Genomic DNA, 71,807 nt, shown 5'->3' on the forward strand with positions numbered 1-71,807 from the left:
ACACACTGGCACACACAAAACGCTAAATGCAGTGTGTTCCAGATTTTACTGGTTTGGTATGAGGGTTGACATTAAAACATGGGTATGTATTAACTGTTTGTACTGTTGTTAAATAGCATTTAAAATAAGCAAAAAATTTTATATCAGTTAAAAGAGAAACTGTACACTTGCAAAATATAAATAAATATGGTTAATTAGTGATATTACAGTAATAACCTGTAGGCCTGGCAGAGATTTGAAGACGCACACAAAGTTGCTAAATTGTTTGTTCGTTAGAGAATATGTCATTAAGTGTTTTTGTTTTTTGTTTTTTACAAATGAGAATGTTGAACATTTACGTGAACGCCATAAATATTTTTACCTTAAAGATTCTGGAATGTGACCAGTGTCAAAAAGTTGGGAAACCACTGACTGCTGTGCAACCGTTGCAGTGTATTCAGGTAAATATTATGCCACGTTTACCCATCAAACTATGCTTGTAGCTCATATTCATAAAGGCAGGAGGGTTTGCCAACTAATTTTAACCATCAATGTTAATGTGTACATTATACAAATTGTTATTCAAATTATTAATTTGTCCTTGATAGGTGTCTGAAGTGTGGGAACTTATTGGTATAGATCTTACTGGACCTCTTCCTAAAACTTCAAGCGGCTTCCAGTATATACTTACTGCAACTGACTACTTTTCAAAATGGGTCGAAGCTTTCCCATTAAAAACAAAATCTGCATCTGAGGTAGCCCAGCACTTGTGCTCCATTATATATAGACATGGCTGCCCCAAAAGGATTTTGTCAGACCAAGGCAGAGAGTTTGTGAATGAAGTAAGTGTTAAATAATTTTCAGTTACATTTTTTAACTTTACTTCACTGGGGTCAAAGATTTTTTTCTTGTGTGCTTGTATAAGAAGTATAAGAGCCTTGTCCTTATCTGTTGAAGCTCAACTCTGAGCTTCAACAGAGACAATACAACTCTGAGACCTATTGGTCCAATTTTGGCTAATTTCTGATTTACATAAAGCTACTCCCCTCTGGCATGTTTATTTTGTTGGCCCTTGTCTGCTTGTGGCCCGTTGGCCCTTGTCTGCTTGTGGCCCGTTGGCCATTGACCGTGATTTTCAAATGGCAACTGTTATTACTAAAGAAACTTATCATATTTTGTTTTTTAGTGAAGTGGCTTTGGGCTGCAGAAGACACCGGGCGTGTGGAGGCAGTCGTTGGGCCATACAAATTGTATGGCTCTTCTTTTCGCACACTAGAGGACAGTGGGTGGCTTTCTGATGAGGTAAGTGAAGTAATCATTTTTGGTCCTAGTGGTGGTCTGTAAAAATAATCTTCTTTTAATCCAAACAGGTCATTGATGCATACCTGCACTGCCTCATTAGGAAACAAAAGGCAAGTAAGAACGTATGCCAGTTATTTCACAAAAGTATTTTATACAATTTTGTAATCTTTTAAAAAAAAAAAATTCTTGCATTTTTCAGAAACCCGTGTATCAGTTGTCTTGCGTTGTTGCAACCTCTCTGTTTTCTGGGAAGTTTAAATGTGTCAGCAAGGTAATGTAGATGTTATATTGGTTATATAGTGTATGTTATGTAAATAAATCTAAACCTTTATAAACTTAAAAATATTCCACAGATGTTGTTTCCGGGTGAGGACATTTGGTTGTGCTCACTGAACTCTGTGCACACTGGATCCTTGTGGTACATGTTCACACCTCATGTGTTTTTTCTCTTTTTGTTTTACTGTTCTTTTTAGCAGCATATTCTTATTTTGAAAATGCTTACAATTGATTATGTTTACTTAAGTGAGTGTAATACACATATTCTACTAAATACAATTTTTATTTTAGGTTGTCAAAATCTCCTCACAATCTGTACTGCTGTTAGACCCTCTTGGAAATGAAGGTTGTTATGAAAGGAAAGTTATGTGTAACTGGAGGTATTCATCATTCATTATCTGTTTTGGGTTGTTTGGTTTGTGGGGTTTTTTTTTCTTTTTATTTAGAGCAAAATGCTGGCTACATTTTAAAAACTTGTTTTATTTTTATTAGGAATTTTCTGAAGATGAAAGGAAAGGAAGAGTCCCGAGTGAATTGGAAAATGGAAACTCTGCCACATAACAAGCAGATGGACTCCAGCAGTTGTGGAGTTTTAGTGTTGAAGGTATTTAATAAGCAATTGTATTTAATTGTATTTATTGTATTTAACTAGAATTAAGTTAATCAATTGCAATTACTGTAACATATTTTACAGTTTGCCGAACACTACCTTCTGAGTGGAGAGGTTACTAGGGTGCTGTCCACTCCAGAAGCCATTGGGCTGCACCGCACTGAAATTGCTTGCGAACTGCTAGAACATCAAAGTAAGTTGAGTCATGTGCTTTTGTATTGCAATAGCACTTTCAGTTTTGTTTAAAAACTGTTAGGTTGAACGCCAGTGTGTTTCTAGGTAATGCTGATGACTACTGTGTGGTTTGTTCCATGCTGGAAGCCGATCCTGAGTCCAGTATGATTGAAATGGTAAAACAAATAAACCACAAATGCAATATACAGTGGCTTGCAATAGTATTCGGCCCCCTTGAACTTTTCCACATTTTGTCACATTACAGCCAAAAACACAAATCAATTTTAATTGGAATTCCACGTGAAAGACCAATACAAAGTGGTGTACACGTGAGAAGTGGAACAACAATCATACATGATTCCAAACAATTTTTACAAATGAATAACTGAAAAGTGGGGTGTGCGTAATTATTCAGCCTCCTGAGTCAATACTTTGTAGAACCACCTTTATCTGCAATTACTGCTGCCAGTCTTTTAGGGTATGTCTCTACCAGCTAGAGACTAGTAGAGACATTGGTCTTTCACGTGGAATTCCAATAAAATTGATTCATGTTTGTGAATGCAATCTGACAAAATGTGGAAAAGTTCACGGGGGCCGAATACTTTTGCAAGCCACTGTAGTAATTATTTTCTCATCAAATTCATAATGTTGGTTAACACACTTACACCCCCCTTCTCCCTCTTCAGGTGCAGTGCGAGTTTTGTTCCAGATGGGCACATTTTGGATGTGCTCAATATGACAGCAGCCTAGTCAACTACCTGTGCGACAAATGTGCATAATTTGTACACTGTTTCTTTTTCAGTTCTTTCTCCCTGTGTTCTGTTGGATCTATAAATGTCAAATATATGTATCTGTAAATATATTCAGTAAATATATACTGTAACTATAATGGAGTGAGTTCATTGTCAAAGTTTATATAGTCAGGTGTTCCAATCACTTCAATGGTGACAGCTGTATAACTTAAGCACCTTGGCATGCTGACTGCTTCTACAAACAAGTGCCAAACCATGCTACTGTTGTTATTATAAACTAGAAGCATAATTCTGATGGGAAGAATTAGGTGCCAAAACATGCTACCTTTGTTATTATAAACTAGAAGCATAGTCTGACGGGAAGAATTACGTGCCAAAACATACTACCTTTGTTATTATAAACTAGAAGCATACTCTGACAGGAAGAATTACGTGCCAAAACATGCTACCTTTGTTAATAAGAGCAAAAAGCATAATTCTGATGGGAAGAATTACGTGCCAAAACATGCTACCTTTGTTATTATGAACTAGAAGCATAGTCTGACGGGAAGAATTACGTGCCAAAACATGCTACCTTTGTTATTACAAACTAGAAGCATAGTCTGACGGGAAGAATTACGTGCCAAAACATGCTACCTTTGTTAATAAGAGCAAGAAGCATAATTCTGATGGGAAGAATTACGTGCCAAAACATGCTACCTTTGTTATTATAAACTAGAAGCATAGTCTGACGGGAAGAATTACGTGCCAAAACATGCTACCTTTGTTAATAAGAGCAAGAAGCATAATTCTGATGGGAAGAATTACGTGCCAAAACATGCTACCTTTGTTATTATAAACTAGAAGCATACTCTGACAGGTCGCTGCGTGCGCATGCGCATGAGCTGCTTTACATACAAACCATTGCTTCACTGAGCCCTGAGTAGCATGGACTGCAGTATCCCCAGTGCCCCCAGTACCAGTCTGTACATCAGTGTGGATGCAGCAGTCCTGCTCAAGCTTGATTAAAATATTACCATTCATATCAATGAACATGTTTTTTATTGGAGCACCCACAGAGCATCCATGAAACTGTGATTTTACCTCTTCTTACTCTTTAAAATCGCTCCCTTCTCCTTGTGCCATTGCTCTGACAGTCAAAAACACGCTGACTTCAACCAGAAATGAGCAAAAACAGAACGTGACTATGATTATTATCAGAGCAGGTTAGGAATGCATGTTGATGCCAGAATCATCATCGGTGAATGTGATCAAACTGAAGTTTCCTTGGCTCGATCGTTTCACCTGTTTCTGTCTTCAGCCTGCTCCTCCTCTTTCTGCCCTCCTCTCTCAGTCTTTGTGTTCTCACCTAAAGTTAAGTAAGTAAAACATGATTTACAACCCTATAAAAAACTGATCCATATTAATTTTCAGCAATATTCAAACTGAATACAGGCTAATGTTCATTGACAGGTAACGTACTGTCACGGCTATCGAGGCAAGCCGTGTGGAGTGAGATAAGGACCAAAAGATGCAGGCGCTGACTTAGATGATAAGAGTGAGCTTTATTGATTGATTGATTTTATTGGCTCTCTTTACAGGCTCTTTAACAGACTAAACTAACTGAGTCTGGCCTAACGTGGCAAATTCTCTTGCTAGTACATAACTAGACTTTTAAATTGGTAGGTTAGATCGCTTAGCATTCAAGCTAGGGTTTCTGTGTTTGCCTAATATTGAGTTTAACTTTGATTACAAAGATTCGTTATAGTCTTAGTCACTGTTCTCTAAAAAAGTGTTTGGCTTAAAAAGAAGTTTTAGAGCAATAATTAATAACAAACACAGAAGCAGTGCTCATTGTGTACTACGTAAGATGAGATGCCAGATTAGCCACAATCTGACCCAGTGTTATTGCTGTGGAAAAGTGAAGTTGTCATAGGGAACGTCATAGTGAATGTGCTTACTCCATATATTTTCTGCCTCAGGTGTTCAGAGTCACAGCATCCTTAGCCCTCGTCATAGTTAAATCATTCCCACAGTTAAAAATGTCACAGTGTCTAGTCTCCTGTATATATTCCCTGCCCGTGCACCTGTGTTATAGTTATTCACCTGTTTTCACTGTCACATGTATATACAGTAGCTTGTATCACCTCCCCCAACATTGTATCTAGAGCTCACGTGTGTAAATAAACTCTTCTCACGCATCATCAGAACCTGTGTTCTGGTTGAATCTGACCTTTGGGTCCATCTTGTGTCTGACGGTGTTCGCCTTAACACTCACGGGGCCTTTGCAGAACAAAGTTAGAATGAGGGGGCGGAGCTCTGAGTATGGCTCGACAGGTCTGTCATAGACAGACTTGGTGTCATTGGAGCTTCTGTAGTTGGTCACGCTGAGGCGATTCCCATAGTGAAACACGTCACTTTGTTATCAAAGAACCAGGGATTACGTTAAGTAACCCAACGTTATTTGATGATGATGACCACTGCTCTGCAGCATAATTTTTATAAGTATACCCAAAATGACAGATTAGACAATGAACTAGGAGTCTAAATATATCTACATCTAATTATATGTGAACTAAACACCCTAAATGTTTATTATTTGTTGAACCTATGTATGAAAAATTCTATAAAAATAAAAGTCAAAGGAGCTTGCAAAGAAAAGTGTCTGGACTTGAATAATTCTGGTGTGAAACTGGGTGTGGGTCCCAATCAATTCACACCTTGGCTCAGGCGATTAGAGGATCATCAGGGGGTCCTTTTGTCCCTCTGTGGGGGGATACTCCCACTAGGTTTATATCTGGGACTCTCCACCATTTGACCTTAGAACTGAAGAAGCTTCTCGGATGAAGGTGAAACGTCTTCAAGTAACTTAAAGAAGTCCAGACGCTTTTCTTTGCAAGCTCCTTTGACTACGATGACCTGGATGACTGAGAACCTTCACAGACATATAAAAATAAAAATTATATTTTTTTATTGGCAGAAAAAACTGACAAATAATGTAAAAATTTCAGCAAAGAAGAGCCACCGGTAGATCCTTCATCCAAGATGGATGAAAGTTCATGGCAGTACAGGAGGTGAATTCCTTCCTTATTGTCCACGGAGCTCCTCAAAGATCTCATGTTCTCTGATCTTATAAAGTAAGGTTCTTCATTAAGCTATGATGAAGCTGACTCAGAGGACAGCGCTCTCTATTTTTTAACTCTGCAAGGTTGATGCTGATCAGCCTCTGCAATCAGAATTTGTCAATTCCTGACATATAACAGGCAGAGGATAATGAAATTATCATCCTAACTGAAACACATCAGAAACTATTTGTTTTTCCAGAAAACTAATTTAGCTTTTAACACAGGGTTAGGGAGCTGGAGTAGGGGTGGGGTCATTACTGATGACTTACAGGGTAACAAGCTGTGCTTCAAGATTCGATAGGAAGGTGCCTGATGCCAGCAGGGAGCGTGGTTTGATCAGTTAACTGAGGCAGGTGAAGCTGAAGGTGTGGATAGGAGCATGCTGACCTCAGGGAGCATTCAGACAGGTTTTGATATGATCACATTTAAAAAAAAGTTTTAAAGAAATCAGAGGCAAAGGGATAAAAGGTGTCCCAGTTGATCTTGTACACATCAGACTGAATTTTACAGTTAAAACGATTCAAGGGCTTCGGCTGAGGGAGGTGACTCTGAAGCTCTGCACCAGGGTCGCCTCCTTTAAAAGAGGACACACTTCCTGTCCTTTTTTAATGAAATGACAGGAAGATAATTACATCCCATGGTGCATAGCAACCGCTGTTAAACTGTTTATCAGAACCAGGTATGTTCGAACTGATTTAATTTTGAAACTAGTAAAACTAGTCTTTTATTCATCAAGCCTTCAAATTTCTGAACATGACCAATACACAGGTTCCCAAATTAGTGTCCAAAACCTGCGTAATATGTAAAAGAGTGTGACAGCATCTGCATATTGTGTGCCAATGTCTTCTGTTTTTTATGTGGTATATACAAAAGGCAGGTCCTCTTCTTTGGCCTTTAGAGGTCTCCACAGCAGAACATCTGCCTCCATCACCCAGTTCCTAACATCCTCCTCTATCACACCAGTCCTTTCCGTGACCTCTTTCAGGGCTTTTACATTCTCCTCATAAATGATCCTGATTGTTTTTTTGTTTTGTTTTTTTAATTAAAAGAATCAAACTTTTAAAACAAACAAACAGAAGTAAATAAACTCAATGAAGGTTCAGGACTGCAGAGCTCCTCAAACATCATTCGATGAACAGAAAGCAGAGACAGAAAAATGTCTTCTTTGGTTCATTTTTATTTATTTAGGGCAACAATAACAACAGCAGATTTCCCACCATGGATGAAATGCACTGTAACTAATGGCTGTGACTTTACTGTCATAAACCCAATTGCATGAATCATATGAAGACCAAATTGACACATCTGGGAAAACGTCTCAGAAAAGGTCAAAGTTCATTCTGATTCTCTACCGGATATAAAAATAACATTAAAACTTTGTTATTCAACAACAAAGGTCATAAATTTTGACTTGGAATTGTAAATATATTGTTGCTGTAAGCATTTTTGCTTACAGCAAACCTTCAAATGTGTTTTCAGACATAAAGCAATGAATCAGCTGTTTGGGCAACTGTGTCTTTAATCTATCAGCTTAAAAGTGTTCAGCGACACCTCAGACTTTTGAATACATCTAAAACTGAAAACCCACAACGTTGTGTGTGAAAACAAACATCATCTGTTCCAGTTTTTATCAGAGTGATTTCCTTCTGATGGCCTAAGGAGGCTGCGAGTGTCATGTGTTTCAGTACGTCTCACAGGTACTTGAGACTTGAATGTAAAATTCTGGGAAAATGACCAACAGCAACATGAGCAGTTTACTTTCACAGGAAATTCAAATTTTACCTTTCAGAGTTAGTGCTGCTGACTTCCTCTGATTCAGCCTCATCTTTTATGACCTGGCTGTGAATAAAACATTTTAAAAAACAGGCCCTAAAGGTTAAGGCGTGGCACACAATGGCCACGATTTGACTCCTGGTAGCAGGAAACTCTTTGAGGGTCTGCCTCTCTGTGACAATTTGGTATTAGTTTACTCATTTCATGTTTGACGTGCATGAACCTATACATGAAACCACCATGTATGATTAAGGGCACTGGCAGCATCCTTTGTCACACATTTGTACAACACATTAACACATTTCAGAAAAAGCTGTAACTCCAGAGTGCAGTGTTTACTGCATTGTTTAAAGCCCACATTTTTTATTAAAACGGCCAAAGAACTGATTGGGTGTCAAAACTGAGATCGCTTTGTGAAAACATCATTTCGAAAAATCATACTCGTCAGTTATTTAGGAACCAAGGAGACTGGCTGCTTCAGCTTTAAAGCACAAAATCTTTTGAAGTTCATTTGGTGTCATGAAGCTCCAGATGATAAAGTGGGTGATGGATGCGACTGTTCTCAGGTGAGTTATGGAGCCATGCATCTGGAATGTGAGGGAAAAATGTAAACCCCACAGAGAAAGGCCCAAGTTAGGTGGTGGATTTGAATTCTGGGCCTTGTTGGTGTGAGGCAACAGTGCTAACCATGATGCCATGGTGCTGCCTGTTCTTTTTATAAATGTTGGAGCAGTGCAGTTTTACTCCTAGAATGGTGTACTGGTTTTCTTCTGCTGCTATTATTGCTGTGCAGCATATCTATCTCCTAACATTCTTTACTAATAATAATTAGTATAGACAAATTTCTCTTACAGGTAAATATGACAAGATGGTAAATGCACCAAAATTTCCTTCTGATGTGCACTGGTGGGCATTCTGAATGAAAATAAAGTGGCTATTCTATTCTATTTTATTCTACAGGGTGAGCCATTTATATAGATACAACGTAATAAAATGGGAATGGTTGGTGATATTAAAGTCCTGTTTGTGGCACATTAGTATATGTGAGGGGGCAAACTCCTCAAGAAGGGTGGTGACTATGGTGACCATTTAGAAGTCGGCCATCTTGGATACAACTTTTGTTTTTTCAATAGGAAGAGGACCATGTGACACATCAAACTTATTGGTAATGTCACAAGAAAAACAATGGTGTGCTTGGTTTCAACGTAACTTTATTCTTTCATGAGTTATTTACAAGTTTCTCTTTGTTCACAGCCATTGACATGTCGAAGAGGTTAACACGTGAGGAGCCCATTGGAACAGGACCCTCAGTTCACGCAAAAGATTTTGTTCAGTGATGAGGCAAACTTTTATGTGGATGGTGAAGTTAACAAACAAAACCACCTCTATTGGTCTGACACTAACCCACATTGGATGGATCCCTCCAAGACTGTTGGAACAACAAAAGTAATGGTTTGGTGTGGTATATTGGGTACAACGCTAGTGGGTCCATTCTTCATCAATGGAAACCTCAAGGCCACTGGATATTTGAAATTGCTACATGATGATGTGTTTCCCTCTTTATGCACTGAAGCTGGCACGTTCCCTGAGTTTTTCCAGCAAGATGGTGCACCACCACATTATGGGTGCCAGGTCCGAGCATTCCTAGATGAACAGTTTCCTGGAAAGTGGATTGGTCGTCGTGGGCCAGTTGAATGGCCCCCAAGGTCTCCCGATCTGACCCCCTTAGACTTTTATCTTTGGGGTCATCTGAAGGCAATTGTCTATGGTGTGGAGATACGAGATGTGCAGCACCTGAAACTACAGATACTGGATACCTGTGCTGGTATTTCTCCTGCGGTGTTGCTATCAGTGTGTGAAGAGTGGGAGAAGAGGGTTGCATTGACAATCCAACACAATGAGCAGCACATTGAACACATTTGATAAGTGGTCAGAAACTTGTAAATAACTCATGAAAGAATAAAGTTTCATTGAAACCAAGCACACCATTGTTTTTCTTGTGACATTACCAACAAGTTTGATGTGTCACATGGCCCTCTTCCTATTGAAAAAACAAAAGTTGTATCCAAGATGGCCGACTTCTAAATGGCCACCATGGTCACCACCCATCTTGAGGAGTTTGCCCCCTCACATATACTAATGTGCCACAAACAGGACTTTAATATCACCAACCATTCCCATTTTATTACGGTGTATCCATATAAATGGCCCAACCTGTATTTGTACTGTTTTCAGGCTTTAACTGATGGGCTGTTGATTTTTTTTTCACAGTGATCAGACTTCTTTGGAGAATGGTAAAAATTAAAAGTGCAATCAAAGACCAAAAGGTATCAGTTCATGGCTTTGTAATTTACTTCAAGTATAAAAAATAACTCCTCTTATCATACATCACAAAGAGTTCATTTATAAACCTGTAAACCCATCAAGGTAAAACCTATTCAAACTCACGTATCTGAAGGCAGAAGACCTTGTTGGTCCATAAATCTGAGAGCTCTAAGGACTCAGCAGGTAAAGTTTAGCCACTGTTCCAAACTTGTTTCGATCAAACAATCAAGTTTTTGTTCTTGTCTCTGGGACGAAGCTAAATGTGTCAGATCCACTTGATTCACTCTGCATCCTGGAGAATGAAGTGATTTCTATCCCGAGTCAAAAGCATCTTTGGAACAGCTCATTCCTTCTGCTGTCCATGACTCCACAGGCTGGAGGCTAGCTGGTCACGAGGACCTGGACCTGCTGTGATGGCAGTTCCTCCTCTGCAGCAGCAGTCGGGACATTGATGTTTGGGTCGTCGTCGACCTGGTAACACTTTCCCAGGTTCTTAATAATGTTAAAGTTGGACCGGGCCGTTTCTGCCAGGCTGTTTTCCAAAATCCAACCATCTGATTCCGACTCTGGATCACCCAGCCGGAGAACGTTCTCCATGGCCGTCTGCAGATAACGGACACCTGTCAGAACCAGCAGCTGGTGGAAAAAGGAAATACAGTATGTTTAATCAAGTTTAGACTTCAGTCACAGTGGAGACCACAGTGTGACCAGAAGTATTGTGACTGTGTGCCCCCATCTTGTGATCTCCCTGCCTTTAACATGGTTGCTTTTAAGACACTGAAATTGCTCAGTGTTAAATCTGCAATAAGAGCATTAGTCTGCTATGGGGATCTTGATTGGATGGGGTCAAGCTGACACTTTTGGTCCCAACTTTTTGTAATAATCCGGTGATTAAGGGTGGTAAAACGGTGTGCACATCAGACTGGTATTACTGTACGAAGCTAGGGTCAGACCACATGCTCTCACCCACAGACTGAGCCGAATGTAAATGTGACAAATTTATCATTTATAAACATATAAACACACAAGAGCAGTCAGTTCATTTTATTAACCATGAGCAGTGTTAATCTGTGGCTCAAAAATAAGGGTATAAGAAACACAGTCAGTGCAAGCTCGGAATTTACTTCTGTTTTTCTCCAAAAACAACGAGATGAGGCAAGGAGGATCAATATGCTCATGATATCAGGGAGAACTCTGCTGATATAAGCTGCTGGGACTGTGCAAGGTCCTGAGATCTAAGTCTCAGGTGAAGCTCAGGATTTATCCAAAAGAGCTGCACAATCACTAAATGAAAGTTGTGTAGAACAGCTGACCTGTGAGGTGAACATTATTTACTGTCAGATCCTAAGGCATCCCTGAGTTCATCAAGGTACTCTTGTTGCTCACATTGTTTTTTCTGCAGTGATGGAAACTGAATTGGAGTTCTGTACCCAGGCTCTTGTCTCACATCCACAGTTAGAAAAGTGCCATGAGGGTGTCTCTGAAAAAACGCTACAGGAATCATTTGGTGGCTTTCCAGCTGATGCTCGAGCTGCTGTGATAGGCCAATAGAGAGGAAAAGACACACTCAACCCTAGCCCTGTGGTCCATGATGCTGTACAACACATTACAGAGCTGAATGATTTTCATTTATATTTATTAGCTCCTTCAACTCTGAGTCGGCTGAATGGAATGGAATAAGACACCTCCTTCCCCGTACAGAGGTTCACAGATGTTTCGGGAAAGGGAGGTGACACGCTGCAGGAAAGCAGAAAAACTCTTAGGACTCTACTGAGTGCAACATCGGATAGCTCACTGATGTAGCACACATTAATATAACCAAACTGAAATACTATAGCATTCAGGCATTATTCTAACACAAGGACACGGTTCATTAATTAGCTGCATTTTGACAGAAATGTGTTATACAATAGTGCCTATCGAGAACAATAAAAGAAACATGAACGCACTCTTTCTGTCCTCGTTCCTCTGATTTTCTATTATGAGGCTACTACAACAATGGAAGTGTTGATTTTTGGTGCTGCTCCACTTACTCACTTTCATTGTTGGACTCTACCAGCGCAGCTATGCATGAGCCAGAGTACAAAATGATCCATCTTCATCTGATACAAGGCCGTCATCTTCCGAAACAAGCTGATTTACATTCTGTTACTTTAATAGGCCCTCACATTCTTTGGATTAGATTAGATTCTATTTGATTTGCATGTTTACCTCAATATTTGAAAATTTAGCCACATTTAGTGAAGATCTGAGATTAGATCATGGCATATATCACAGAAAGTGAGTCTCCTTTAAAACCACAGAGGTCCACGATGATGGCTTTGAAGATCTTATTGGGGTTTTAAAAAATCTCTTTTTATGGAGCTGATTTGTAAACCTCTGTGCTTTCACTTCTGTTCTGTATGAACCGTTCTAGTTTCAGCAAAATCACCAGTACCTCAAAAAGCCAGATGAGCAGCACGGTGAGGCCGATCGACTGCATGATGCCGGTGTAGTGGTCTAGCAGGGCCTGTTGGCAGCCCCGCCTCCACAGGTTCAGCTGCTGGCTTTGCTCGTCTTGGGTCGAGCTGGTGCTGAGATGGTGCTGGATGCAGGGCCAAGGGGAGAAGGTGCTGCAGCAGCTGAAGGGAACACCATCCATCAGGTACTTTCCCTCCACATTACTCCTCATACGACTGAAAGGGAGGAACAGGAACTGTTGCTACTGCATGCAGAGCAGTTAGTCAGTCAATCGTTTCACTAGCTGGGCCCACATCCTCATTTTAGGTTTGGCAGCACTTTTTAGTAGATAAAGGCAAATGGCTTAATCAAGAATTGAGCTGAGGTTTGGGGAAGGCCTCGATTGAGACTGTCGGTGGCTCCCGGGCCTGGCAGATCACCATTTACTAATGAGAAGTGAAAAGGTGAAAGAATTGGAAAAAAGGGGAGGGAGGGTGGGATTATTGAATTAAATTCAATACATGTTGCAGCTGTTTCTAAGTGATGTTTGTATGCTGCTTGTGGAGTCATGATATTCCAAGGGATCTCATGATCAAGTTTAAAGAAACTAAAGCTGCAGAAACAATTATCACACGTTTTTATCAGAATGATTGATAAAGTTTCTGTCATTGCTAACTTATAACTTATGTTTAATAAGTTATCTGAAGTTATTTGACTGGACCCTATTGGTTAATCCTAATTAATCTATGACACCTGACCTCTGTAGCGTCCAGGCTTAACTGCATTAGACCAGTGGCCTAAATCCTTCAGGGGTCAGTCTGCTTACTGTCTGTTGGAAGAGAAACACCCACATTTCCATATAGGTGTTCAGGCCTTCAGTTAGAAATAATAAAGTCAGAGGAAGCAGTGTGAACTGAGTGTGAACAACTCACACTGCTGGTAAAAAAACAAAAAAAGACTAACTAAACAGACACACCTCCAAAAGTTGATTCTGTTCATCTGGACGTAGCGTTTTCTGGGAGAAACGTTTCGTCACTCATTCAAGTGACTTCTTCAGTCTCAGCTGACTGCAGGTTCCCCCAATCTTATAAACAGTACATTTGCATAATGACTGAAACCAGCCCACTGAAGGAACAATGGGCTGTGAGGTCAGTTCGTTAATCATAATTATGCAAATTCTCATGACCATTGATCAACAACCACTGACCAAAACCCACTGATCAAAGACCACTGATCAATGGCCATGAGTACCATTCACAGAGAGTTGGGGAATGGCTGCAATCACAGCATTGTAAGATGGCGAAAGATGTACCCTTAGGCCCCTCCTCAATTCAGAGATGGTCTTTCCCTTTTTACGTAAATGGCCTCCTTGACTCCACCCTCAAACCAGCGTTCTTCCCTGTCCACAATGTGTACATCCTCATCCTTGAAAGAGTGTCCACTGGCCTGTAGGTGTAAATAGACTGCAGAGTCCTGGCCTGACGAGGTAGCTCTTCTGTGTTGTGCCATCCGCTTCGCCAGAGGTTGTTTGGTTTCCCCGATGTATAAATCCTGCCAAGCCTCCTGGCACTTAACAGCTTACACTATGTTACTGTTTGTGTCGGGGGACACAAAAATTGGTCCACCCCAAGGATCGGTCCTTGGGGAGGACCAATTTTTGGCGCAGTGTGTTTTGGGGTTTAAAAGCCACAGAGACCCGGTGTTTCGAAAAAATGTGTCTCAACTGTTCCGATACTCCTGACACATATGGGATCACTACAGATTTTCGCTTGGGCAGCGGTTGTCCTTCTCTCCTGGATCAGCTGGAGCTTTCTTTAGGTGCCTTTCCAGCTTTGACAAAAGTCCAGCTGGGATAACCACATTTACTCAGGGCCTTTTTGATGTGCTGTTCTTCTGCCTCCCTGGCCGCTGTGTCAGTGGGGATGGTGTTCGCTCTGTGTTGTAGCGTCCTGATGACACCCAGTTTGTGCTCCAGTGGATGATGAGAGTCAAACCTTAGATACTGATCCGTATGAGTAGGTTTACGGTACACGTCAGCTTTTAGATGTCCCCCATTACTGATGGAAATCTCACAGTCTAAGAAGGCTAACCTGCCACTTTTCATATCCTCCCTGGTGAATTTGATGTGTCGGTCCACCGAGTTGATGTGATCCGTGAAATGTAGTACGTCCTGAGATTTGATTTTCACCCAGGTGTCATCCACATATCTGAACCAATGGCTTGGTGGTGTTCCAGGGTAGGATAGCAAAGCCCTCTTTTCCACTTCTTCCATGTACAAATTGGCCACGATGGGTGAAACTGGGGAGCCCATGGCACACCCATGTTTCTGCCTGTAGTACTGACTCTTGTATGTGAAGTAGGTGGAATGAAGACACAGTTCCAAAAGCAAACACACTTGGTCGATGCTGAGAGTGGTCCTGTTGCTGAGGTTGGTGTCATACTGTAATCTCTTACGGACTACCTCCAACGCTTCCGTGACTGGGATGCAAGTGAAATTATTAACGTTTCTCCCAGAAAACGCTATGTCCAGATGAACAGAATCAACTTTTGGAGATTTATTTTCCTGGATGATTGAGAATGTACGGTGGCCCCTAGAGACAAAGCACGTACAAACTCCAAAACACTTGCAAACTCCAAAACACTTGCAAACTCCAAAACACTTGCAAACTCCAAAACACATGCAAACTCCAAAACACTTGCAAACTCCAAAACACATGCAAACTCCAAAACAATTGCAAACTCCAAAACACTTGCAAACTCCAAAACACTTGCAAACTCCAAAACACATGCAAACCCCAAAGCACATGCAAATTCCAAAACACAACGGAAGTGTTCCAGGAGGCTAGGGGCAGTGTTGAGCTCGATTTGCAAAATAAACGGCAAGTTTGTCTGTATGGGACGGTCTAGTCTCTGTCGCGCTTCCCAGGTTGCCTAGCAACCATGATACTAACCGCAGGAAACGTGTCATACAACTTTGTTTGACAGAAATGAAGAAAAACATATTTTGTTCATTTGTTTGTTTGTTTCTACAAGAGCTTTGTGTGATTTGATAAGTATCTGAGGCTGAGACCACAGGACAGTAAAACATGATTTTTGAGCTTCATTTCTGTACTGAACAGTCATTTAAGATTAGTTAGTAAATAACAATTAGCTAATGTTGTTCATGAGACTGTCACTTGGTGTTCGCTCGCTCGCTCTGTGGTATAGTATCGCTTCCTGTTCCTGCTCAAACACAGTGGTGTTTCTGAGTAGCTTATTTGCTTAGCAGTTTAATTAACAACTTTTAAATACATTCTTTTTTCACAGTATAATCTTCACGTGCTTCATCCGAAGCACACTTTCTGTGTACTCACTACCTAATTTATAGTATTCACTCACTGTCTCTGTACTGTTTCGCTAGCTTAGCTCGTAGCCGACCCGTTAGCACCATGGCTACTTCACCTGTCCCTTCTGCACTTTCTTGCTCATTGTGTCAGATGTTTAGTTACTCCTCGGCCTCCTTTAGCAGTAATGATATCTGTAACAAATGTAGCATATTTGCAGCTCTGGAGGCCAGGATTACTGAATTGGAGACTCGGCTTTGCACCCTGCTCTCACCCTTAGCTAGCCAGGCCCCTGTAGCTGGTGCAGCCGAAGATAGCGTAGGCCCCGCTAGCTGTTCCCCGGCAGACCCCAAGCAGCTGGGGAAAGGCTGGGTAACGGTGAGAAGGAAGCGTAGTCTTAAACAGAAGCCCCAGGTACACCACCAACCCGTTCATGTGTCTAACCGTTTTTCCCCACTCGGTGACACACCCGCCGGGGGTCAAACTCTGGTAATTGGTGACTCTGTTCTCAGACATGTGAAGCTAGAGACACCGGCAACCATAGTCAATTGTCTTCCAGGGGCCAGAGCAGGCGACATTGAAGGAAATTTAAAACTGCTGGCTAAGGGTAAACGTAAATTCAATAAAATCATAATTCACGTCGGCAGTAATGACACCCGGTTACGCCAATCGGAGGTCACTAAAATCAATATTGAATCGGTGTGTAACTTTGCCAAAACAATGTCGGACTCTGTAGTTTTCTCTGGTCCCCTCCCCAATCAGACCAGGAGTGACATGTTTAGCCGCATGTTCTCCTTAAATTGCTGGCTGTCTGAGTGGTGTCCCAGAAACGATGTGGGCTTCATAGATAATTGGCAAACCTTCTGGAGGAAACCTGGTCTTGTTAGGAGAGATGGCATCCATCCCACTTTGGATGGAGCAGCTCTCATTTCTAGAAATATCGACAAATTTATTAAACCCCTCAAAACATGACTATCCAGAGTTGGGACCAGGAAGCAGAGTTGCAGTCTTACACGCCTCTCTGCAGCTTCTCTCCTCCTGCTACCCCCCCAAAAACCCATCTCCATAGAGACTGTGTCTGCTTCCAAAAAGACAAAAAACAAACTAAAAACCAGCGACAAACAACTTAAACAATCACAAAGAAAGAACAATACAGTATCCACATCTGAACCAAAGAGTAAAACAGTGAAATGTGGATTATTAAATATTAGGTCTCTCTCCTCCAAGTCTCTGTTAGTACATGACTTAATAATTGATCAACAAATTGATTTACTCTGCCTTACAGAAACCTGGTTGCAGCAGGATGATTATGTTAGTTTAAATGAATCAACACCCCCGAGTCATTCTAACTACCAGAAATCTCGAAGCACAGGTCGAGGGGGTGGTGTGGCAGCAATTTTTCACACCAGTCTATTAATTAATGAAAGACCAAGACAGACTTTTAATTCATTTGAAAGCCTGATGCTTAGCATTGTCCACCCCAGCTGTGAAACTCAGAAACCAGTCTTACTTGTTATCATCTATCGTCCACCTGGGCCTTACACAGAGTTTCTGTCTGATTTCTCAGACTTTATATCTAATTTAGTTCTGAGCTCAGATAAAATAATTATTGTGGGTGATTTTAACATCCATGTAGATGCTAAAAATGACAGCCTCAACATGGCATTTAATCTGTTGTTAGACTCAATTGGTTTCTCTCAAAATGTAAAAGAACCCACCCACCACTTTAATCACACTCTAGATCTTGTTTTAACATATGGCATAGAAACTGAACATTTAACAGTGTTTCCTGAAAACCCTCTCCTGTCTGATCATTTCTTGATAACATTTACATTTACAATAATTGATTACGCAGCAGTGGAGAGTGGACTTTATCAAAGTAGATGTCTTTCTGAAAGCGCTGTAACTAAGTTTAAGAATATAATCCAGCCACTGTTATCATCGTCAATGCCCTGTACCAACACAGAGCAGAGCAGCTATCTGAACGCTACCCCAACAGAGGTCGATTATCTTGTTAATAATTTCACCTCCTCACTACGTACGACTCTGGATACTGTAGCTCCAGTGAAAACTAAGGTCTCTAATCAGAAGTACCTGACCCCGTGGTATAATTCTCAAACACGTACCCTAAAGCAGATGACTCGTAATCTGGAGAGGAAATGGCGTGTCACAAATTTAGAGGATCATCATTTAGCCTGGAGAAATAGTTTGTTGCTTTATAAGAAAGCCCTCCGCAAAGCCAGAACAGCTTACTACTCATCACTGATTGAAGAAAATAAGAACAACCCCAGGTTTCTCTTCAGCACTGTAGCCAGGCTGACAAAAAGTCAGAGCTCTGTTGAGCCAAGCATCCCTTTAACGTTAACTAGTGATGACTTCATGAACTTCTTCACAAATAAAATTTTTATCATTAGAGAAAAAATTACCAATAATCATCCCACAGATGTAATATTATCTACAGCTACTCTTAGTTCCATTGATGTTAAGTTAGACTCTTTTTTTCCAATCAATCTTTCTGAGTTAACTTCAATAATTACTTCCTCCAAACCATCAACGTGTCTTTTAGACCCCATTCCTACAAAACTGCTCAAAGAAGTCCTGCCATTGATTAATTCTTCGATCTTATATATGATCAACCTATCTCTAATAATCGGCTATGTACCACAGGCCTTCAAGGTGGCTGTAGTTAAACCTTTACTCAAAAAGCCATCTCTAGACCCAGCAGTCTTAGCTAATTATAGGCCAATCTCCAACCTTCCTTTCATATCAAAAATCCTTGAAAGAGTAGTTGTCAAACAGCTAACAGATCATCTGCAGAGGAATGGTTTATTTGAAGAGTTTCAGTCAGGTTTCAGAGTTCATCACAGCACAGAAACAGCTTTATTGAAGGTTACAAATGATCTTCTTATGGCCTCTGACAGTGGACTCATCTCTGTGCTTGTCCTTCTTGACCTTAGTGCAGCATTCGATACTGTTGACCGTAATATTCTATTAGAGCGATTAGAACATGCTGTAGGTATTACAGGTATTGCACTGCAGTGGTTTGTATCATATCTATCTAATAGACTCCAATTTGTGCATGTAAATGGAGAGTCCTCTTCACACACTGAGGTTAATTATGGAGTTCCACAGGGTTCGGTGCCAGGACCAATTCTGTTTACATTATACATGCTTCCCCTAGGCAGCATCATTAGAAGACATAGCATACATTTTCACTGCTATGCAGATGACACCCAGCTCTATCTGTCCATGAAGCCAGATAACACACACCAATTAGTTAAACTGCAGGAATGTCTTAAAGACATAAAGACTTGGATGGCCACTAACTTTCTGCTTCTTAACTCAGATAAAACTGAGGTCATTGTACTCGGCGCTGAAAAGCTTAGAAATATGGTATCTAACCAGATTCTTACTCTGGATGGCATTACCTTGGCCTCCAGTAACACTGTGAGGAACCTTGGAGTCATTTTTGACCAGGATATGTCCTTCAACGCACATATTAAACAAATATGTAAGACTGCGTTCTTCCATTTGCGCAACATCTCTAAAATTAGAAATATCCTGTCTCAGAGTGACGCTGAAAAACTAGTTCATGCATTTATTACTTCCAGGCTAGACTACTGCAATTCATTATTATCAGGATGTCCAAAAAACTCACTGAAAAGCCTTCAGTTAATCCAAAATGCTGCAGCAAGAGTACTGACAGGGACTAGAAGGAGAGAGCATATTTCTCCTGTTTTGGCTTCCCTTCATTGGCTTCCTGTTAAATCCAGAATTGAATTCAAAATCCTGCTCCTCACATACAAGGTCTTAAATAATCAGGCCCCATCTTATCTTAATGACCTTGTAGTACCATATCACCCTATTAGAGCACTTCGCTCCCGCTCTGCAGGCCTACTTGTTGTTCCTAGAGTATTTAAAAGTAGAATGGGAGGGAGAGCCTTCAGTTTTCAGGCCCCTCTTCTGTGGAACCAGCTTCCAGTTTGGATTCAGGAGACAGACACTATCTCTACTTTTAAGATTAGGCTTAAAACCTTCCTTTTTGCTAAAGCATATAGTTAGGGCTGGACCAGGTGACCCTGAATCCTCCCTTAGTTATGCTGCAATAGATGTAGGCTGCCGGGGGATTCCCATGATGCATTGAGTTTTTCCTTTCCAGTCACCTTTCTCACTCACTATGTATTAACAGACCTCTCTGTATTGAATCGTATCTGTTATTAATCTCTGTCTCTCTTCCACAGCATGTCTTTATCCTGTCTTCCTTCTCTCACCCCAACCGGTCGCAGCAGATGGCCGCCCCTCCCTGAGCCTGGTTCTGCCGGAGGTTTCTTCCTGTTAAAAGGGAGTTTTTCCTTCCCACTGTCGCCAAAGTGCTTGCTCATAGGGGGTCATATGATTGTTGGGCTTTTCTCTGTATCTATGAAGTGCCTTGAGGCGACATTTGTTGTGATTTGGCGCTATATAAATAAAATTGAATTGAATTGAATTGAGACTATGAGTCATATCACTTTGGTAATGTAAATATAATATGGCCAATATTATAGTTATTATATTAATCATTATTAGCTATTACAGCAGTGAACATGAACTCTGTGTCAAATACTGAGCCTCAGTACAGATTCAAGTTGCAGTTATTTATATGTCTTATCACCTTAAATCTTCACTCAAAGACAAGTATCTTTGAAAGTGCATATATAGGTGTATCATATATAAGAGAGAAATGTTGTTCCTTCAGTATGTTGGCATTACTAAATTTGGCTCATTGCTTACATACATGTGTAAAAAGAAATTGTATGACCTGTGATAACTGTTTCTGATAGAATGAAGAGTAGACTGATATATTGAATATTCCTTTATTGGGTGAGAAAATCATACCATGTCATAACTGCTTTAAGTCATACAGAATAGATATCAGAGCCTTAAACAGGCTGACTTCTGCTAAATGGGTCAAACTGGGCAGAAAGTATACAAACACATAACATCCTTATAGAATATGATGTAACACTATAGATCAACTTACCTCAGAATATATAAAGCATATAAACAATTACAGCAATATGATGCAACAAACACAGCAGTGCTACTAATCCAAAATACTCAAAGCTTCATAGAACTGAAACAAACATTTATTTTTAGCTCCATTCTGCTGCTGATACATACTTTAGGTTTCTGAATATTAAACTTGTTTCTGCCTTTCATAGTGTGTAACTTGAAGGCCCTGAGTACTTTCTCCCACACTGCAAACACTGGAATGATAAAATTATTTGAACATTACCTAATAAGACTGATTCAGGACAGACAATTAGTTATGTTAAACTTTCCTAGCAGTCCTTCACAAACAGGGAACAGTCTGTCTATTCTCTCCATCTGTCAGCTGCTGCTGGCTCTTCCTCCTCCTCTTCCTCACACACTGCTGAGTTTGTCCTGGTGGATCATCAGGGGTGCAAAGCCTCACAGATGATGTGCAGCAGTGGGTCCCTCAGTCTGTCCTCACTCTGGACACTTGCAGTTGTCACACATAGAAATCAAATGTGTGATAAGCTGCAGGATTCAAACACAAGTGTAACTTATAAACACATGTTCATACTTTTATTCCACAATCAGAGAGAAAGAAAAAGAGAGAGAGTGCAGGACAGACAGACAGGTGACAGTCTCAGGTGTATACACTGCTACAAAACAGCACAAAAGAAGGAGGATTGTGTTATTACAAAACAAGAAGAGTTCCCAGAGGGTACAGTGGACACATGTGTGACTCCTGTGATTAAAGCATCTTTCTTTCAGCTTAACGAGTGAACTGTCAGCTCGTTCAAACACACGTTAAAGTCCGTTTGTCTCGACACCACCGAACAAAGGCAAAAATATAGCATAGCTAACATTAACAGTGCAGTGAATCCTGCTTGTGCTGTGATATTCAAGACTGCAAACCGAGCAGCATCACTGACTTTCAGCTTGTTGTGTTTGTGGATATATGACTGACTTTAATTATCCATAAAATCATCACATTCTCTGTAAGATTAAAGTCAACTATTGAATGGTGTATATTTTGAAGTAAAGGCTTTAAAACCAAGTTAGTACAAACATCGCTAATGTCACATAACTTTCCCGACATGCGGCCAACAGTAATGTTTTAATGTTCTTCATTATAAAAACATTTGCGCATAAATAAGTGACATAATATTCAGTACTTACTTCTGAAAGTTTTCTCTTCGGCGGCTCCGCTGCCGCCGTTTTTTTCGGCAAAATTATCCACACCACAGCCGCGCTATGAAATCTGGGATATGTTGGGCCATGAAGGCTACACCGACCCATCCTTAAAATTCAGGGAAATTAAGGACGCATTTGAGGGCCGCATTTCGAGCAGCCTTTGAATTGGGACAGCCTTCGTCGTGTCGCTGTGACGTAATCGGCCTTAAAATGCGGCCTTTAAGGCTGCAGACCCCAAATCCGGTCATTGGTACTTCCTGGCTCGTGTAGTTACTAGGTAACAAAAGCTCAACACTGCCCCTAGAGTCCTGGAGCACTTCCGTTGTGTTTTGGAATTTGCATGTGCTTTGGAGTTTGCAAGTGTTTTGGAGTTTGCATGTGTTTTGGAGTTTGCAAGTGTTTTGGAGTTTGCATGTGTTTTGGAGTTTGCAAGTGTTTTGGAGTTTGCATGTGTTTTGGAGTTTGCATGTGTTTTGGAGTTTGCAAGTGTTTTGGAGTTTGCAAGTGTTTTGGAGTTTGCATGTGTTTTGGAGTTTGCAAGTGTTTTGGAGTTTGCATGTGTTTTGGAGTTTGCAAGTGTTTTGGAGTTTGCATGTGTTTTGGAGTTTGCAAGTGTTTTGGAGTTTGCATGTGTTTTGGAGTTTGCAAGTGTTTTGGAGTTTGTACGTGCTTTGTCTCTAGGGGCCACCGTAAGAATGCAGCTAAACAGACACACAATCAGTCGATGCAGCATCTAATGAAACTCTATTTTAAAGTTGCAGTCGGTCATTTTTAGAAGTTTTTCATAGAAAAAAAGTCTTCATAAATATATACTGATTAGTGCGTAATTCCGTCTTCCAACAAGCTGATGCATTCTCATGAACTCTTAAACCCTCTGACTCCTCTGACTCATCGACTCTTATCAGACTCTCTTCCAGAGTAAATGGACCTAGACACCGCCGTGTTGCCCTGCCATCTTGAATGCAGTGGCTAAGAATGACATGGCTGTCCCACCTGCATGATGACAATGGAACAGACCAGCCACATAGTACCACAGTTACATTTAATTTAAAGATCACAAACAAATAAATGTCTTTTTCCTCGTCCCTCATCTCCACCTCATCCCTCTTCCTCCTCACCACAAACCGTATCTTGTTAATTAAAGCCAGGGCTCTGACACATAAAAATGTGCACAAACACACTTCTTTATTCCTAAAATTGTCATCTGACTAAACAACAACAACAACAGCTAACATAAACTAACATTAAAACAAATGTCCCAAAAATCAAACAGTTTGATTATATTCTCATATGGTATGAGAGTTTATTTGCTAAGTCTCCAAGCCTGAAAACATTAGATCAGCCTTGAAAAAAGTTTCCCAAACACCAGCTAACAGAGGCTAACAGCAGCATTTACCGACAGAAATGTTCAGCAGATCTTCAGCAACTCACCTCAGTATCACAAGTGAGCTCCTCTGACTCTTATCAGACTCTCTTCCAGAGTAAATGGACCTGGACACCAACAGCTGAGGTAACAGCAGACTACACTCACTACAACTAATGGGCAGCCAGAGGTGTTTGTCCTACAGCAGCCACCACAGCTAGGATTATGCACTAAATAAATTGTGAGGGGTAAGAAAAAAGTTCAGTCTGCTATCTACTGACATCTAGACTAATATTTTATATATTTAGAACTCTTAATGTACTATCTGATGTAATTTCTAAGATTTTCTACAGTGAAAGGGTTTGTGGAAAGTGTTATGCTCTCCTAACATTAAAGGTCATGTGTCTGTGTACATTAAACCCTGCTCTGCTGGATAAATCATGTCGGAACCTGAGTCCAGCACTTCAGCAAACACAAATCACTACTACACAGCAAAATGTAAACACTGTTACTGTGAATTCTAGATTCATCCACCTGCAACACTCTATGAGGGCCTTCAAAGTTCAACAACTAAATTATTATTCCTGTTTGACAACTGGAGGGTTCATGTGACCACAAACAACCAGTCGATGAAGGTTATCTGAGCACAGTTAACAACGTACTCTGTTTACGTCTTGATGCATTCTCAATCATCCAGGAAAATAAATCTCCAAAAGTTGATTCTGTTCATCTGGACGTAGCGTTTTCTGGGAGAAACGTTTCGTCACTCATCCAAGTGACTTCTTCAGTCTCAGCTGACTGCAGTTTTCCCCAATCTTATAAACAGTACATTTGCATAATGACTGAAACCAGCCCACTGAAGGAACAATGGGCTGTGAGGTCAGTTCCTTAATCCTAATTATGCAAATTCTCATGACCATTGATCAACAACCACTGACCAAAACCCACTGATCAAAGACCACTGATCAATGGCCATGAGTACCATTCACAGAGAGTTGGGGAATGGCTGCAGTCACAGCATTGTAAGATGGCGAAAGATGTAACATGGGTGTGCCATGGGCTCCCCAGTTTCACCCATCGTGGCCAATTTGTACATGGAAGAAGTGGAAAAGAGGGCTTTGCTATCCTACCCTGGAACACCACCAAGCCATTGGTTCAGATATGTGGATGACACCTGGGTGAAAATCAAATCTCAGGACGTACTACATTTCACGGATCACATTAACTCGGTGGACCGACACATCAAATTCACCAGGGAGGATATGAAAAGTGGCAGGTTAGCCTTCTTAGACTGTGAGATTTCCATCAGTAATGGGGGACATCTAAAAGCTGACGTGTACCGTAAACCTACTCATACGGATCAGTATCTAAGGTTTGACTCTCATCATCCACTGGAGCACAAACTGGGTGTCATCAGGACGCTACAACACAGAGCGAACACCATCCCCACTGACACAGCGGCCAGGGAGGCAGAAGAACAGCACATCAAAAAGGCCCTGAGTAAATGTGGTTATCCCAGCTGGACTTTTGTCAAAGCTGGAAAGGCACCTAAAGAAAGCTCCAGCCGATCCAGGAGAGAAGGACAACCGCTGCCCAAGCGAAAATCTGTAGTGATCCCATATGTGTCAGGAGTATCGGAACAGTTGAGACGCATTTTTTCGAAACACCGGGTCTCTGTGGCTTTTAAACCCCAAAACACGCTGCGCCAAAAATTGGTCCACTCCAAGGATCGGGTCCCCTGACACAAACAGAGTAACATAGTGTACGCTGTTAAGTGCCAGGAGGATTGGCAGGATTTATACATCGGGGAAACCAAACAACCTCTGGCGAAGCGGATGGCACAACACAGAATTTCAATTCAATTTCAATTCAATTTTATTTATATAGCGCCAAATCACAACAAATGTCGCCTCAAGGCACTTCATAGATACAGAGAAAAGCCCAACAATCATATGACCCCCTATGAGCAAGCACTTTGGCGACAGTGGGAAGGAAAAACTCCCTTTTAACAGGAAGAAACCTCCGGCAGAACCAGGCTCAGGGAGGGGCGGCCATCTGCTGCGACCGGTTGGGGTGAGAGAAGGAAGACAGGATAAAGACATGCTGTGGAAGAGAGACAGAGATTAATAACAGATACGATTCAATACAGAGAGGTCTGTTAATACATAGTGAGTGAGAAAGGTGACTGGAAAGGAAAAACTCAATGCATCATGGGAATCCCCCGGCAGCCTACATCTATTGCAGCATAACTAAGGGAGGATTCAGGGTCACCTGGTCCAGCCCTAACTATATGCTTTAGCAAAAAGGAAGGTTTTAAGCCTAATCTTAAAAGTAGAGATAGTGTCTGTCTCCTGAATCCAAACTGGAAGCTGGTTCCACAGAAGAGGGGCCTGAAAACTGAAGGCTCTCCCTCCCATTCTACTTTTAAATACTCTAGGAACAACAAGTAGGCCTGCAGAGCGAGAGCGAAGTGCTCTAATAGGGTGATATGGTACTACAAGGTCATTAAGATAAGATGGGGCCTGATTATTTAAGACCTTGTATGTGAGGAGCAGGATTTTGAATTCAATTCTGGATTTAACAGGAAGCCAATGAAGGGAAGCCAAAACAGGAGAAATATGCTCTCTCTTTCTAGTCCCTGTCAGTACTCTTGCTGCAGCATTTTGGATTAACTGAAGGCTTTTCAGTGAGTTTTTTGGACATCCTGATAATAATGAATTGCAGTAGTCTAGCCTGGAAGTAATAAATGCATGAACTAGTTTTTCAGCGTCACTCTGAGACAGGATATTTCTAATTTTAGAGATGTTGCGCAAATGGAAGAACGCAGTCTTACATATTTGTTTAATATGTGCGTTGAAGGACATATCCTGGTCAAAAATGACTCCAAGGTTCCTCACAGTGTTACTGGAGGCCAAGGTAATGCCATCCAGAGTAAGAATCTGGTTAGATACCATATTTCTAAGCTTTTCAGCGCCGAGTACAATGACCTCAGTTTTATCTGAGTTAAGAAGCAGAAAGTTAGTGGCCATCCAAGTCTTTATGTCTTTAAGACATTCCTGCAGTTTAACTAATTGGTGTGTGTTATCTGGCTTCATGGACAGATAGAGCTGGGTGTCATCTGCATAGCAGTGAAAATGTATGCTATGTCTTCTAATGATGCTGCCTAGGGGAAGCATGTATAATGTAAACAGAATTGGTCCTAGCACCGAACCCTGTGGAACTCCACAATCAACCTCAGTGTGTGAAGAGGACTCTCCATTTACATGCACAAATTGGAGTCTACTAGATAGATATGTCAAAGAGCTACCTTTGACATATAAGAAGAGCTACCTCGTCTGGCCAGGACTCTGCAGTCTATTTACACCTACAGGCTAGTGGACACTCTTTCAAGGATGAGGATGTACACATCGTGGACAGGGAAGAACGCTGGTTTGAGGGTGGAGTCAAGGAGGCCATTTACGTGAAAAGGGAAAGACCATCTCTGAATCGAGGAGGGGGCCTAAGGGTACATCTTTCGCCATCTTACAATGCTGTGATTGCAGCCATTCCCCAACTCTCTGTGAATGGTACTCATGGCCATTGATCAGTGGTCTTTGATCAGTGGGTTTTGGTCAGTGGTTGTTGATCAATGGTCATGAGAATTTGCATAATTAGGATTAAGGAACTGACCTCACAGCCCATTGTTCCTTCAGTGGGTTGGTTTCAGTCATTATGCAAATGTAACGTTTATAAGATTGGGGAAAACTGCAGTCAGCTGAGACTGAAGAAGTCAGTTGGATGAGTGATGAAACGTTTCTCCCAGAAAACGTTACGTCCAGATGAACAGAATCAACTTTTGGTACTCTGTTTACGTTATGTTTTGCACTAATACTGGGTTTTTTTTCTGAGAGACACCTTTAGGCGGGGTGTAGTTTTTAACCTGGTGCGCTTTGGTCTGATACACTCTACTGAAGGACCCTGTACCTGCTGCCATGTGTATCATTCACAGTAATCAACAAACCCAGAAAGACTCAGCATGTCCTGCTCAACTTACTCTACCACAGCACTGCTGCCCATGTCCAGGTAGCGGCTGCTGATCCACTGGATCTGGAACCAGTCTCGGTATCCTGTGTTCCCACAGCACTGGAACTGGATCTGCAGTAGGTCCACAGTTCTCTTCAGGTTGCAGCGGCCCGGAGTGTCTGTGTCTTTATAGTATCGCATGGCATTCCTCAGGCCCATAAACAGGGATTCCTCCATTTGGCTGCGAATGCCGTAGCACATGAGCGCCCCTGCCAGGACGCAAGAGGTGAAGAAGAAGGTGCATATGATGTACGGCATCATCACCAGCTTCCAGCGCAGGAACTTGTTGGTGTCGGCACAGTCCAGGCAGATCTTGCCACCGAAAAAGTTGATGCAGCAGGCTGCTAGTCCTGTGGTGATCAGCATATGTGGCACATAGAGGATTCCCTGCTCCGACATCACTTCTTGCCATTTGTGAATCTCTACTCTGAGGAACAAGCCAAGGCCAAAGAGGATAGTTCCTGTCACTACAGAAATCCAATTAAGCAGCCAGAGAACCTCAGCTAGCTTCTCTCTCTCCACCTTGCTAAATGTCACCTTCCCAACTGCCATGACCGTTCTCAGGTTTCTGAGTGACTCACGGCTAAGAAGCTGCTAACATGGCCAAAAGGTGGCCACCCTCAGTGTGCATGAACACTTTTGACCACAAGGTGCTGCATAACAATCTACTGTCAGGCTGTCTGAGCTAAAGAGTTTATGTTCTACATAACAACATGACAGCATATTGTTTGTGCATATGCCTTTTTGTTGCAATACTGAAACTTGTTTACAAATTAATATAATTTTAAGCCACCAAATTCATCATTCTCACTTCATTTGCTCACAGCTGAAGCTTCTAAAGCCCCACCGACTGAAATATTTAAGGTTGCACTTTTCATAAATATCAGTCATGTCAGTACTTTAGATGTGTGTTTTGTAAATCAATTGTGAGCGTGAATATGTAAAGACGAAGGCACAGAGCAATCAGGCTTTTTAGAAGCTGGCTGTGCGCACTCTGACTGGTTTCCAATCAGGCCTTCATTTCATCTCTTCAAAATAAGAAAAACTTCCCTTTGGACAAACAGTTCTGAGAACTAGTCTAAACTAAGGTGTTTGAATCTTGCTGTCATGAACCATCAGGCAGATGGGGTATGGTGGCTCAATTGTGAAGTCCACACAGGTGTGAGAGGTTCAGAGGTCAGAGGTCAGGCTTCAGTGTGGACTTTTCTTTAAATGAAAGCTGCAGGATGGAGCAGGAAGGAGGCTGCTGCCCACTGAGTGTCATAAGCAGCTTACAGAGATATTTTAGGCACTCCTGACTGCAGACCACAACTTGACATGACCAGCATTAGAGCACTGCGGGGAAGAAAGAAGGTCAGTTTACCAAAACTGACACAAATACTAAGAACCACCATCATCAGAATCCCAGCTGTGTGATTCCCAGAGGATTAAGAATCATATAGACACACCCATTAGCGTTGACTCAGATGAAATAACTCCAACTTAGGTCTAACTGATGCTTTTACACTGCACAAAGACGGATGTAAACATCTACTAATCCGAATGTTCTTTCTTTTGTCTGCCGAGGTCCATGAATGCTTTCCAAAGCATAAGACTATACATTTCTACAATATGCACGAACTGAAGGCATTTTTTTTCTTTTCATTATTATAGATCAGAAGAAAGTGCAAAGATGAGACGAGCTAAGGATGCTAGCTGTCAGGCAGCACATATACACTTATCCAATCAGCCAATACTATACCCACAATACAACACATGACAAAATCTTTACCTTGGGTAGTGAAATCTAACACCTGCTGCTAGTCCATTGTCGTGCTGATCTCCCGCTATCCTGGAGCAAGGTGAGCTCTGACACAAAGCAAATATTGAAGCTGAGAAGAGCAATTTTGAAGTGCCTGTTAACTCACCATCCTGTACTTCTAATCCCCTTACAGATAATCAGCTGTAATAAGCTGACACAATCTCTAACCCTCGACTCACCAGCTAGGCCTTCAGCAGAAAGACACATCCACTCTTTAAATCATGCTGATCTGAACATATTGCAAGAGTATATTAGGAGGCAGGGGGAGAGCAGATGATGGAGTAGAGATGAGGAGGATGGGGTCAGTTAAGCTTCTGTGGAAAAGATAGGAGAAGGGAGTGTATACGGTAGTGACATATTTCTTAATAAGTAAGTGGTTTAACCGTATTTGCTAATATTATTTAATTCAACATGTTTTACACATAATCACCTGTTATTTGTGAGGGATGGACACGTTTGGGGATAGTTGGGATGACGTGTTGCTTCAGGTTGTTTTCATTCAGAAAGTTTAAAGCTTTTCAGTTTCTTTGTACAAGTGGTTGTATTCCTCTAATATCCTATCTTTTTCTGTGAAACTCCACAACAGCATGGAATTAGGAAATTCAAGGACTCCGTGCTGTGCAACTTGTAGACTTTCCTAACAGAAATTTGTGTCATGAACATAACTGTCACTATCAGTTTTCAATCATCCTATTTTGTTTTATTTTAACTGCAACCAAACAGAAGACAGCATTGACTGTAGCAAGCACAACAATCAGCATCCTCATGTACAGACATGTGCAGACATACGCTCCAAATCATAATCCCCAGAGTTTCTCCTTTAGTCAGCGATCTCTCTGACTAAAGGAGAAACTGCGCAAAGCACCTAAATAAACACATGAACTCAGATTCACATCACTGCATCTCAGTTTATTGACGTACTGCAAAGCATACATGATATGAAGATAGCCTGTTACATTAACTGCAGGTAAAAGATGCTGAAGAAATACATGCACAGTGAGAAAAATATGTTTATTCAAGGCTGATTAAAAGGAAGCAAGCTGATCAAAGCCTTTACTACAGACTAACAAAACAAAGCAGTTAATGATGTAAGCACACGCCATCAGTACCTTCAGCGAGAATCTGTAGAATGTAGAAAAGTCACTGGTTTATACAAGCACAATAACATGAACACAAATGATGTTTTTGGCTTAAGTCATTCTGAAAACTTGGTTAACTGTAAAAAGGAGAAAAATATTAACTCTTCCCAAACCAAAAATTACAGGTACCGTTAGGGTTCTTTGAATTAATAGATTTGAATAACCCACTAAGTAAGTAAGTAAAACTTTATTTTTATAGCACTTTTCACAGACAGATGTCACAAAGTGCTTCAAAAGAGAGGTAACAAAAACACAATACAATCATAAATACATCATAAACGCCGCGGTCTAATTAAAGGTATGACACCACAATATCACTGTAAAAACTACACCTTCATTACTATGATTTTTAAGGTTCATTCATAAAAACTTTCTCAAACACAAACTATTGAAGAACTGAGATTTCTGACACACTGTGAAATAAAAAAGGCTGGAGAGTCTAACATGAATAATTAAGAGGCTTTTAGAAATCTTTACTGTCTTTGAATCCAGCTGTTAGCTATAGAAATGCACAGCAACTGACCAGTATAACCATAAATTATATCCACACTGGTGAATGCACCATCTGTTTTTCATATGTGTCTTGAGCTATTATTATAGGTCATCGATCTGTCCATGTCATTCAGGCAGAGACCATGCTGTGGAGACACTCTATGTAGACCCACAGCATCTTCTCACACAGTATAACACACAAAAATAAAATAGAATAAAAATGAAATAGAATATAAAAACAGTAAAATGTGGCAAAAAAAAGTTTCACATCAGTTTAAATAGATTTTAACAGAATAACCCGAGACGTCAGAATGAAAGTAGACCAGTTAGGATTAGCATCATAGCCATCAAAGCCATCATAAAGAAATATGTGTAAAAGCAGGGAGTCATTACATTTGTATGTTATAATGTGCAGTACATTTCCTATGATAAACATGTGTATGGCGTGTTTTTTTGTGCCACTATTCTGAGCGCAAATAAAAAAAAATTGAGCGCATGTAAAAAAATTTGCAGGTGCAAGTGTTGCATTTTGAGGAGAAATTTATTTCGAGCGAAGAAAAGCTCAATTTAAGTGAACAAATGTATTTCAGTGTTTGCTATTATCCATACACACACACAATAGCAGCCTCTCTCGCTCAGTTTTTGTATTTGCGCTTGCTCGCAATGTGTTGCTTGCACTCTCAACATTTCTGCCTGTGCGCGTTCAACTCTTTCTGTACACCGTTATATTTGTGCCACAGCTAGTGGGTATACCCACGAGATGCCTGTTACGTAACAGGGATCTCCGAAAACATTAGAGCACTTATGCAAATATGTCTTGATAAATCGAGCAGATATTTGAAGTTTACACAGCACCATTCTCGCATGAAAATATCTTAAAGGTTTATTTTGTGACCCAGACAGAGTAATATTTCAAACTCCGCCACTCTGTGTTCCTCCGCCCCTGCCTCGTTTGAGTTTTGGACGAAATGGATTCTGGAATATTGCATTTCGTCATTTTGAGCTGATTGGAGACCAAAACAGCCAATCAGATTTTTTTGCATCCACATCTGTGATTGGCTGGTTTTGTGGCACAAATATAACGGTGTACAGAAAGAGTTGAACACGCACAGGCAGAAATGTTGAGAGTGCAAGCAACACATTGTAAGCAAGCGCAATTGCAAAAACTGAGCGAGAGAGGCTGCTATTGTGTGTGTGTATGGATAATAGCAAATACTGAAATGCATTTTTTGCACGCAGCAATGAATTCTGTTCACTCAAATTTAGCTTTTCTTCGCTCAAAATAAATTTCTCCTCAAAATGCAACACTTGCACCTGCAAAATTTTTTTACATGCACTCAGAATAGTGGCACAAAAATAACACCATACATGTCTGTCAACTGCTGGCAAGTTTGTATTCACAGCCCCTTCCAATACTGTCATACATGTCATGCATTTATGACCATGGGGGTAAAAAAAAAAAAAGAAAAAAAAAAGGATTACATTATTTTCAGGTCTTTGGTAGGACATTCATTCATTCACCACCAAACGTCTGGTGACCACCTCTCTGTTATGCAGAATTAGTAGGAGGGTAACTGCTACATGGTCCGTTGGTTTATAGTCTGTGGTGTGCAGAGTGAAAAACACCATCAGCAGTAGTTTGCAGTCAGGAGCAGACTCTCTCCTACAACTCACACAGAGATGCAGTGGACTCATATGACCAGAACCCAAACCCGAACCCAAAGGCAGGGTAGACTGGTTCGGTGAATGTGGTGTGGAAGGTGTGCAGGAGGGTCAGTTTGTCCGAGCAGACTCGGTAGAAGGACACAGTACCAGCAGGACAGTCCACATACACTGCTATTCTTTTAGGTAGAGTAGCACCATAGGGAAGATAGACAACATGTTCTCTCTTGTTGTGCCAAAAAGAATATTTCTCTTGAGTGCAGATTAGACTCCAGCACTGGTCATTCCACCCGAGCCTGCAGTCCGCACTGTTCCCTTTCCTGCTGATTCTTTTGTACGTCACTGCTATGACAACTTGCCCTTCCCTCTCCACCTCCCAGTAACAACGACCAGTCAGACCATTTTTACACAGCACCTGCCAGCAGCAGTAGTCAAACCTCTCTGGATGATTTGGATAGGGCTGTTCCTCTTTCACCACAGTCACCTTCTTGTTGTCGTCAGACAGTTTGAGGTTTCTGTGCGCTGTATTTGGATCCAGTTCAAGCCCACAGAAATCTGAAAGAAACAACAGCACAAAGTATTATTCTATCATCCAACCACAGACTCACAAAACAAATATTTTTTGTTTTTTGGAGGTAGAAGTGACCACATTTGAAGGTGGTTCGATACCCATCTGCTCCAGTCTGTGTGGCAAATAACCTTGGGCAAGATACTAACCCCAAGTTGACCGATCAGAGTAAGAATATGTGTGAATGTTAGATAGGACTTACATAGAAAGAGCATAGAATACGTGGGAAAGATAGGGTAGAAAAGCACTGTTTAAGAACCAGTCCATTTACCATTTACACTGACACAGACATTTGCTATTTGGTGATATGTGACATTACAATTCATCAAAACTGGAGCTCATACTACTTGAACAGTGAGTTAGTAAAACTAACCACACAGCCACCATATTATTTGTCAGATAATTGCTTTAAAAATGCTGCAAAAGGCACAAACATAGCCAAAATATCCAGTTTACGGACTCCAATTAGCTGAAATGAATCCTAACAGACTATTGACCATGACTAAACAGTGAAGGAGGCCATGACCCTAATACTGCAAAGCTGGTTTTTGCAGATTAGTTCCTCTTTACATCATAGGAAAATTTAAATTTTAATATATGAATGTTTCTTACACTTCCTCAGACCAGGTTTCAGTCGCTGTTCTCCACAATGGTCCAACCTGAGGGAGGAAAAGTGGAAAAACAATTTATTTTCTCATTTATTTATTTCTACTATTGAGTTTTTAATAATAATTTATTATTTAGGGCCCTATTGTATCTGTTCCGTTTCTTATTATTATTCAGGCAAAACAAATGCCTTTTGAGGGCTTTAACATGCTCAAAAACTCTTGAAATTTTGCACACGTGTCAGGTCTGGTGAAAAATTTTGTATTTTAATGGTTTTACATATGAGCATTGGAAAATGGCTCTGGAGCGCTACCTATGCGTTGTTAAATGCAGTCCTACGAACACACAGTTTAAGCTACATGAATCAAATTTGGCCCACATGTGTATCATGCTGACATGAACAAAAAAGTCAGTGGGACCATTGATGCAAACACAACAGGAAGTCCGCCATTTTGGATTGAAGGTGACATTTTGGCTCCCATTTTGCCTTGGGATTTGATTGTATAAGCTTCATATTTGGTCAGTATCAACTACACACCTGGGCCATGTTAAATTGCGGAGCTTTTGAGTTTTTGGGAAATGGTATGGCCATGGCGGCACGGTGAATTTCGATGATTCGCCATGAAAATCTTACTGCCTCTCACTCTGTCATACATTGTCCAATCTTGACCGAAGTACACACATATGATAAGGCTCCACCCCTGAACATATATCAACAGCCATATTTGACATCAGGGAGAGCGCCACCTAGTGGCAACAGGAAATGTCCTGTTTTATACTTTGATATACTGATTACGTTGTTTATGTTTACTTATCTCCAAAATATAGGGGCAGCATTTGGAGCAAGAGGTCATCACCAATATTGAGTGAAACCTCAGAGGTTTAATTATATGATTAATATTCAAAAGTATTTTAATTAGTAATTAGTAGGCTGCTAATTTTCTGTTCGTACCTGAGTGTTTCCAATTGGCATTGTCTATCCTTCAGGCCAAAAGAAAGGAGAGTCACGCCTTGGTCTCCTGGATGATTGTAGCTCAGGTCCAATTCTCTCAGATGGGAAGGGTTTGAACTCAGAGCTGAGGCCAGAGCAGCAGAGCCTTGTTCTGTGACTTGACAGCCTGATAGCCTGAAATTGAGTCAGTTATTTTTTTTCTGAAGTTAGAAACTTCCTTACAAATTTTGGTAACAGATATTTGAAAATTACACAAATAAGAAAATGAAAAAGATAGCAGATAGTACCTTTGTATACCACTGTACTCCACAAGTAAGTCCAGTTACATTATTAATAAATCAAATCAATCAAAGAAATGAAATAAAACCACATGAAAGTTGTCCAATTTGATGATAAAAATCATAAAGTAATATGTAATGTCACTTTATCATTTATAAATGAGGAAACTGTGGAGGCCTGACCTAAGAGTTTGAAGTACACAGTGATGACTCTCCAGTCCAGCAGATAAATGTTGTACTCCTGAATCCTGCAGGTCATTGTTGCTCACATCCAGTTCTTTTAGATTTAAGGACTGTGTGCTGATAACTGTAGAAAGAGTTTCGCAGCTTCTCCATGACAAGTTACAGCCAATCAGCCTGTTTATAAACAAACCATTAGACATGTTAAAATAACAATGATTTTTAAATTAGCACAAAAAGACAGACAGAATTGATGCAAATCAACATCAACTACAGACTTTTTCCCATAAGGCCAGTTAAGTCTGGATAGTTGTTTTTTTTTTACCTTAATAAATTCAATTAGCATTTAAAAACCTGCAAATTGTGTTTAGTTTTGTCTGATATAAAAATGTGTTTGATGATCTCAAATATGTAACGAATACTAAAAAACTAAACTAAAACTAAAACAATAGCCCACAAAACCAAAGAGAAATTAAGACATGTATGCAACACTGTATGTTGCAATCAAGAAGAAATTTGAATAGTAATTAAATTTACCAAGACTAAGAATAAAATATGCCGTGAAACATAGACGAGCATCAGCCAACATTAACATTCCTGACCTGAGAGTTTCCAGTTGACAATGTGGACCCTCCAGTATGGTAGAAAGCATCTTCACTCCTGAATCCTCCAGGTTGTTGTTGCTCAGGTCCAGCTCTCTCAGACAAGAGGACTGGGAGCTGAGCACTGGAGACAGAATTTTTACACTTTTCTCTGACAGGTTACAAGAACTCAACCTGAAAAATTAAACAACAACAGAGAAAACCATTGAAAACACATTTTAAAATCATCATATGAGTATCAATAGTAGCTAACCAATGACTTTTAATAGATATCACAGCACTTACAAAGCTTTGTTGGAGGCTTTAACCACAGGCAGTAGCTTCAGAAGAACCTCCTCTGAAGCTGAATATTTCTTCAGGTCAAAGACATCCAGATTTTCTGATGATAATAAGATGAACACTAGAGCTGACCACTGAGATGGAAATAGATCATTCGTGTAAAGATTTCCTGAACTCAATGACTTTTGGGTGTCCTCCAATAGAGAATGATCATTCACTTCATTCAAACAGTGAAACAAATTGATGCTTTTCTCAGAAGGGAGACCATCATCAAGCCTTTCCTTGATGTACTGGACTGTTTCCTGTGAGCTACTTCCTGTCTTTCTCAGTAGGCCTTGTAAGAGAATCTGATTGGTCTCCAGTGAAAGACCCAGAAGGAAACGGAGGAACAAGTCCAGGTGTCCATTTGGGCTCTGTAAGGCCTTGTCCACGGCCCTCTGGTGGAGATTAGATTTACTTCTTGAAAGTCTAGAAATCCAGGATGATTGTTGGAGTTCGTCCAGCAGATTGAGTCCAGAGCTGAAAAAGGTCATATGGACATACAGAGCAGCCAGAAACTCCTGAACACTCAGGTGGATAAAAGAAAACACTTTGTCCTGGCGCAACACTCTCTCCTCTTTAAATATCTCTGTAAAAAGTCCTGCATATACTGAGGCACTTGTGACACTGATGCCACAGTCTTTCAAGTCTGATTCATAAAAGATCAGGTTGCCTTTCTGTAGCTGCTCAAAAGCCAGTTTTCCCAAAGACAGAATCATCTCCTTGCTTGCTTGATTCCACTGTGGATCAGCATCAGTTCCTCCCTGATGCTTGACCTTCTTCACTTTGGCTTGAGATATCAAAAGGTGGATGTACATCTCAGTCAGGGTCTTGGGCAGCTCATCTTTCTCTTTAGTTTTCAACATATCCTCCAGAACTGTAGCAGTGATGCAGCAGAAGACTGGAATGTGGCACATGATGTTTAAGCTCTGTGAAGTTTTGATATGAGAGATCATTCTGCCAATAAGCTTCTCATCTCTGAATTTCTTTCTGAAGTAGTCTAGTTTTTGAGCATCAGTGAACCCCATAACTTCTGTCACAATGTTTACATACTCAGAAGGGATCTGATTGGCTGCTGCAGGCCGTGTGGTTATCCAAAGGCGAGCAGAGGGAAGCAGATCCCCCCTGATGAGATTTGTCAGCAGCACACTGACTGAGGTGGATTCTGTAGCATCAGTCAGGATCACAGTTTTGTGGAAGTCCAGAGGAAACCGACACTCATCCAAACCATCAAAGATGAACACAACCTTCAACCCTTCAAAGCTGCAGATTCCTGCTTCTTTGTTTTTAGTAAAAAAATGATTCACAAGTTCCACCAAACTGAACTTTTTGTCTTCCAGTACATTCACCTCTCTGAAAGTGAATAGAAATGTTAAGTGGATGTCCTGGTTGGCTTTGTCTTCAGCCCAGTCCAGAGTGAACTTCTGTGTTGAGACTGTTTTCCCAATGCCAGCCATTCCCTTTGTCAGCACTGTTCTGATTGGTTTGTCTTTAATGGGTGAAGCTTTGAAGATGTCTTCACATCGAAGTCTTGTTTCTGGTCTGTCTGGTTTCCTGTGTGCTTTTTCAATTAGTCTGATCTCATGTTCCTTGTTGACCTCTTGGCTGTTTTCTATTTTGAAGCAAACCTCTGTGTAGGTCTCATTTTGAAGCTTAGATTTACCTCCTTTTTTAAGTTTTTCAGCTGATTCCTGAAACTTTTTCATCAGGTTGGATTTGAGGTTTTTCTGGAACTCAGCAAAACCCTCTAAATAAACAGTGAAATGGTAAGAGTAGATGTGAGTAAATGTCAGTTGTGAAAAATGGGGTACATTTATGTAATTGTGATAGTTGTCAATGGAAAATAAGCAGGATATGGTTAGGATGGCAAGGACAGGTTCTTAGCAAAAACCAGTAATTACCCAAATTTCTGTAGCGGTTTTGTTCATCAACATTAAAATATAACTGTCATGTCCATGAGTGTGGTAAGTACATTTCATATCAAAGCAATTAATAGGTCCTATTCTTTATTATTCTTTTCACCTCGCAAACTCACTATTGCCATTTCTTGCTATCGTCTCAGATCTACCATCTGTGTATTAAGGTAAAGAACAGCATCTGAAGTTATCAAGTCCATCTCTATGCCATGGTTCATAACAAACTAAAAATGTAATAAGATACATTTTCTGTCTGAATTATGGTCATCACAAAGTGCACCTGATACCAGGAATCATTCTCATATGAGTGTTAATCATTCCATGACTTACCTGCTTCAGGTTCTGCATTTGGGTCAATTAAAATCTGCACAAGGTCATTCCTATCTAGCTTCCTCAAAACCTTTTTGGTGACCTCAAGCACGTTTTCACAGTATGTTTGCAGCATCTGATCCACTGTGTCTGGCCTGTCTGCCTTATCTAGTCTGCTCTTTGGGATTATTGGGAAGCGTTCCAGGACGTCAGACTTTTGCAGGTACCACTTGAACTCTTTTAACTCATTGTCTCCCAGATCTTTCAGTGCTCTCAGGAGCAGCTCTTCACGTGTTGAATTTGACATCATGTTTCCCTGCCAAAATCAAAGAACATCGCATGTCTGAAACAGTTCTATAATTGCTGGGGTGATTCACTGCGGCTGTAATTATTCTTTTTTATATTACTACTTTGTTCAAACTAAAGGTAAGTAGCATCAGCACTCCATAAAAGTGACAAAATAAAAGTTGACTATAAACTTGTTGTCCCTTTTAAAGGGGACAAGAAAAGGAAACTCTCAGGTGTCACAAGGAAGGACCAGCAGAAATACTTCAGAAACAAATGTGCGATGCCAAACCTGCAGATATCTAAAGAAGGAATGAATGAATGAATCAAGGCTTTATTGGCCACATGCAGGTTGCCCTGCAATAGAATAGAACCCCCCCCACCAACTTACACACACAACATAGACATCACATGGGAATACAGGTTGGAGATCGGCAGGGTTACAGAAAAACACTGAAAAAGTACACAACAATGGGAAAGTAGAAGAGGAAAAAGAGACCTCTACTCATGGGAGGACAGCATAAGAACAGGAAACCAAAAAAAACTCCTCTGCACAGAGAGCACATAAATGTCCACAGTACAACATTTGAGCACGTGACAAGCCACACAGGGTTGGGTAGGGGGTGAGGAGTAATCCGAAGGAAACACAGCAGTCATCCTGCACAGCCCTACCATTCCAGTGCGGCACACAGACCCCGCCGTCTTCCCCCACAGGAAACAAGCATCGAAGGCGTTTGGAAAGGGAGGGGGATGAGTGCGTGCTTATCAGTGTAAGTGTATGTGTGTGCGTGTCCAGAGTTCAGCTGAGACAGTGTCCTCCGCCCTATCAGGCTAAGTAAACAATCTGCCAGCCAACCCAGGTGGCCTTGCATGGAATGGGAAGAATAGTCAACACACAGTCGTTATCTGGGAGTTTTTGTTCGGCTCCAGCCTTGGGCCCGCAGCTGGCGCCGAGGTATCCGCATGTTGATGTTGTTGATTTTTCTTTTATGCGAGCAGCTCAGGAGAATTTCAAAGCTGTTCTTTAACACTCCGACACTGGTCTCTCAATCTCCCGTTGGAGAACCGTGAGCCTCCCCATGATGGTATCAAACTTCCGTTCCGTGGTGTTGTCATTCTTTTGATTCTGAGACCCCACAACTGCAGTGAGCCGTTCTGCGATGTGATCCAACTTTCGCTCAAGGGTCTCATTTTGAGCAGGCCTCTCCTTGATGTATCCCAATATATGCTCAATGGTGTTATTTTGAATCTTCACGGCAGCTGTAAGCATCTCCAAGGTGTTAACCATGCTGCGTTCGTTGTGAGAAGTCGCGCCTCGTCCCATCGTTTCAATCCCAGCAGGCAGCCTCAGGGGGGTTTGAACAGCCGGTTCCGCTCTCTTAATTCTCCGATAAGCCAGGGCCAAGCCAGCTCCGATCAGCAAGAACCCTGTTATCATGGTTCTGAATGGTAGATATCTTCAGTGTCCTCGAACGACAGTCCCGCCAGGCACATGATCCGCCATTCCTGCCACCCGTCCATCGTGTATCTGGCAGGGAAAGTCCCTCCAGGGCACTCGGGCTCTTCCGAGCAGGGAAGATAACGGAGAGGAGAGGAGAAAAAGTGTGTCCGCCTCCTCCGAGAGCCAACATTTAATCTGTTATTAGACTGAGTCTAATAACAGATTAAATGTTGTGTTGAGGCTGTCATTTTTAGCGTCTACATATATGTTAAAATCACCCAAAATAATTATGTGAGGTGAGCACTAAATAAGATAAAAAGTCTGAGCATTTTTGTGGGGCTTAATAAATTTGGCCAGATTTCTAGAAATGAGAGCTGCTCCATCCAAAGTGGAATGGATGCAGTCTCTCCTAACAAAACCAGGTTTCCTCCAGAAAGTTTCCCAATTATCTATAAAGGCCACCGCACCAATTCAATATTGATTTTAGTGACCTCGGATTGACGTAACCGGTGTCATTACTGCCGATGTGAATTATAATTTTACTAAATTTACGCCTACCCTTAGCCACCAGTTTTAAATTTCTCTCAGTTTCCCACAGGCAGTACTGTGTTTTGCATTGTATATATATCACAAACGTCTGGATCTTGATCTTAATCCAAAAGTAATTATTTCCTTCTTTTTTTCTGCTTTTATTTACTGTAAAACAGTTGAAAAATCAACAAAAAAATATAATTTCCATTAAAGAGCTTGCTTGCACATACTGCTGGATTAACCATTAAAGAAATATAAATGATTTAGTAATTACCTGTACTGATCATTTAGAGCAGATGTGGCACAAACCTTATACTGGGTGGTGGTCTAATAAATTTGTTAAGCAGAGTACATACAAACAGCTTTTTATAGAATACATTGCATTATTGAATTATTGCCAGTTAAACAAAGTGTCACATTTGCTGGCCTTCCTGTAAAAGTCACAGTCCATTGCTGCAATAAACAGATGTATTCAGGGATTGTGATATCCATGAGCTAAATGAGAATTACCAGTCAAAGAATCAACACTCTAGAAATATCCAAATGTTTGAAACTGTCCCTGTTTCACAGTGTTTGATGTCATGACTGTCATTATGTATGCAAATCCATCACATCACATAAATGTCAGTGTCTATTGTCATTCAGTCTTGCACCCTTAAATTCTCACCTCTATTCTGACATACAGCATTAAGCTTACAAATGGATCCTGTTTGACAGGTTGTGATTCTGAAGAATTCAGAGCATCAACCTAACAGGTCAAACTGCATAACATCTTCCCATGAAACAAAATGAAAGATGAAAAGCAAAAACAAATACAAAAGTACATTCCATTATTCAATCAGTGCCAAAACCTAAACCGTCTTACACAACAGCTTTATTTCCTCACTGTTGCACTGAAGAGGGCACTGCTTATGGCGTTATTTTTGTAAATGGATTCTGGGATATTGCATTTTGTCATTTCGAGCTGATTGGAGACCAAAACAGCCAATGAGATTTTTTTTGCATCCAAGTCTGTGATTGGCTGGTTTTGTGGCACAATTATAACGTGTACAGAAAGAGTTGAACGTGCACGGGCAGAAATGTTGAGAGCGCAAGCAACACATTGCGAACAAGTGCAAGTGCAAAAACTGAGCGACAGGGGCAACACATTGCGAGTAAGCGCAAATACAAAAACTGAGTGAGAGGGGCTGCTATTGTGTGTGTGTATGGATAATAGCAAACACTGAAATACATTTTTTGCACGCAGCAATGAATTTTGTTCACTCAAATTTAGCTTTTCTTCGCTCAAAATAAATTTCTCCTCAAAATGCAACACTTGCACCTGCAAAATTTTTTTACGTGCGCTCAAATGTTTTTCACCTGCCCTCAGAATAGTGGCACAAAAATAACACCATAATTGCTTGGACCTGGTGCATACAAGCTCCTAGATCACATTTACCAAAGACCTAGTTTTACTTTGGCTGTTTTACAGTGATTATTATTATTGATTATCCATTATTTCTTCACTTTCTAATGTTATTAATAAACAGAAAGAGTCTACTAAATTTGAATAGTTTAAAATGTGAAAACAGTTACCATTAGTAGGCGGACATTTAAAAAAAACTCCCCCAAATCACAAAGCTGATCAACCAACCAACCATCCAACCCAATTATTTTCTGTGCATTATGATTTATGTGAAATGACCAATAAACTCTGTGTAACATTCTGATTATTTAAAATATAGAAAATGTTTCAGAGAAACTAAGATTAAATTAAATTAACATTTTTTTTAATCAAATGACATATCTCATGTGTGATGCTGATTGTCAGTACATATGATGGAATTTTAAATCTCATTATTACAGACTTCACACAATTTTTAATCCCAGCAGTTTGTTTCGTTTTCTGTATCACCTGAAAACATTTTAGTGTTCAGTCTTTAACACGTTCACACACACACTCTCTCTCTCTGATGGAAGATTTCAAGTTCAGTATCTCACCCACAAACACTCAGACACTCGTGTAGGCCTCAGTAAGATTTCAGTAACCTTTTCTTATCTTAGTCAGTTTGTGCTCTGTGTAACTTGAAATATATTCTGTTTGTATAAAAGAATAAGTCCTAACCACAGTTTTATTTTCTGTGTTTCAGTAGAAATAAATACATTTTTGTTTCACAGGCTTCAGGTTCAAGTTTCTGTGAGAGTTACACAAAAATCTGAAGCTTTTTCTCATTGCATTTCAAAGTAATTTCATTATATTTAATGGTTTAATGAGCTGGTATTAAGATTTACCACAAAGACCGAATTCACACACACACACACAGAGGAGAGCCGTCCCTACCTTTCTGCTCATTGTCACCTGTAGAGAAAAAAACAGCGACTTCACTTCTCAGCTTGTGATTGTGTCTGATGTTTGTTCATCGCTGTCAACTCTTTGAAACAAACAAAAAAACAACAACAATGAAAACTATTACATAAATCACCACAGATCTCAGTAGAAACAAGGTGACTTATATGAGGCGGGGCATGTGCAGAGGGTGGAGATTGTTCCTCCTGTGAGTCTTGTCAAAGTGAGTCTCAGCTGAAACACAGAAATCATTCAGACACTTTAAATTTAGCATTTCACGCTGCCGCCCCATGTGCTGGGTTATTAAGGTGTTCAGGCCAATTAAATTACTCATTTTCATTGCTGTAATAGTTTTCTCTGTAGTATCAGACCATCAGCCTACCTGTGTTTAACATGCAGGTGAGGTCAGCTCCAAATCTTGTGTTGCTTTGGATCAGGGCAGGTTGTAACCTGTTTAGGAATGATTTTCCTCCTGCAGTCTGAGGAGAAACTGACAGAGGTGTTTTTCAGTGGCATTTGTCCAAGCTTGAGTGTTCAGACCTCACACCTGATAGACTTACTCTGAGACACTGTTCACACACTGTGTTGTGGCTATAGTTATTTCATTGGTTACTATCAGTGACTCCAGCCTGGAGAAGCCCCCTGACTGACTGCACAGTAAGTGCAAACAGAAGGATCCAAACATGGAAGAAGAAAAATAATGCCATCAATCAAATTCAAACTTTTTCTCTTTGCTGTTTTCCTGATTGCTCAAACAGTTTGATGTAGCAAACGCAGCATCCAGTTCATCTGAGAGGAAAATGGTCCTAAGACTCTGAGACTGACCATAAATACCAAGAAACACATATAACCGGAGCATAAATGGGCTTGAGGGCTTCAGGGTTCTACTCTCACTGACCAATCAAAGAAATTTAGACTGCAAGTCGCTTTAAGCTCTTTATCTGCCTCACATCCACAGACACCCCTCAACCCAACATGCCCACTTTGGATGATATTTGGGATGCTTGCCCTCTGAATCCACGCACAGGTGAGACTCTCTCACCCTCACCTACAGACTGCTCATAAATGCCAAAAACACACATTAGTACACATGTGCATCACATAGAAGCTGACTGCCGCTCAACAAGTATTTTTTTAATCGGTGCAAACGCACAGTCAGAAGAACAGGAGAGAAATCAAAACAAGTCAGAGAGCAGGTCACTGAAAACAGCACTTCAAAAATGTGACCACACGACATCTCATGCTGGAGCTCCTGCAATCCGCCGCTAATTGTTACCAGCAGAAAAACAAGACTTACTTCGCGCAGCAGACACTGAATGAGTGCACACAGACATTTATGGGTGTATATGCTATAATCACTATAGTAATAGGTAGACCAAAATGCCTGAAATCAGCCATGTCAGCACCAAAGAAAGAAGAAAATCACTTTTCTGTGTGACGACTGGCCAGTCAGAGGCTGATCTTCCAAAAGAGATTTCTATCTCTTCTCCGTAGAGAGCATCTTTAAGCACCAAGGGGCTTTCTGAGCTTCCTGCTTGAAAATACTATGTTCAAGAGTTTTTCTCTGCAATTACGCACTCTGTATAAACAATCTTGGTATAAATAAAGCTAACACATGAGAGTGTAATTTATTTTTGGATTTTATTGCATATTACCATTCTGAAAATGTGCTTCAGTAGACATTTAACTCCAGAAAACCAGTAATCAACATATGAACATTATCTGTGCAAAGATTTATGCTTCTGGAGTGAAGCAGTGAACGATTACAGCACTGTTAATGAATAGCCAGCGTTTTGGCATGTGGCACATTTTTGCACCATCTGTCAGCTGAAATTTCTTTGGTATTGAACAACAGAAATGCTTTAACTTTATTTACACACCTAAAAATGTTTGTATTTTGAATATTTTAATAAGAATACCCCTACACGTAGGTACACTGGGCATTTTTTCCTTTGCATAATCAAGTCTTGGAAATGTCCCTTTTCCCTTTAAATTCTGAACGCCTGTAACTTCAGCTGTGACACTTCCAATTTAAATAATTTCAGGCCACTTTCAAATGTACTTTTACTAGCCAAAATTCTCGAAAAGATAGTGGCTGCACAGGTTCATAGACACCATGCTGGAAATAACTTGTACGAACAGTTTGAGTCTGGCTTCTGCTCATTTCATGGTACAGAAACTAGTAAAAATCTCTAATGATCTTCTGCTGCAGCTGACTCTGGACTCATCACTATCCTCATTCTTCTTGACTTTACAGAAGCTTTTGATACTATCACCCACCACATCTTTCTTCATAGACTAACATCTATTGGCATCAGTTGTACAGCACTCGCCTGGTTTACCTCATATCTCTCTGGCCGTTCACAGTTTGTTCAATTACTCACTCACAGTTCACTATCTACTCCAGTTAACTCCGGCGTACTCCAAGGCTCTGTCCTGGGCATTGGAGGTTAAGAGTCTTGGAGTCATCCTCGACACCCTTTCCCTTAACAGCACATATAAATAATATTTTCATCATTGTAATATTAACCACTTTTGTCCTTCACTGGCTCCAAACAGTACCACCATACTTGTCAATGCTCTTGTCACATCGCGTTTAGATTACTGTAATTCTCTTCTCTATGGTGTACCTCATAAATTTCAACATTAACTGCAGTTAGTTCAAAATACAACTCATTGCTTTATATCCAGAATTAGATCTACTGAACATAGCTCTTAAACAGCTCCATTGGCTTCCAGTTTCTGCTTATTACTTTCAAGGCACTTCATAACCTCACTCCCCATATTTATCTGATTTTATCTATACGTACTCACCCCCTTGTACACTCCGCTCTTCTTCAGCTTCCCTTCTGTCTGTTCCACCTGCTCGCCTGACTACCATGGGATTCAGAGCCTTTAGTTGTTCTGCCCTGAGACTTTGGATGCACTTGCACCAGATCTCCAAATTACAAACTCTCTCTCCACTTTTAAATCGCTCCTTAAAACCCATCTATTCAGAATTGCATATCCTTCATCATGACTCTGTCTTAGTCTATTTTTACCTTTTTTAGCTTTCATATTTGTTTTTTATTTTTCATTTTGCTTATGTTTCCTTATGTTTTTATGTTTTATGTTTTGTTGTTTGTTTGGTGACCTTGAGGGTCTTCAAAGGCGCCTGCTGTTTGTAAAATGCTTGAGTAAAATGAATGATGTTGTTTCACCTTGGTTTGTTTTGGGGGGGGGGGGGGGTTGCTGTTATATAAAAAAATCCATCATCCTCATGTCACACGCTCAGATGCAGGTTATCAGATCACTGATCAGGAAATCATGGCTCTACATACATTGCATAACTTCTGTGGAACAAAACAGGTTAATCTCAATCTGCTACTTTGACAACATCCTTTTGTTTTTCAGTTTTCATTCTCACTCAGCCTTTTGCTCACAAAATCTCAGGAACCTTTTCACTTCTGGTTTTTAAATCTGTGGCTTCAGAAGCTGGCAGATCAGAGATTCCTCACGCACAAAGCCAGCTCCAGGAAAGCTGGGATGCTGCTTAAAGTGTAAAAAAAACAAACAAACAAACAAACAAACAAACAAACAAAAGGATATACAATTTGCAAATTTCATAAACTCAGGAAAAATTCATTAAATGTTTAAACTAAGCATATAAACTAATTTTAGAAAATAATGAGGTTATTTTGAATTTCATGGCAGCATCTCAAAAAAGTCTGTAAGCAGCTCGGCGTGCCATCCACGCGTGAGGTTACAGCTCCATCACGCAGAGAAGAAGTCACATGTGACCACAATGGAGAAACAACGCTGAGAACATCTGGAGCATCATGAAACCCAAAAAAGGATGAAGCAGAGCCAGAACTGCTGAGCAGCTGGAATCCTCCATCAGGCCAGAACAAGGCGTCGTTCCTCTGTGAAAGTCCTCAACTCACTGGTCCCCACAGACTGATGTTAGACAAGATTTTACAGCTGACTCTGTTTAAATCTCTTTTCTATGTTCTTGAGTTTTTGAGATCCTGTTTGCATTTATATGTCACAGAGCAGCTTCTCTTTTTTGAAAGCGGGGTTGTGTATCAGGCCTCATAAGTGTGTACACATGTATGTTTAATACATTTCTGTAAGCTGATGCTCTGATATTGTTGCAGAAAAAAGGTGATCAGAATCGTTTCTTTTTTCTAAAATCACCTTCAAGGGCCAACACAGTGATTAGTGACAGATTCTCCTCCCCCTGTAGATACACATCATCACAAACATTTTCTACATGTTTGGTTTGTTTGTGTTTTCAGTGCAGTTCTCGGGAATCAGAGCGTCACCTGATTGCCTAGAACAAAGTTTCCACGGAAAAGGATCAGAGCAGTCAGACCTGCCAGACAGGAACCAGGGATGAGCCGAAGAATTCAGAGCAGGAAATGTTCCTCCTGACAGCATGGGAGCAGAGGGGTCAGTTCAGGCGGCGCTGCCTGACAACCCACACGTGACCTCTGACCTCTGCAGTGACTGAGTCTTAAACAGCTTGTCCTCAGATAAATGTTTATTAGCGAGGGTTTGGTTGTCACACTGTAGAGGTCAGAGGTCACATTGCAGTAAGAGTGCCACGGAGGCGTGTCTGCTCCTCAGAAGCTTTAAAGCTTGTTCACCCCGTGGCGTTGGATTCTCTGAAACACATCAGAGCCGCTAGGTACAGGAAGTGTATCGCTGCCTCCTCCACTTAAAAGGAACAAAGGGTTTGAGTCAGTCAGTGTTTAGACAGATCAAGCGTAGGTCAAGGGGTGGGTACCGCATAGGCAAACATACGATTCACAGCACAAGATTCTTTATGGTTTAATGGCCTGTAGCCTCCTCCACATCTCCCTCTGGACACAGGACTTTCTAACCACCCAATCACAGTCAATCAAGATCCCCACAGGGATCTGTACTGAGTGTCATTTCATCACTGCCCGATTGAGAGTGTCCTGACCTACAGGGGCAGCTCTGCAGAGAAAATACCAAACACATACTGACCTAAGCGATATCTGTACCTCAGACAATGCAGGACATTAAAAATACAAATCACCACGCTCATTTTCTTTATTACTACTGTTACTTCAGCCATTTTTAAGATTGTACAATGACATACAGGAACCTTGAGCGTTATTTTCTCTGCTGCTGATGTAAGAGGTTCCAGCTCCATGCAAACACAGCACAAAGCAAACCACTGCATTGATGAAAATGTTGGTGTTTGCAGACTGGTAGAACATCAGCAGGAGTTCAGTGTGGCTCCTGAACAACCTCAGCACATCCTGCTCTGTCTTTTTCTCTGAAGTGCACACATGTTAGCTGGCCAGCACTAGGTGTATAAAACATGTGGTTATCCCAGCTGGGCTTTCAACAAATCAGCAAAGATGCACAGTAAACAAGGTCAGACACCAACGAGGGACAAACAAAAAGATAACTTCATCATCCCTAATGTAGTAGGTTTATCAGAGAAACTCAGCAGAGTCTTCTCCAAGCATGACATCCCAGTGTACTTTAGACCCAGCCACACACTCAGAAACAAACTGGTTCATCCCACAAACTTAACAACGCAGTGTTTGCTCAACAGTGCCCACTCACAGGCTGCAGTCAGCATTAGGTAAATGGACTGATTCTTATATAGCGCTTTTCTACTCTCTCAGAGTACTCACAGCACTCTATACAACATGCCACATTCACCCAATCCCACCCATTCTCACAAGCACTTTATCTATACTTAGTCTATCTAACTACATTCACACACATTCGTACTCCGATGGATGCATCGGAGAGCAACTTGGGGTTTAGTATCTTGCCCAAGGATACTTGACATGCAGACTGGAGGAGCCAAGGATCGAACCACCAACCTTCCGATCAGTAGGTGACCTGCTGTACCTCCTGAGCTACCCCTGGGTCAAGGGTTGCTCAGGAGGTAGATCACATAATAGGGTGAGGCAGGGTCTCATAATGGTACCACCTGACACCTCTGCTGCCAATAACCCACAGCAGGGGTCCAGTTGCTTTTCTTTCCAAAAGCTTTGACTGCCTCGTGAACCACATGAAGTCATCCCTCCGCAATTTCATTGTACATGAACAATTATAATAAAGGACTATTCTATTCTAGTCTCTCTGATAATCTGGACCCACTGCAGTTGCGGGCAGAACTAAGTGGCCTACAGAGGATGCTGTCTCCACCATGCTTTACCTCACTCTGACTCATCTGGAAAACAAGAACACTGATGCCAGAATACTGTTTATCACTTTCAGCTCTTTGTCTGGATGAGTTTAGTTTGTTAGCTCTCAGGTACCATTTGGACACATGAGAGCTAACAAGCCAGATCACGGGGTGGGTGTGGTGCTTTACATCATATTTAACATTTTACAGTTTTTATTATTGTTAAACTATTATTGGTGTGTTTAGGCTCTGTAGTGAGGTGAATTAGAAACACACCAATTTTGATATTGGTGTGAGATTTAATCTCTGAGACATCTAAATGTCTGACCTAATACGGAACTTTACATCTTCTTCTCTTCTATAGCCAGCGCGCTGACAGATTTAACTGCTGTGCATCCACATCACCTTGTAGCTTCTTCAGAAATGGGCACGACCAGTCAGACCAGCTTTACCTGCAGTAATAAAGTCGGTCCACAGCGTGCATGTCAACATTAATCATGAGCGGTCTGAAGGACGCAGGCTGGTTACTGTCAGTAGCTTCAAATGGATTTAAAGCAAAATCACTTCAGTGTTTCTAAACTGCAGGAAACTCAAACATGTCACTTTTTAAATTTGAGACTTTTTGCTGTTAATAAACAAGCTGAAGTTTCAGTAACTGTGCATTAAGTAATCAGGTTACATTTTACACAACTGAGAGTAAAATAAAACGAGCAAACCAACCAAACAGCAAAGATAACAGGAAGTAAACCTGATGACGCACAGCCAGGATATGTTAATCATGTCGGGGCAACAACATCCACCTGAGACAGGTAAACTGTTCTGGGACAAAGCAGGTGAGCAGCAACATGAAGCTAAAGCTGGAACCAAACCCACTGTGATGGCCAAACCCATGGCCACACTCTAAAGTCAGTAACTCTTGTGTATTTTCATTTCTTTGTTTGAACACAATAACACACTTTAGTTTCCAATAAGTTTATTGATTGGTTTGGATACATTTGTTCTATTTGTAAGCACGCACGTTTAGTTTACTTGTGTATTCATACCAGTTCATTACTTTGATTTTTTGACTAACCTTTGTTTCTTTTACTTCATACCTGCCATGATCTGGGGAGTTGCCAGGGTTTAAAGCCCTTAAATACAAAGAGGGATAATTGGACCGTACCACCCTTCCCTGCTGAAGGGAGAGAATGTGTGTTTTCTTTAATTAAAAATAGTATTTCTACTTAATTAAATGTTTGAGTTTAGGGTTTAGTAGTTTTGATTTCTTTCTGGTGTTTAGTTTAATAACAAACCAGACTATACTGCGTTGTTGGTTGTTTACAATTGTGTTTTGTTTAGTTACCCCTCATGTGTCATATTGGTCTGATCAGCCATTATATATACCCTTGTATGTCATTTCATGTTGAGGTCAGTCATGTTTGTTTGGGCAGTCGTTTGGTTTGTTAAGTTTGCATTTCTTTCAGGTGTGGCTGTAGCTCAGGTGGTAGAGCAGGTCGGAAGGTTGGTGGTTCGATTCCTAGTCTGCATACCAAATATCCTTGGGCAAGATACTAACCCCAAGTTGAATGTGTGTGAATGTTAGCTATAAAAGCACTTAGAAAAATGTGCTTGGGTGAATGCACAAGTTGTGTAAAGCACTTTGAGTGCTCAGATGAGTAAAAAAGCGCTATATAAGAACCAGACCATTTACCATAACAGGCGAACAAATCTGCAGTCCCATATGCAATTCTGAAAGGTTCCTACTTCTCATTTACATTTCCAGCACATGTTGTTCGTCCTCAGGTTTTCTGCACTTTTATTAAAATCATCACCACTTTAAAACTCCATGTGTTCAAACAAGAGTCCTCTAAAGACAGGTGAGACACATTTTCATTACATTCGGTTTGCTCACGGGTCTGAATGTTTTTATATAAATGTTATGACAACAAACAGTGAAGCTAAAAAAGATCCCTCATCCAGAATGAGCTGCAGGGTTCTTTTTATTGTCATCATTGTCTCAGTGAAAAGAGGCTATAATCCACAAACTAGCACAAGGTGTTAAGAAATACTGCCCCCATGTGGACAGTACTTTTTTTTTTTTTTTTTTTTTAACACTTTCTCTTTATTGATTTTCATCTTATTTTACATACAGAACTAAAGAGGGCAAGGGAAACCAACACATTCACATATGTTCACATATTCCAAAATACACAACGGCTTGTTTTACTTATACATATTACATATTACACAGGTGCATGTTCCATTCAAACAAATTCGTAGCGGTCCCTCTGCATCACAGAGCTATCAGTCTCTAGTCTCTTGACGTATAACGATCCCATCGTTCCCAAAGTCTCTCTCCTTTCTCCTTCTGTAGCCGCAGTGAGAGGGTAATCAGTTCCATATGATGAATTGTGTTAATAATGTCTATGACCAGCTTCTGTGTGGGGGGGCTTGCCTGTAACCAACACTTAGTAATTGCCTTTTTGCATGCAACCATAATTATTTTCAGTAAATATGAGTCTCTGTTATTTATATCCTCAGGGATATTCCCAAGGTACATGGTACTAAAGGAGAAGTCCAGTGTTACCTCCAGCACATCCATCACCATTTGTTTAATCTCCTCCCAAAGGGTCTTCAGTTTAGGGCATGACCAGAAGACATGGAAGCAACCTGCAGCGACCTCCCCACACTCCCTCCAGCATGAAGCGCCTGAACCACTTATTTTGGATTTCTGCTTTGGTGTGATGAAGAATCTAATTAAATTCTTCCATCCAAAATCTCGCCATGTTAAAGAATTTGTGGTAGATAACACATTCTTCCACATCCGCAACCAATCTTCCTCTGAGATAGTTATACCTGCTTCTTTTTCCCATCGATGACTGACATATCTTGTTGAGGTCTTTTTCATAGCTGTAAAACTTCTGTATATTTTGCCTATAGTACCTCTTATAATGTTGTCACCATAAGCATCCATAAATATTTGGATCACCCCACTAGCATCTGCGTCAAGCATTTTAATTTCCTTCGGGAAGAAGCTCCGAACCTGTAGGTAACGATAAAAATCTTCCCTGCCGATCTCGTAAATCTGACACGTCCTCAAAATTTATCAGCTCCCCATGCTTCACTATCTTACAGATTGCAGTGATTCCATGCCTGGACCACTCCCTGAATTTATGGTCTAACAATGCTGGAAGGAAGCGTGGGAGATACGCTGGCCAGCCCAGCAACCCTATTTCCCTATTAAGACCAAAGATTTTAATCACATCTGCCCATTTTTTCAGGGAAAAACTTACACATAAATTTTGCATCTGATATGCCTGTGGCAAACTCTCAAGAGACCCCAGAACAGACTGTATTGGGAAATCCATCAAAGAAAGCTCAATGTCCTTCCATTTTGCCTCAAACTTAGAGTTACACCAGCACACTAGAGGTCTGATCTGGGCTGCCAGATAGTAATCCTCAAAGCACGGTAGAGCCATGCCCCCCCGCTCACCAGGCAGCTGCATTGTTGCATATTTCACTCTCGGCCTTTTATTTCCCCATATGAATCTTGAGCAATGCATATCCCACTCCCTAAATTGTTTTGCTGGTACCTCCACTGGAAGTGCTGCAAACAAATATAGCAGCTTTGGGAGGATATTTATCTTTATTGCTCTAACTTTGCTGCCCAGATCGAGGTGGAGCAGACCCCACCTCTCCAGATCTTCATATATCTTCTTGTTCACCCGGTTATAATTAACTTCATATAACAATGCAAGGTCTTTTGTCAGCAGGATCCCCAAATACTCCATTTGAGATTGATGCCATCCGAATCTATATCTTGCTACCAATTGTCTTGAGGGGTTAAAAAAGAATGTCAAGATTTGAGTTTTTTGAATGTTTAGTCTATAACCAGACAGTCTGCCATATTCTTCCAGTATTTCCATAAGCAGAGGAATTCCCTCTTCCGGGTTTCCTAGCGCTACCAGCACGTCGTCTGCATACAAGCAAATTTTATTTTCCACATTCCCCGTTGTAACCCCCTCCAATCGAGGCTCTTCTCTGATGCATTGAGCCAACGGCTCAATGAAAAGGTTAAAGAGCAGTGGGCTCAACGGGCAGCCCTGCCTACAGCCACGTTGTAGTGTTATCCGATTTGAGAGGCTTCCATTAACTTTGATCCTTGCTGTTGGAGACATATAAATCATTCTTATACATTGAATAAACCTGTCACATAGCCCAAATCTCTTCAACACATTAAACAGAAATTCCCACCCGACCGTATCGTATGCCTTTTCCGCATCAAGCCCAATGAGAACTGTTCCAGTTTTCCCTTTAAGTATCTGGTCAATAATATGAATGGCCCTTCTGATATTATCGTGTGTTTGTCTGTTACCAATGAAGCCTGTTTGATCCTCCTCTATCAGCGTGGGCATCAATGTACTCACTCCTAGCCAAAATTGCGGCAAATAGTTTATAGTCTATATTTAACACGCTAATAGGTCTATAACCTCTGGGGTCAGTTTTATCCTTCCCTGCTTTTGGTATGACAGAGATATACGCCTCCCGCCACGATGGTGGGAGCGCCCCCCCACTCAGAGTGTAATTAAAAGAGGCCTTTAGTAGCGGGATTAAGGGTTCCCTCATCTGCCTATACCACTCTGGTGGAAATCCATCACATCCTGGGGCTTTAAAAGTCTTGAGTTTTGAGATCCCAATGTTAAACTCTTCTGCTGATATTTCTCTGATGAGTTTTTCATTCTGCTGCTTACCTATAAATGGTAGATCTAGGCTGGATAAGAAATTCTGAATCTTATGCTCATCTGCTTTATCCGGTTGTGTGTATAGCTCAGCGTAATATTCTTCAAATGCTCTCTGAATTTCTTCGAGTTTATTAGTTATCTTATTTGTTTTTAAATTTCGAACTTTATGAATAGTGTTCTCCTGTTGTTGCCTCCTGAGTCTCCATGATAATAGCCTAGCAGCTTTGGGTCCTGCCTCATACCACCGTTGTCTATTATATTTTAATTTTTTTTCAATTTCCTCACTTAAAATTTTGTGGATCTCCTGTTTAACCGGCCTCATCTGCTCCAATACCTTGGGGCACCTTGTAACGGTGTGCAGTTGTTCCAATTTTTCCAAATTTTCCTGCAAATCTGACAGCTTTTTTGCTCTCACCTTCTTTAGGACTGCACATTTTGCAATAATTTTACCCCTAAGGTATGCCTTAGCTGCATCCCATAAAATTGTGGGATTAACAGTTCCATTGTCATTGAGTTCTAAATATGTTTTTAACTCCTGTCCCATTTCTCTTTTAAATGAGTCATTATTTAACAGACCTGTGTTAAGCCTCCATAAGGTGTTTTTGGGGCTAGCTTTAAACCCAATCTTCATAGTTAGTCCCGAATGATCAGATAAATCTCTCTGTCCTATTATGCAATCCTTCACTCTGTGGAGATCTTTACTAAAAGTAAAGAAATAATCAATCCTCGAGTACATATCATGTCTCGCTGAATAAAATGTAAATTTGCGTTCATTTTTGTGTAAATATCTCCATATATCTATAAGCCCCAACTCTGATAACATTGTTTTTACTTGTTTCTCTAATTTAGTTCCCCTCCGGTCTCCGCTAGTTGTATCCCATTTTGGATGGAGAAGTAAATTGAAATCTCCTGCACATATACATGTACCAACACTTTCTGCGGCAATAAGACTGAATATCTCCTTAAAGAACCCTATACTACTACCAGGGGGTGCATATATATTACACAGCGTGACGTCTTCCTGTTCCATTTTCCCTTTCACCAACACAAATCTTCCCTCTTTATCTTTATGTTCTCCAGTAAACTCAAAACCAACCTTGTTCGGTATCAGAATGGCCACTCCTCTTTTTTTGCCAGATCTATGTGAGGCATAATAAATATTTTTGAATCCCATTCTCTTCCACTTCTCATGTTCTTCCTTTGATAGATGTGTTTCTTGTAGAAACGCAATATCAATTTTTTCCCTTTTTAGCTTTGAAACTATCTTACTCCTCTTAATGGGATTCTTTACACCATTTACATTCAAAGACAGTACCTTATAATACCGCATATGTTCTATGTATTTCCAACTTATTTTCCTGCACCAACAAAACAATACTCCCAGCCCTCAGAACACATAATAAACACACATGAACAAAGACAGAACTTGTCTTAACCAAATAAACTAGGTCTTCCATAAGAGAGTTTTTTTTCTCTCCTCTCAGTCTGGGGGGAAATGCCACAGTGTGGGGCCCCTCTCGTTTCCTATTTTAAAAGAAAAAGGGAAACTAAAAAACAAAAACAAAAAACATGTGAGTCACCTGCATCGGACCCTCACCACTCCATGATCAAAGGGGGATCGTCTTAACAGCGAAACGGGGCCGGTGGGGCACAGGTGTTACTGCTCCGTACCGACGTCCTCCGTGCGCTGGAAAACCTTCAGCTTTTCCCGTGCGCTCCCGCGTAGATCAGCTGTATTCCCGGCGCGTCGCGGCCCAACCACGCCCGTCGGTAGCATACTGCTGATCATCTCCGCCGTAATGCCTTTGGGCTTTCTTGTGGCCACCGGTCCCACCGTGTATCCGCGTCTTCTTAGATCCGCCGCAGCTTCCTCCGCGCTATTGTATAAGACCATTCCCGAGTCAAAATGAACCCGCATTTTAGCAAGCGGGGTCTGGAACCGGATGGCGTTTTCTTTAAGTACTTTTTTACTCTTTTCTCTTCATTTGTATGTTTTCGGCATAGTCGTGATCAAAGAAAATCCGTTTCTCCTTTATATATACAGGCTTCTTCCATGCAGCGCGTAGGATTTGTTCTTTAATATTGAACTTTAAGAAGCGCACCACCGTCGATCGAGGGGGTGCCCCCGGTGTTCCAGATCTACTGGCGTTTAGATCAACTGGCGTTGGTCGAACAGATGTGTGGCAGTCTTGCGTTTCAGGAGCTGCTACCGACAAACCAGCAAAGAAAAACGCCAAATGTGTCATCTGTGACACTTGTAAGGTTATCCCAAACACACTCCGTCAGTCTTGATGCCGTTGAACAACAAAATGTTTACAAATGTTTCGAGTTTACCTGGTGATATCCTCATGCGCGACGCGATCGCGAAAACAGCAAACAATTAACACCACGCCGATGTTGTTCACAGGTCAGCAAGAGTAAACGATCGGGAGACTCTTGTCGTCGTTATCGTTCCCCTCGCACGTTTTATTTCTCCGGTTTCAGCGTTTTTGCTTCACAACTAAAGCGAGCAGTTTACTTTGTGCACTAACATGGACTCGAGTCAACCAGCGCCACCTCTGGCCAAGTGCCACAGCCTACAGCCAGATCAACTTGTGACACACATCTGCAGCATGTTTGAATTTGTTTCATGCACAACACATTTGTAGCTTTCAATTGTCTCTGTCTGTGCGTCATGCAAATAAACCTTTGACAAGAATGAAATGATATCATATATTCCTTATTGGCCTACATTTGTACAAAATTCCAAATTATATACACAAAGTCATAGAAATCACCATCCCTGTTCATCCTGATTTTAATATTCTCTTTTTCCATAACAATGAAATACGCCTTGGACAAATATGACACATTAATATTTCATTAGTGTTGTCACATCACATCCTGTAAGCAGAGTCTGTCTGTGTCTTTCCTCTGGAAATGAATATTTCCAGCCAATATAGGTAATCCATCAACATGGCTGGAGAGTTGGTAGTTATATACAGTCTGTATAAGTGTGGTTAATCTAATGAACATTTGTAAGGAGATGGCAGTTACTGTGAATTTACAGCAGTTACACAGTGATTAGTAATAAACAGCCAGTGAGAGTGAGTGGATTTAAGAAAGTCAGTGACTCAGGTGTGTCGCTTGGTTTGTCATCTGTTTTTCAGACTGGAGGAGACGTAGAAATCTTTTGTTTTAAATCTTAGTTAGGAAGAGTCCTGTTTTAAAACAAGCACTTTTTGTGAGAAATGCAAGAAGTACATCTGCAGAAAGCACACAGTTACATTCTGTCCATCATGTGGACAAAACTGAAAATGTTGAACATTGAAAAACTGAGAACGTTGGGCAAGTTCAAAAGACGTGTTTGTAAGAACGAAAAACCAAATTGTTCCTACAATAGTTATGGAAAGTCAAACTGTTGTATGTCTGTGTTCTACATGTTTATCTCATGGGAAATAAAGTTGCTATTGTTTCAGTGCAGTTTTTTGACAATCCTGAGTGGATTTACACAGTACGGGTCAAAATGACCCACAACAAAATCAATGTCATTTTTTTTGTTTTTCAACATAATACAAGGGTTAATTTCCAAAACTTGCATATGATCTTCAATTTGAAGCAGATCCACTATCACATAGCAGCTGGAGCAGTCTCCAATGGAGGTCAGTCCACTGCTGCCACCTGTGGCCAAATACCACAACCTACTACTAGATTAACTTGTGACACATCTGCACCTGCTGCTATGATCACATTGAGTCGAGGCTCAGTGGCTGCACTTACTCCTGGTACATCCAAATCTACCCACAAACATGTTGAAAGATGCAATCCCAGCAATGTGGATTGTCAACACTAAAAACAATCAGTAAGCAAAGACAACAGGGATCAATTTTCTCTGTTTATTTAGCACCCACAACATTAGTAGTCGCCTTCTGCACAGGGGAAGTCCACACACTGTGTGGTACCACTTTCCGCAGAAGGTGCAATCTGAAAGATTGAATGAGATTGTCGGGGTCATTGTCTGACTGTTTATTACTAATCACCTGCTGTACATTCACAGTAACTGCCATCTCCTTACAAATGTTTATTAGATTAACCACACTTATACAGACTGTATATAACAACCAACTCTAAAATACGGTGGCCCCTAGAGACAAAGCACGTACAAACTCCAAAACACTTGCAAACTCCAAAACACATGCAAACTCCAAAACACTTGCAAACTCCAAAACACATGCAAACGCCAAAACACTTGCAAACTCCAAAACACATGCAAACTCCAAAACACATGCAAACTCCAAAACACATGCAAACTCCAAAACACTTGCAAACTCCAAAACACATGCAAACCCCAAAGCACATGCAAATTCCAAAACACAACGGAAGTGCTCCAGGACGCTAGGGGCAGTGTTGAGCTCGATTTGCAAAATAAACGGCAAGTTTGTCTGTATGGGACGGTCTAGTCTCTGTCGCGCTTCCCAGGTTGCCTAGCAACCATGATACTAACCGCTGGAAACGTGTCATACAACTTTGTTTGACAGAAATGAAGGAAAACATATTTTGTTCATTTGTTTGTTTGTTTCTACATGAGCTTTGTGTGATTTGATAAGTATCTGAGGTTGAGACCACAGGACAGTAAAACATGATTTTTGGGCTTCATTTCTGTACTGAACAGTCATTTAAGATTAGTTAGTAAATAACAATTAGCTAATGTTGTTCATGAGACTAAAGTCATATCACTTTGGTAATGTAAATATAATATGGCCAATATTATAGTTATTATATTAATCATTATTAGCTATTACAGCAGTGAACATGAACTCTGTGTCAAATACTGAGCCACAGTACAGATTCAAGTTGCAGTTATTTATAGGTCTTATCACCTTAAATCTTCACTCAAAGACAAGTATCTTTGACAGTGTATATATAGGTGTATCATATATAAGAGAGAAATGTTGTTCCTTCAGTATGTTGGCATTACTAAATTTGGCTCATTGCTTACATACGTGTGTAAAAAGAAATTATATGAGCTGTGATAACTGTTTCTGATAAAATGAAGAGTAGACTGATATATTGAATATTCCTTTATTGGGTGAGAAAATCAGACCATGTCATAACTGCTTTAAGTCATACAGAATAGATATCAGAGCCTTAAACAGGCTGACTTCTGCTAAATGGGTCAAACTGGGCAGAAAGTATACAAACACATAGCATCATTATAGAATATGATGTAACACTATAGATCAACTTACCTCAGAATATATAAAGCATATAAACAATTACAGCAATATGATGCAACAAACACAGCACTGCTACTAATCCAAAATACTCAAAGCTTCATAGAACTGAAACAAACATTTATTTTTAGGTCCATTCAGCTGCTGATACATACTTTAGGTTTCTGAATATTAAACTTGTTTCTTCCTTTCATAGTGTGTAACTTGAAGGCCCTGAGTACTTTCTCCCACACTGCAAACACTGGAATGATAAAATTATTTGAACATTACCTAATAAGACTGATTCAGGACAGACAATTAGTTATGTTAAACTTTCCTAGCAGTCCTTCACAAACAGGGAACAGTCTGTCTATTCTCTCCATCTGTCAGCTGCTGCTGGCTCTTCCTCCTCCTCTTCCTCACACACTGCTGAGTCCTGGTGGATCATCAGGGGTGCAAAGCCTCACAGATGATGTGCAGCAGTGAGTCCCTCAGTCTGTCCTCACTCTGGACACTTGCAGTTGTCACACATGGAAATCAAATGCGTGATAAGCTGCAGGATTCAAACACAAATGTAACTTATAAATACATGTTCATACTTTTATTACACAATCAGAGAGAAAGAAAAAGAGAGAGAGTGCAGGACAGACAGACAGGTGACAGCCTCAGGTGTATACACTGCTACAAAACAGCACAAAAGAAGGAGGACTGTGTTATTACGAAACAAGAAGAGTTCCCAGATGGTACACTGGACACGTGTGTGACTCCTGTGATTAAAGCACCTTTCTTTCAGCTTAACGAGTGAACCGTCAGCTCGTTCAAACACACGTTAAAGTCCGTTTGGCTCTACACCACCGAACAGTGGCAGCAATATAACATAGCTAACATTAACAGTGCAGTGAATCCTGCTTGTGCCGTGATATTCAGGACTGCAAACCGAGCAGCATCACTGACTTTCAGCCTGTTGTGTTTGTGGATATATGACTGACTTTAATTATCCATAAAATCATCACATTCTCTGTAAGATTAAAGTCAACTATTGAACGGCGTATATTTTGGAGTAAAGGCTTTAAAACCAAGTTAGTACAAACATCGCTAATGTCACATAACTTTCCCGACATGTGGCCAACAGTAATGTTTTAATGTTCTTCATTATAAAAAACATTTGCGCATAAATAAGTGACATAATATTCAGTACTTACTTCTGAAAGTTTACTCTTGGCGGCTCCGCTTCAGCCGTTTTTTTCGGCAAAATTATCCACACCACAGGCGAGCTATGAAATCTGGGATATGTTGGGCCATGAAGGCTACAGCGACCCATTCTTAAAATTCAGGGAAATTAAGGACGCATTTGAGGGCCGCATTTCGAGCAGCCTTTGAATTGGGACAGCCTTCGTCGTGTCGCTGTGACGTAATCGGCCTTAAAATGCGGACTTTAAGGCTGCAGACCCCAAATCCGGTCATTGGTACATCCTGGCTTGTGTAGTTACTAGGTAACAAAAGCTCAACACTGCCCCTAGCGTCCTGGAGCACTTCCGTTGTGTTTTGGAATTTGCATGTGCTTTGGGGTTTACAAGTGTTTTGGAGTTTGCATGTGTTTTGGAGTTTGCAAGTGTTTTGGAGTTTGCATGTGTTTTGGAGTTTGCAAGTGTTTTGGAGTTTGCATGTGTTTTGGAGTTTGCAAGTGTTTTGGAGTTTGCATGTGTTTTGGAGTTTGCAAGTGTTTTGGAGTTTGCAAGTGTTTTGGAGTTTGTACGTGCTTTGTCTCTAGGGGCCACCGTACTAAAATGTTTGTTCGCAGAGAAAAGACACAGACAGACTACGCTAACGACATGTGATGTTACAACACTAGTGAAATATTAGTGTCATTTCATTCTTGTCAAAGGTTTATTTGCATGACGCACAAACGGAGACAATTGAAAGCTACAAATGTGTTGTGCATGAAACGAATTCAAACGTGCTGCAGATGTGTGTCACAGGTTGATCTGGCTGTAGGCTGTGGCACTTGGCCAGAGGTGGCGCTGGTTGACTCGAGTCCATGTTAGTGCACAAAGTAAACTGCTCGCTTTAGTTGTGAAGCAAAAACGCTGAAACCGGAGAAATAAAACGTGCGAGGGGAACGATAACGACGACAAGAGTCTCCCGATCGTTTACTCTTGCTGACCTGTGAACAACATCGGCGTGGTGTTAATTGTTTGCTGTTTTCGCGATCGCATCGCGCATGAGACAATCACCAGGTAAACTCGCGACATTTTTAAACATTGTGTTGTTCAACAGCATCAAGACTGACGGAGTGTGTTTGAGATAACCTCACAAGTGTCACAGATGACACATTTGGCGTTTTTCTTTGCTGGTTTGTCGGTAGCAGCTCCTGAAACGCAAGACTGCCACACATCTGTTCGACCAACGCCAGTTGATCTAAACGCCAGTAGATCTGGAACACCGGTGGCGGCTGCACTCCCAGCGCCCGGTGAGCTCTCTCTATTCCTAGGTTCTTCTCGCTGCCCAAGTCCACGCCGTCCCCCAACTCCGATATCATCATGCTTTCCACATACCTTAGCATGGAGGTGCCTTCTATGTTCTCGGGGATGCCATATATCCTTATGTTATTACGGCGTGAGCGCCCCTCCAAATCCGTAACCTTCTCTTGGAGCTGCCTCTGGTTATCCAACAGCTGAACAATGGCATCCCTCACTCCAATGTCCCATTTCTCCTTCCCCACCATGTTTCTTTCCATTTCTTCCAGACGTTTCCCCACCTCCTCGATCCTGCTTGTGGCGGCGGTAACCTGTTGATTTATCTCGTGTGTTAACTCGCTCATTTGGGCTTTCATGTCCTCTTTCAAACTTGTTCTCACGAGCAATAGCTCCTTCTTCATCTCTGCCTTAAGGTCTTGCATGCCCTCCGCCACTACTTCACTCACCACCTGTCTGAGGGGGCCTAGCGCTGATGTTGTGGCCTCCGCCGCCATCTTCTCGCCCTCTTGAGCGTGTTTCATTTGTCTTACTCTCAAGTCGCGTTTCTAAGCTTCGGCCTGGGGCTCGTCCCTTCTTATTTTTATCTCCGCTCATTATTCTTGAGGGGAAAGTCGCTTTTAATGGATTATATTCTTGAATTGCGGATTATTTTAGCTATCGATGCAGGAGCTCCTGTTTATGCTGCTACTCTCGCCACCATGACACCGGAAGGCCCATGTGGACAGTACTGACAGAGTTTTAAGCTTTGGTATCCCAAAGTGTTAACAGCAGACTGATCTTTATGATGTAGAGCAAGACAAAGGTTACTGATTAAATAAATGCTAAAAACATGCAGATGAGAGACAAGTTGTTCCACTGAAAGCAAGCTTCTGAGGACCAAGAGCAGCTCCTGGTGATGAAATACTCAAATCACCATGTTTTCCAAATTCAGATTAAATCCTGGAAAAGATAAAAGTCAGAGCTGGCTTAAGAGAATATTTCAGAAGGACAAAGTTTAGTGTGACAGGAGCAAATATAATATTCACTAAAGTCCTGATGAACCCATTGGTGAGAACTGTTATGATGATTTTTAAGGTGAAGTCAGCTCATGCAGGAAGCTGCAGGCTTCTGACAATGAATTTATTCTGCAGTCTGTGTCTGACGATGAAGAATCTGTGGACTCTTCATCGGATGCTGGGTTTGGAACTGCCAGCAGAGGAATATATATATATATATATATATATATATATATATATATATATATATATATATATATATATATATATATATATATGTGTGTGTGTGTGTGTGTGTGTGTGTGTGTTTGGAAGACATGGAAATACCTGCAATGCTACAGTCCTAAAACACTCTGTAACAGCTAAAAGTACTTCATTAAACCCCATTTTGTGAAACCCCATTATTTGGGGTTTCACAGAGTTCCTGCATTCTATTTTTTTTTCATCTAAAACTCTTCCGTGGGCCTTAAATGAACATGAGGCTCATTTCCTCTGCAGGTTCACGGAGTTTAACAGAGAAACTCAGAGCACAGGAAGTCAGAAACATTGCCAGCAGCTTCCGCTCGAAGGTTTGAAGCTGGAAAAGCCCACCTCAGGTGTGCAGGTATTGTGGGGAAGATTCCTAATTTATTTGCACTTCCTCTTTAGACTAGCTGTCTGTTCAGTCAGCTGATTGAACTCACTTGTCACACCCCTCTCATAGCCATCTATTACCAGTTTAATCAATAACTTTCTATAAAAACCAGAGTTGGCAAAAGTACATTCTGTACTTAAGTAGAAGTATAGATACTTGTTCAATTCAATTCAATTTTATTTATATAGTGCCAAATCACAACAACAGTCACCTCAAGGCGCATTATATTGTAAGGTAGACCCTACAATAATACATACAGAGAAAAAAACCCAACAATCATATGACCCCCTATGAGCAAACACTTTGGCGACAGTGCAAAGAAAAACTCCCTTTTAACAAGAAGAAACCTCCGGCAGAACCAGGCTCAGTGAGGGGGCGGCCATCTGCTGCAGGTTGGGGTGAAAGAAGAAAGACAGGATAAAAGACACGCTGTGGAAGAGAGCCAGAGATTATAATTATTATAATTCAGTGTAGAGAGGTCTATTAACACATGTTGAGTGAGAAAGGTGATTGAAAAGGAAATACTCAATGCATCATGGGAATCCCCCAGCATTCTACACCTATTGCAGCATAACTAAGGGAGGATTCAGGGTCACCTGATCCAGCCCCTAATAGATGCATGAACTAGTTTTTCAGTGCCACTCTGAGACAGGATATTTCTAATTTTAGAGATGTTGTGCAAATGGAAGAAAGCAGTCTTACATATTTGTTCAATATGTGCATTGAAGGACATATCCTGGTCAAGAATTACTCCAAGTTTCCTCACAGTGCTACTGGAGGCTAAGGTAATGCCATCCAGAGTAAAAATCTGGTTAGATACCATATTTCTAAGATTTTCAGGGCCAAATACAATAACCTGAGTTTTATCTGAATTAAGAAGCAGAAAATTAGAGGCCGTCCAGGTCTTTATGTCTTTAAGACATTCCTGCAGTTTAACTAATTGGTGTGTGTTATCTGGCTTCATGGATAGATAGAGCCGGGTGTCATCTGCATAGCAGTGAAAATGTATGCTATGCCTTCTGATGATACTGCCAAAGGGAAGCATGTATAATGTCAACACAAATGGTCCTAGCACTAAACCCTGTTGAACTCCATAATTAACCTCAGCATGCGAAGAAGACTCTCCATTTACATGAACAAATTGGAGTCTATTAGATAGATATGATGCAAACCACTGCAGCGCAGTACCTGTAATACCTACAGCATGCTCTAATCATTCTAATAGAATATTATGGTCGGCAGTATCGAATGTTGCACTGAGGTCATAAGAAGATCATTTGTAACCTTCACTAAAGCTGTTTCTGTGCTGTGATGGGCTCTGAAACCTGACTGAAACTCTTCAAATAAGCCATTCCTCTGCAGATGATCTGTTAGCTATTTGACAACTACCCTTTGAAGTTTTTTATATGAAAGGAAGGCTGGAGATTGGCCTATATTTAGCTAAGACCACTGGGTCTAGAGATGTTTTTTTAAGTAAAGGTTTAGAGAGATAGGTAGATCATATTTAAGATTGAAGCATTAATTAGTGGCAGGACTTCTTTGAGCAGTTTTGTAGGAATGGGGTCTAAAAGACACGTTGATGGTTTGGAGGAAGTAATTACTGAAGTTAACTCAGAAAGATCAATTGGAGAAAAAGACTCTAAATGAATATCAATGGTACTCAAAGTAGCTGTAGATAATGTTACATCTGTGAGATGATTTTGAGTATTTTTTTTTCTCTAGTAATGGTTAAAATTTTATTTGTAAAGAAAGTCATAACTAGTAAAAGGATTGGTTGGCTCAACAGAGCTCTGACTTTTTGTCAGCCTGTCTACAGTGCTGAAGAGAAACCTAGGGTTGGTCTTATTTCCTGGGGTGGCTGTAGCTCAGGTGGGCAACTATTCACCAGAAGGTTGGTGGTTCGATGCCGGGCTCTTCCAGTCTACACCATGCCAAATATCCTTGGGCAAGTTACTAACCCCATGTTGCTCTCCGATGCACTCCATCGGAGTGTGAATGCGAGTGAATGTTAGATAGAAGCACTAAAAAAAAACTTAGATAAAGTGCTTGTGTGAATGGGAATGATTGGGTGAATGCACGAGTTATATAAAGCGCTTTGAGTGCTCAGTGAGAGTAGAAAAGCACTACATAATAAAATGCTGTTGTCCACAATAACTAAAGAAGAAATTTACTTGGCAATTAAAAGACTAAAGGGAGGGAAAATGGCAGGGCCAGATGGGTTTGACCCAGAATGGTATAAAATAATGCAGGATTATTAGACTCCCACCATGTTAAAAACATTTAATTGGGTAATGGAAAAGAAAACTATCCCTTCTTCATGGAGGGAAGCAATAATTTCCATTATACCAAAAGAAGGAAAAGATAAACTAGAATGTAGTAAATATTGCCCAATTAGTGTACTGAATATTGATTATAAGTTGTTCACATCCATCATCTCTAAGAGACTAGAAACAATATTACCCGGGTTAATACATAATGACCAAACGGGTTTCATCAAACAGAGACAGGCCCAGGACAACATCAGAAAGGTTTTGCACATAATGAGGCAGGTTGATAAACAAAAATTAGAGACCTTAGTGTTAAGTTTAGATGCCGAGAAGGCATTCGATTCAGTGAGATGGTCCTTTTTATATAAAGTGCTTGAGAAGTTTAACTTTGATAAATCCATAATTGATATTATTTCAGGGCTATACAACAAACCAACCGCTAAAATCAAAATCAACGGAAACCTCACCGAACCATTTTATATTGGAATGCAGGACACGACAGGGTTGCTGCATTTCACCACTGCTTTTTGCTTTGTTTATAAAACCATTAAGTCAGTGGATGAGGCAGAAACAGGATATAACTGGAGTAAGAACGGCAGGAGGGGAACAGAAATTAGCATTATTTGCTGACGACATACTTTTAACAATATCCTATCCCTCACAGGCACTCCCACAAATCATGGAAATGCTATCAGAGTATGGTTCTTTTTCAGGATATAAGGTTAATGTAAATAAAACCCAAGTATTAACTTTAAACTATGAACCACCAGTCGAAATTAAGAATCGCTATAAATGGAAATGGGATGCAGATAGCATTAGGTATTTAGGGGTGGTAATACACCGTGACTTCACCAAAATGTTCAATGCCAACAATGCCCCGCTAAATGAATCTATAAAATCAGATATACAAAGATGGAATACTATTCCGTTTCTGGACCTACACTCCAGGATCGAATCAATCAGATTAAATATTCTTCCCCGACTGCTGTATTTGTTTCAGTCCTTACCGACAGTATTTTGTTAAAATATATCTGGAACGGGAAAAAACTAGAGTTAAATATAAAACGCTCCAACTAAAGAAAGAAAAGGGAGGGCTTCCTTGTTTACGAGAATATTACTGTGCAGCTTGTTGTCCAGATTACACCGCCTATTCTGTCCCTCCTGTTATTTCTAAGGTATGTTTTTTATAAGTTTGTTATATGGCGGGTCATAATCATTCGTTCTGTAATTAACTGTTGCAACGTGTCAGAAAATATGTTTATTCTTGATCTTGTCTGGACAAAGCCTACCATCTAGTGGGTTGACAGGGTAGCGCCATGTTAGAGCGCAAGCAGTGGTTTTCTCCCAGCGCTTGACAGGGAAGGTCCATTTCTCTGTGTCTCTGTAATTTCGTGCATCTGACGCCCTTGAAAAGGCATAATCTGTAAGTGTGGCAAAACGGTTTATTGTTTTCACTTATTAGTACCTTGTTCAGCAAAGTAATGAGTTTCTTGCGTGTTTAGCGAGTTTGTTACATTACTAGCACAAGCTAGCTGTTAGCCCTTTGTTTAGCCTGCTAACATGAAGCATACCAGCATGTGGTGTTAGCTGTATCTCTTGACATGTGTTGTTACTGAGATTGTGTAGTGATTGTTTACATAAGTCAACAATATTTAATGTAATCTTTGTGTATTTGTATGGAGAGTGAATACACTGTATTCTGTTTCTGTTATTACAGTTTGCCAAAAAAATAAATAAATAAGGATCAGTAAAGCTCTGAAGAATGCCACGCGGTCTCCTGAGTGTTTACTGAAGCCATTTAATGTTTAGCTTTCTGCATAAGCTGGATAGAGACATTCAGCTGAGGGCAGAACACCGCCGGATGGAAAGATGTTGAAGGAACAATAGTTAAAGGAATACCAGTTACAGCTTTAATATCGGACATAAAATTACAGAATAAAATACACATGGCAGACAAACCCATACTACAAATAATGATATCTGCTTGGAAAGAAGTAATAAGAATTTGCGGTTTGGAAAATGCCTCCAAGGTTTTAAGATGGTGTGCATATGATTCAGATTTTACTCCAAATCAGTACGATAATAGATTCAAAAACTGGATTTCAAAAGGTATAACTAATTACTATTCATTTGTCCACAAGGGGGTATTCCAAAGCTTTGAATTTTTAAGGAGTAAACATGATTTAGGTTCAGACGATTTCTTTAGATATCTACAGATCAGAAATTATTTTAAATTTATTTTAAATTATTTTTTAAAACTTAAAAGTTAACCTAAACAAATTACAATTTGTAGAAACATTTTTATTATTAACCAAATCTGGAGCGCAAAGCAAAATTATTTCCAATTTATATAACAGCATCCTGTGGTGTATATTAAAGCAATGTGGAGAAAAGAAGGTAATTTGTCAATTACAGAGGAGTGTTGGGGCCACACATGCAAGATACAGTGGGCTACCACTGGGTCTAATGTTTGGCGTGAATTTTGCTGGAAAAGCATCATGAGATTTTTCATCACCCCTGCTCAACAAAGATATCGGGGAACTGGTGACAAACGTTGGACATGTGGGGAAGATGGAGCTAATCATTTCCATATCTTTTGAGATTGCAAAGTTATTCGCCAGTATTGGTCTCTAATCCATGAACATCTACAAAATGTTTTTTCATTTGATTATCCTTTAACCCTTGTGACCATATTTTTGTGTAATGCACCAGTGGATAAATTGAATTACAATGATAGAAGACTCTTGTATATCCTACTTGGCGCAAGTAAAAAGCCTCTTACAAGGAGATGGCTTAAGCCTGAACCACCAACGATGGAAGATTGGATACATTCTGTACAAGAGATGTATACGTTGGAAAAATTGTCATTTTCTCTTAAACTTCAGAGGGATACCATCTACCGAATATGGTCTAAATGGACAGAATATGTTAAGCCTGTGAGGTGTGATTTTTTATGAATCATGCTTTTTTTTACATTAAAGCCCTGAGTATTATGTGAACTTACCTGCCCTGCTACCTCCTAACCTAAGTCTTTTTCCCCCTTTCTTTTCTTTTTTTCTCTCATCTTTTTTTCTTTTTTTTCTCTCTTTTTTCTTTCCAATTATAAGTTTAAAAAGAAAGCAAAGACAGTGTAAAAAGCCATACTACTGTTATGTTCAATTGCTTTCTCAATAAAAGAGATAATAATAAAAAAAGAAAAGCGCTATATAAGAACCAGTCCATTTACCATTTCCCTCAATCAGTGATGAATAGTCAGATGTTCTGGCTTTGCGGAGGGCTTTCTTATAAAGCAGCAAACTATTTCTCCACACTAAATGATCTTCTAAATTTTTGACACGCCATTTCCTCTCCAGCTTACAAGTTATCTGCTTTAGGATACGAGAATTATACCACACCGTTAAATATTTCTGATTTGAGGCCTTATTTTTCACAGGAGCCACAGTATCCAGTGTCATACGTAGTGAGGAGGCAAAGTTATTAACAAGATAATCGACCTCTGTTTGAGCAGCGTTCAGGTAGCTGCTCTGCTCTGTGTTGGTACAGGGCATTGAAGATGATAACAGTGGGTGCTATTATGCATTATACTCTTAAACTTAGTTACAGCACTTTCAGAAAGACATCTACTGTGATTAAATCTGCTCCCCACTGCTGTGTAATCAATTATTGTAAATTTAAATGTTATCAGGAAATGATCAGACAAGAGAGGGTTTTCAGGAAACACTGCTAAATGTTCAGCTTCTATGCCATATGTTAAAACAAGATCTATAGTGTGATTAAAGTGGTGGGTGGCTTCTTTTACATTTTGAGAGAAGCCAATTGAGTCTAATAATAGATTAAATGCTATGTTGAGGCTGTCATTTTTAGCATCTACATGGATGTTAAAATCACCCACAATAATTATTTTATCTGACCTGACCACTAAATCAGATAAAAAGATCTGAGAAATCAGAAATCTGTGTAAGGCCCAGGTGGACGATACATGATAATGAATAAGACTGGTTTTTGAGTTTTACAGCTAGGGTGGACAAGGCTAAGCATCAGGCTTTCAAACAAATTAAAAGTCTGTCTTGGTCTTTGGCTTATTGATAGGCTGGTGTAAAAGAATTGCTGCCACGCCGCCCCCTGTGCTTCGAGGGTTCTGCTGATTAGAATAACTCGGGGGTGTTGATTCATTTAAACTAACATAATCATCCTGCTGCAACCAGGTTTCTGTAAGGCAGAGTAAATCGATTTGTTGATCAGTTATTAAGTCATGTACTAACAGAGACTTGGAAGAGAGAGACCTAATGTTTAATAATCCACGTTTCACTGTTTTACTCTTTTGTTCAGAAGTGGATGCTGTATTGTTCTTTCTTTGTTATTTTTTATGTTTAGGTCGTTTTTTGCTGGTTTTTAGTTTGTTTGTTTTTTTTTTGTCTGTTTGGGACTTAACACAGTCTCTAAGGGGTTTTGGGGGGATAACAGGAGGAGAGAAGCTGCAGATGGGAGTGCAAGACTGCAGCTCTGTTTCCTGGTCCCAACTCTGGATAGTCACATTTTGGGGGGTTTAATAAATTTGGCCAGATTTCTAGAAATGAGAGCTGCTCCATCAAAAGTGGGATGGATGCCATTTCGCCTAACAAGACCAGGTTTCCTTGAGAAAGTTTCCCAAATATCAATGAAGCCCACATTGTTTTGTGGACACCACTCAGACAGACAGCAATTTAAGAAGAACATGGGGCTAAACATGTCACTCCTGGTCTGATTGGGGAGTGGACCAGAGGAAAAATACACAGTCCCACATTGTTTTGGCAAAGTTACACACCGATTCAATATTGATTTTAGTGACCTCCAATTGACGTAACCGGGTGTCATTACTGCCGACATGAATTGTAATTTTACCCTTAGCCAGCAGTTTTAAATTTCCCTCAGTGTCACCTGTTCTGGCCCCTGGAAAACAGTTGACTATGGTTGCTGGTGTCTCTAGCTTCATATGTCTCAGAACAGAATCGCCAATTAATAGAGTTTGATCCCCGGCGGGTGTGTCGCCGAGTGGGGAAAAACGGTTACACACATTAACAGGTTGGTGATCTACCTGGGGCTTCTGTTTAAGACTATGCTTCCTCCTCACTGCCACCCAGCTGTCCTCTTTCTCCTGCTGCTCGGGGCCTCCCGGGGGGAACAGCTATAGGGCCTACGCTACCTTCGGCTGTACCGGCTACAGGGGCCGGGCTAGCTACGGGTGTATCAGGCGTGCGAAGCAGAGTCTCCAATTCAGTAATCCTATCCTTTAGAGCCCCCCCAAGAGCACCTGGCTGCAGCCAATGGGGAGCGCCATATTGCAACCTCCACACTAACTGGAAACACGTGACCTCCGCAATAACCGGAAACACGTGACCTCCACACTAACCGGAAACACGTAACTTTAGTTAAATCGACTTTGACAGCGAAAACAAAATTGTGGGTTTTTTTACTATTCATGCTGATAAATAAATTTGGTTCTAAGTGTTTTTTAACACTCTGGGTTTATTAAGAAAATCACCATCCCTTCAGCTTGTTCGTGACAAAAGTGTCCATGTGTTATGTTTTTATTTCTTTGCTACTTTTTCTGCATAAAGGTTTTTTCATAAATATAAACTAGTCATTACTTTTTTCATGTTTAATCCTTCAAACACCTTTTTCTAGTACAATGCACTTGTTTGAAGACAACCTCAAAACTCACCATTTCATATATCAGCAGTGCTACTGGAAATTATTGTAAAGTCATCCCTCACAATAACGCGGTTCAACTTTTGCGGACTGTTTCGCTGATTTTTTTTTTTTTTTTTTACAGTACATTGTGTTGTGCATTCTGATTGCTGTGGACCATTGTCAATCAATCTAGTACAGTGTCTCCTGTACAGCAGCGGTCCCCAACAGGGCCACAGACCAGTACCGGTCCATTGAGTCGGTTTCCCTGGGTCTTTTCCCGTGTTGTGGTCGTGTGTCTTATTTTGAAAGAACTATTTAGGAGGATGTTACTGTCAATGTTGTTGGCGCAACAAGACGCTGCTCATAAAGTTACACAAGTACACAGCCGAATTCACGTTTATTATTATATTTACAAAATACCACCGTTTTTGTCTTTGTTTGTATCATTTTATTTTGTTGTATTTATCTGCAACACCTTAAAGGCCCGTCTGTGAAAATATTGTCTGACATTAAACTGGTTCGTGGTGCAAAAAAGGTTGGGGACCACTGCTGTACACTACAGAATGCGTTTAGCTTGTCGAATTTATATAAATCTGCCTACG

The 71,807-nt window shown here is 40.6% G+C and overlaps 3 protein-coding genes, 2 long non-coding RNA genes and 1 pseudogene across 7 annotated transcripts; 2 read left to right on the forward strand and 4 right to left on the reverse strand.

Moving 5' to 3' along the window:
* Positions 1-1,969: 1,969 nt before the first annotated feature.
* LOC146502283 (uncharacterized) lies at positions 1,970-3,642 on the forward strand. 2 transcript variants are annotated; one of them, XR_014869467.1, is made up of 5 exons: positions 1,970-2,161; positions 2,252-2,360; positions 2,447-2,517; positions 3,028-3,338; positions 3,402-3,642. XR_014869467.1 is itself a non-coding variant. In XM_085133468.1 (4 exons), the coding sequence occupies exons 1-4, from the start codon at positions 2,063-2,065 to the stop codon at positions 3,118-3,120; spliced, it is 372 nt and encodes a 123-aa protein (XP_084989594.1). In that variant the 5' UTR covers positions 1,970-2,062; the 3' UTR covers positions 3,121-3,394. The 2 variants fall into 2 exon arrangements, 1 of the variants encoding a protein (XP_084989594.1); XM_085133468.1 differs by lacking the exon at positions 3,402-3,642 and having other exon boundaries at positions 3,028-3,394.
* A 3,714-nt stretch (positions 3,643-7,356) lies between these two features.
* On the reverse strand, positions 7,357-30,361 carry LOC146502284 (photoreceptor outer segment membrane glycoprotein 2-like). Of its 2 annotated transcripts, none has more exons than XM_085133461.1 (4): positions 29,458-30,361; positions 27,658-29,021; positions 12,733-12,970; positions 7,357-10,898 (listed from the first exon to the last, which is right to left on the reverse strand). In XM_085133461.1, the coding sequence occupies exons 2-4, from the start codon at positions 28,236-28,238 to the stop codon at positions 10,677-10,679; spliced, it is 1,041 nt and encodes a 346-aa protein (XP_084989587.1). In that variant the 5' UTR covers positions 28,239-29,021; positions 29,458-30,361; the 3' UTR covers positions 7,357-10,676. The 2 variants fall into 2 exon arrangements, with proteins under 2 accessions (XP_084989587.1, XP_084989586.1); XM_085133460.1 differs by having other exon boundaries at positions 7,357-10,931.
* On the forward strand, positions 24,231-27,255 carry LOC146502285 (uncharacterized). The gene is made up of 2 exons (XR_014869477.1): positions 24,231-24,646; positions 27,042-27,255. It is a non-coding gene; the product is annotated as an uncharacterized LOC146502285 (long non-coding RNA).
* Positions 30,362-30,481: 120 nt separating the features above from the next.
* Positions 30,482-43,409, reverse strand: LOC146502286 (NACHT, LRR and PYD domains-containing protein 3-like). Its single transcript, XM_085133440.1, has 8 exons — positions 43,087-43,409; positions 38,531-38,825; positions 36,252-38,031; positions 35,967-36,140; positions 35,368-35,541; positions 34,907-35,080; positions 33,961-34,007; positions 30,482-33,335 (listed from the first exon to the last, which is right to left on the reverse strand). The coding sequence occupies exons 1-8, from the start codon at positions 43,096-43,098 to the stop codon at positions 32,782-32,784; spliced, it is 3,210 nt and encodes a 1,069-aa protein (XP_084989566.1). The 5' UTR covers positions 43,099-43,409; the 3' UTR covers positions 30,482-32,781.
* Positions 43,410-51,310: 7,901 nt separating this feature from the next.
* LOC146502287 (uncharacterized) lies at positions 51,311-58,077 on the reverse strand. Its single transcript, XR_014869473.1, has 2 exons — positions 56,305-58,077; positions 51,311-56,176 (listed from the first exon to the last, which is right to left on the reverse strand). It is a non-coding gene; the product is annotated as an uncharacterized LOC146502287 (long non-coding RNA).
* Positions 58,078-67,907: 9,830 nt separating this feature from the next.
* Positions 67,908-71,807, reverse strand: part of LOC146502288 (uncharacterized) — a 9,869-nt pseudogene continuing 5,969 nt past the window's right edge.

This window comes from Neolamprologus multifasciatus, chromosome 15 (assembly GCF_963576455.1).
Source record: "Neolamprologus multifasciatus chromosome 15, fNeoMul1.2, whole genome shotgun sequence".
Classification (NCBI taxonomy): domain Eukaryota; kingdom Metazoa; phylum Chordata; class Actinopteri; order Cichliformes; family Cichlidae; genus Neolamprologus; species Neolamprologus multifasciatus.

Excerpts from the sequence above, each read along its gene's own strand:
- LOC146502283 (XM_085133468.1), top strand. The coding sequence starts at position 2,063 with ATGAAAGGAAAGGAAGAGTCCCGAGTGAATTGGAAAATGGAAACTCTG. Across the intron at positions 2,162-2,251 it reads GTGGAGTTTTAGTGTTGAAG|TTTGCCGAACACTACCTTCT; the intron begins GTATTTAATAAG and ends CATATTTTACAG. Across the intron at positions 2,518-3,027 it reads AGTCCAGTATGATTGAAATG|GTGCAGTGCGAGTTTTGTTC; the intron begins GTAAAACAAATA and ends CTCCCTCTTCAG.
- LOC146502284 (XM_085133460.1), bottom strand. The coding sequence starts at position 28,238 with ATGGCAGTTGGGAAGGTGACATTTAGCAAGGTGGAGAGAGAGAAGCTA. Across the intron at positions 12,971-27,657 it reads GGCAGCAGTGCTGTGGTAGA|TCGTATGAGGAGTAATGTGG; the intron begins GTAAGTTGAGCA and ends CCTCCCTTTCAG. Across the intron at positions 10,932-12,732 it reads TGCTCATCTGGCTTTTTGAG|CTGCTGGTTCTGACAGGTGT; the intron begins GTACTGGTGATT and ends TTTTTCCACCAG.
- LOC146502286 (XM_085133440.1), bottom strand. Across the intron at positions 35,542-35,966 it reads TGTCAACTGGAAACTCTCAG|GCTGATTGGCTGTAACTTGT; the intron begins GTCAGGAATGTT and ends GTTTATAAACAG. Across the intron at positions 35,081-35,367 it reads TGTGTACTTCAAACTCTTAG|GCTATCAGGCTGTCAAGTCA; the intron begins GTCAGGCCTCCA and ends ACTCAATTTCAG.